This window comes from Aulonocara sp. 'chitande type north' Nkhata Bay, linkage group LG15 (assembly GCF_057382095.1).
Source record: "Aulonocara sp. 'chitande type north' Nkhata Bay isolate Kocher_YH1m ecotype deep benthic linkage group LG15, A_spYH_male_GT1.1, whole genome shotgun sequence".
Lineage (NCBI taxonomy): Eukaryota > Metazoa > Chordata > Actinopteri > Cichliformes > Cichlidae > Aulonocara > Aulonocara sp. 'chitande type north' Nkhata Bay.
This window is the reverse complement of record NC_141358.1, coordinates 31,779,155-31,833,821: the sequence shown is the minus strand read 5'-3', so window position 1 is coordinate 31,833,821 and position 54,667 is coordinate 31,779,155. Positions and strand designations below refer to the sequence as shown.

General features: G+C 39.8%; 1 protein-coding gene across 2 annotated transcripts; it reads left to right on the top strand.

Moving 5' to 3' along the window:
- Positions 1-32,328: 32,328 nt before the first annotated feature.
- Positions 32,329-34,489, top strand: LOC147313396 (uncharacterized). Of its 2 annotated transcripts, XM_086264292.1 has the most exons (5): positions 32,329-32,775; positions 33,430-33,520; positions 33,598-33,732; positions 33,889-33,966; positions 34,148-34,489. In XM_086264292.1, exons 2-5 carry the CDS (start codon positions 33,439-33,441, stop codon positions 34,321-34,323), a joined length of 471 nt encoding a protein of 156 aa, XP_086120418.1. In that variant the 5' UTR covers positions 32,329-32,775; positions 33,430-33,438; the 3' UTR covers positions 34,324-34,489. The 2 variants fall into 2 exon arrangements, with proteins under 2 accessions (XP_086120418.1, XP_086120417.1); XM_086264291.1 differs by lacking the exon at positions 32,329-32,775 and having other exon boundaries at positions 32,800-33,520.
- The last annotated feature ends 20,178 nt before the right edge of the window (positions 34,490-54,667 follow it).

Genomic DNA, 54,667 nt, shown 5'->3' with positions numbered 1-54,667 from the left:
CAGAGAGGGATTTTCCCCAAGGGGACCAATAAATTATACTTTCTTCTTCTTCTATAGGCCATCTCATTGTTGTCTGTGATGAGGCCTATGATGGTTGTGTCATCCGCAAACTTGATGATGATGTTGGACTCTTGTTTAGCAACACAGTCGTGTGTGAACAGGGAATATAGGAGGGGGCTAAGCACACCACCCTGTGGCGTCCCTGTGTTTAGGATGAGTGATGAGAAGGTGTGCTTACCAACTCTCACCACCTGGGGCCTGTTTGTGAGGAAGTTTAGAATCCATCTGCAGATCGGTGTTCCCAGCCCAAGGTCGTCGAGCTTCGTGGCAAGTTTTGAGGGGATGATCGTGTTAAATGCCAAGCTGTAGTCGATGAAGAGCATCCTTGCATATGTATTCCCTTTCTCCAGGTGAGTGAGGGTGGTGTGCGTTGCCAGGGCGATGGCATCCTCTGTGGCTCTGTTTGTCCGATAGGCAAACTGAAGAGGGTCCAGTGTGTCAGGGAGGGAGGAGCAGATATGACCTTTGACCAGCCGCTCCAGGCACTTCTTGATGACGGATGTCAGTGCAACAGGACGGTAGTCATTCAGACAGGAGACCACTGATTTTTTGGGAACGGGAATGATGGTGGATGCTTTGAGGGGCGACTGACTGCCTCAGGGAGAGATTGAAGATGTTGGTGAACACCTCTGCCAGCTTGTCTGCACACACTCTGAGTAGCCGGCCTGGGATGCCATCTGGTCCTGGAGCTTTGTGAGGATTTACCTTTTTAAAGGTCCATCTCACAGCTTCTGATTTCAGAGTTAGAGTTGCAGCTAGAGCAGGGCGATATGGCCAAAAATATTTATCACGATATATATTTGAAAATTTGCGATAACGATATAACTGACGATATAATTGATGCGAGACAAAATACAACTCCACAACATTACTAGCGCAAAAAGACAACCTTCCATTTATTTTCACTTAAACAAGAAGCTGGTTTTTATGTACATTAAAGCTTTATAAAAATGTAACAGTGCAAATGCAAATTCCTTGCTGAAAGTTTAACCAAAAGGCATTTCCAGTAGAAATGGGCTGACATATACTGAGCATAACCATGTATAATATCCACTGAAGTTAAAAAGAGGTGCTTTGCAACATTAAACTGCCGTGTGCAGTACGTATTTTTCGGACCATAAGGTGCACGGGATTATAAGGCACATTAAGCGAAACAAAGCAGTCAGATAAATCAAACTTTATTCAACTCATTCTTGCTTCCTCCACTTCTGTACCATTGATTCATTAATGTTGAATTCTCTGGCAGCTGCTCTATTCCCATGTTGTTGCAGTATATTAATGACTAACCTCGTATTGTGGATGGATTATCTCAGTTGTTGGTCCATTCACAGCATCCTGCCATGCGATTGCATTTGTCTCCAACTATCAGGAACTTTAACGTTAACTTTTATAAGTGGAAAAGTGTTAGTGTTCGTCCTCCAGCTTCACTGTTTATGTTATGCTAACATAGCTGTGTCGCTAGCGATCACGTAGCACATCATTATATACCAGCTAGCCCAACTTCAGTAACCCTACAAACGTCACTGCTGTTTAGTTTCCTGTCTTCATTTATGTTGGAAGTGATAGCAGAGCTGTACGTTTGATTTTTTTTCAGAAATCTCTCAGTCAGAACTTGCTATCATGCTTAGGTAACTAGCGAAACTAGCGAGCTAACTTCCGCTAGCTTTCTGCTAACTTCTAACTCCGTTAAATGTAATAAATTTTGTTTTCATGGATGCCTGGAAGTTAAACTTCATAGTTACACCTGGTAAAGCAGCAATGCTGATCGTTTTATTAAAGATTAAAGAATTTAGACAGTTTTTAACTCTCAGTGATGCTGCAGTGTTTGTTTGACCTGAAGAATACGGAGTTTAGGACCCAGATTACTCCCAGATTTAAGAGCATCTTAGTCCGACAAATACGACACTAACGATGGCCGCTTGTATGTTCTTCAAAAAAATGTGCTTTGTCGTGTATCTGACGGACAAACACCAAACCAGTTCCACATCATTGAAGTTGCACCATTTTTACAAACCAATTCTGGTTCATCTGTTTCACTCAACAATCGGCCATGTGCGTATGAAAACAAAGGCACTGCGCATGCGCGTTTTACTCATATTCTATCGCGATATTTCATTTTCCTATCGTTGCCTAACATTATACCGGTATTACCGTGAACGGTATAATATGGCCCAGCCCTAGTTGCAGCCTCACTGTCCTCCTGAGGGTAGAGGATCTGCTCTCTGTTGTCTGCGTCAAAACGAGCATAGAAGTTGTTAAGCTCGTCTGCACGAGATGCAGTGGGCTGAACACTGACTGTGTTGACCTTCTTGTAGTCAGTGATGCAGCGCAGTCCATTCCACAGTCGCCTGGTGTCAAAGCTGTGGTAGCTGGACTCCATTTTGTCCCTGTATTCCTTTCTGGCCTTTCTTATGGACTTTCGGAGGTCGTACCTGGCTGCTTTATATGCATCAGCATCCCCGGAGTTAAAGGCAGAGGTCTGCAGTTTTAGCTTGGCGCGAACGTCTTTATTTACCCAGGGTTTCTGATTTGGATATATGCGGACAGTGGTTTTTGTGATGGTATCATCCATGCACTTTCCAATATATCCAATGACAGAGTCTGTGAGTTCATTGATGTTGCCATCAGCTGCATCCACAAATATCTGCCAGTCAGTTGTGTCAAAGCAGTCCTGCAGGACCTCCTCATCCTCACTGTCCCATTTGTAAATAACCCTGGAAGCTGGTTTTTCCTGTTTCAGTCTTTGTCTGTATGCAGGCAGCAGCAGTATGGAACAATGGTCTGCCTTACCAAATGCTGGGTGGGGGAGGGGTTTGTAGCACTCTTTGAATGGAGTGTAACAGTGGTCCAATGTTTGATCACCTCTTGTGGGGAAGGAGATGTGCTGATAGTATTTGGGGAGAACCTTCTTCATGTTGGCTCTGTTGAAGTCTCCCAGCACAATAAAGGTAGCTTCTGGATTTTTGTTCTCAAGTCCAGTAATGATGTCATACAGTTCGTCCATAGCAGTAGCTTTATCAGCATGTGGGGGAATGTAAACAGCTGAGAGGAGAACTAAGCTGAACTCCCTCGGGAGGTAAAAAGGCCTGACTTTAATGGTCAACAGCTCGAGACTCTGAGAGCAGTAAGTTTTTAAGATACGCACATCTCTAGCCCACAAGGAGTTAACCATAAAGCACACCCCTCCTCCCCTTTTCTTGCCTGAGTCCTTCGTTCGGTCTCCCCGGTAAACAGTGAATCCATCCAGCGTGATGGCGCAGTCGGGGACGCTGGGCTCCAGCCATGTCTCTGTGAAGGCCAGAACGCAGCAGTTCCTGATGTCTTGTTAATTTATTTTGATATTTCTTATATCTGTCTTCATTTTGCTTTGTTCTATGTGTCAAAAAAAAATCTTGTATAACCTATTTTTCCTTTGACAGGCTCTTTCCAGACCTTGTGTAAACCATGTTTTTTTCTTTTTATAATTTTCAGAAAACTTTTTAATTGGACAATGATTGTCATAAATTGACAAAAATATATCTAAAAATGCATTATATGCATCATTAGTGTCTTCCACATAAACTTTTTGCCAGTCATAATTGTCTAAGTCTGTTTTAAAAGCCGCAATTTGTTCTGGTGTTTTTATTCTACCACTGTAATCCATTTGCTTTTCCTCCTGAAAATGAAGTTGATTGTTCATTTCAAGCACTGAAAAGACAGGCAAGTGATCACTTACATCTGTGACTAACAGTCCACTGTGTATCTTGCCATCTATCTTATTGACAAAAATATTGTCGATCAAAGTGGCACTATCCATCATTATTCTGCTTGGCTTTAGAATCAATGGATGGAACCCAAAACTAAACATTGTATCAATAAAGTCTGAAGTCTTATTATGGTTGTTTGCCTTCAATAGATCAATGTTAAAATCACCACAAAAAAGTCACCTTCTCTTTGTGTTTTTCTAATATTACAGAAATTTCTTTGGTAAACTGATCTATACAGGATGCAGGTGTACGATAAATGCAGCTAACTAATATATTTTTAGATCTTTCAACCTGAATTTCAATGGTTAAACATTCCATCAAGTTATCAATCACAGCAGTCATATTGTTAACAACTGTACATTTAAGATACAAAATAAACGTGGCAACACCTCCTCCTCTTCCATTCTTCCTATTTTGTCAAAACATTTCATAGTCCTCTAGTCCATCCTGCAGTTCTATGTCGTCATTCAACCATGTTTCTGAAATTGCTACCACTGCAAACTTATTTTGGAATCGATCAAGATACGCTTTGATTTTAGAAGAATTTCTCTAAAGACTCCGACTGTTAAAGTGGATTAATGAAAAACCTTTTTATCTTGGGATCCAACTCTTCCCCATTATAATATTCACATGTCATATCAACATTCTGATAGAGGTGGATATCTGGATCAATACTATTGTCCAACTCAAAAAAGAAAATTTATAATCATGAGATCCAAAATATTCAGTTTTTTGACTTTTTTTTGTTCACACATTCACATGCATAGTTATTTTTCTCACACTTATCAGATATTGTTCATATCACAGTCAGCAACACAATTCTTTTCTACACTGAACTCTATTTCTTTTGTTTAAATCTCTCAAGATCTACAATGTCTCTGACAACAATTACTTTAGCTTGTTCTGGTGTCCCATTAAGTCTTATGAATACCTTACAGTTCCTGGTCCAGGTATCTTGGATGTGCCTTTCCTTCTTCAATAGTCTTGCCTGTCGTGCAATTTCAGCATTTCTCTTGGTGAGATGCTCATTCCCTTTAACTTCTTTCCCATCTTTAACAGTTCAACTTTATATTTCCTGTTCACAAATCGTAGTATGATAGTTGGCATCTTGGTATGTTTTTGTGGAATAGTATGAAATGCAGCTATGTTTTTGCTATCCAAAAGAATGTCTTTGTCTTTGAAAAACTGAATAACTTGCTGCTCAAGCAAATCCTTTTCAGCTCTTGGTGCATCTTCCCCCTCCTTGTTACCTGCTGTACTCCTTGCATAGGTGTAGTGATTTGTCTTCAGTCCAGAAGGCCTCTAATTTTCTGCTTCTAAATTTAAATAAAACTAAAAGTTATCGTACTTGGCCCTGAAAACCTTAGAAATATGGTATCTAACCAGAATCTTTGAATGGCATTATCTTGGAGGAGTTTTTTAAAAGTCCCTTGATGTTAGCCTTTAGAGGTGAGATCTTCAGAGAACTGTGTTCTGCATCGGTGGCCTCTGCTTTCTTTCACTAAGCAACCAAGACAAGAGCACAAACAGCATTATGTTTTCCACAGAACCAACAGTCTCATTGGTTGACATATGTGATGATCTAGTTTGTGATTGATAAGCTCAAAGATGCTAAATACTTTGGTAAAGCTACACTGAATTGTATCCTCATCTGTCCTCTTGAGACACTCTGAAAAGGTCGCAAGGAGACAAGTCCTCTGCCCCAGGTATATTGCTTTTATGTAGTTGACTTATATCTCATCAGACTTTTTATCACTTAATCCATCTATTTGACCTTTGGCAGAGTCTCTAAAACTATTTCTTTTTACAGATTTTGCATCGAGCCCCGTCAAATCCCTGAGCGTGAGCCATTTCTGAATGATTAATGCCCTGCTTTGTTCTGCTTGAAAAAGCTTTTCTTACAAGCTCTATTCAGCTGGAGATCAGTGGAGGGGGGAGACATAGACAGTAGTATAGGAATAAATAACATTGTCACACCCCAAAGTCATATCTCGCTGGCTGCTGACAATAAAAAAAGAGAATCTTTCAGGGTATGATTCATTACTTGAATGGAATACAGATTGCCTGAGAGGTATTTACTTCAGTACAGTCAATTGTAAAGAAAGTACCGGCAAGCTGGAATCTTTCCACATTTGTCTTTCTTCAGACATCAGTAAAACTAATGATCATACAGTCTTCACAGAACTCAGAACAGAAAAATCACGCACATGTAAATAAAAGCAAAACAGGATATAGGCACAATATGAATACCACTATAGTGGTACAATGACTTTTTTTATTCCACAGAATGTATCCAATCTGTGTTGAAGGAAAAGAGCGGGAACTCAGGTCCATCTGGTCAAGTGTTGATTGTGTAAGGAATGAGATTGTCAATGCGGAAGCAGACCCTTCTAGCACAGGGGAGGAGGAAGAGAAAAACACGAACACCTTGGCTTGTCCAAATGTGAAGATTTCAATTTTTTGTAAGTGCTGGTGCAGTGTTTATGCCAAGACCGCACTTTAACTGAGAGAGAGAGGGAGATATAATGAAGTGCAATATATTTACACAGATAAGCAAGAGGTCAGAGCATAACCTGCCTTTCCTTTTGTATACATGTCTAACTTCAGGATTACAATAGCATGATGCTGGGGCCTTGCCCAAGAACATTTTTGAATCATCAAGACATCAGTATTTTTCAAATGAGGTACTTATTGGCTTATCAAACACTATCAGAAATCTCTTCCACTTTGCATGTACCTGCCATCCGATTCTCAGTGTGTGCTTCAAATTCCACTATGCCCATTTTCTCATCCTTTAGACAAATTCATAAAGGTGAGAAAGGGAAATGTACAGATAACTGCAACAACATTATTACCTTTAAAGTGAAGTCCCTTTAATGGGAGGCAAAATGTGTGCTTGTCCTGCTAGACCTCAGTGCAGCGTTCAATACTGTTCACCATAATATTCTATTAGAGCGATTAGAGCATGCTGTAGGTATTACAGTTATTGGGCAGCTGTGGTTTGTATCATATCTATCTGATAGACTCCAATTTATTCATGTAAATGGAGAGTCTTTTCCTTTTTGACTGGTTAACGCTGTGAGGTTCCAGCTGCGACAGGATGAGTCGGAGGGTACACCCTGGACAAATTTCACCTGTCCATCACAAAGCCAACAATAGAGCTATGTGGTAAAGTGGAGTAGTGGAGAGCCTCCATGCACATGTGTTATTTGACTTCCTACGAAGTCTACTATCATCTCCACTTCCAAAATGTTGATTCTATTCATCTGGACGTAACGTTTCGTCCCTCATCCAAGTGACTGCTTCAGTCTCAGCTGACTGCAGGTTTCCCCAACCATATAAACAGTACATTTGCACCATAACTGAAACCAGCCCACTGAATGAACAATGGGCTGTGAGTTAGTATGCTATCTTCCTTTTAAAATGAAAATAAAATGAAAATATTTAAGATAAAGTGAGTTTTTATGCAAGATCCTACACTTTCATTAATAGAAAGATATCAATATTAACCCAGGGCAAAGATCTTCCCTTTTTTCCCTACCACCAGATATTTCTTTGTATATTTCTAGAATATATTTATGAAACTCAGTGACAATATTACAATATTCATTTAAGTCACTTGCTTGAACAATTAAAATGCAATATAATTTTATTTAATTGAAAATGTCTTTAAAAAAAAAAAGATGATAGAATATAGCTCATAAAAAGCAAGATGTAAAAAATATCTGAAATTAAGTGGCTGGCCAATCAAGACCTACCAAGTCACTTGATAGTTTCCAGTAGTAATTTCGGCACTGCAGGTTGCTGCTACGAAAGGAAATCAACATTTTCATGAAGGTTGCAAGAAGATAGAAACTTCAATTGCTCTAAATATCTGGTAGACATTTCCAGAGTGACTTCTGCATTGTGGAGGAGTTGGGACCTCTCTAGTGGCTCGGCTAGAAGAAAGAGAGATGGCAAAAGAGATGACAGGATTCCTCAGGAGCACTACATGGGTACTTTTGATAATGCAGCTTTTTCTATGCATTTGGAACTTTTGTACACACGTAAATGGCGTCTTGAATCACCAAAAACTGAGATTTTTAAAACTCCTGTCAGGTTGGACATTTTGCGAAAACTCAGTTTTTGTGTTTTCATGTGGACGAGGAATACGTTCGTATGTGCCTTTTTGCACTGCACGCTGTGCGCCATGTTATTGTTTACATGAGATAAATTTCTACAAATGCAGATTAAATACTGTTAATCTTACTATCTGCAGTTTTTACACACTTACATATACACACACAGTTACTGTCCCTCCGTTTATAAAGGCAGAGGCGTCATGGTGTAATTATTTTACGTGTAGTTGTTTTCTTCCTGTGTAATACTATTCAACATTTCTATCAATACATTTTTCAAAAAATGCCTCTCTGTGCAAAATGGGTTCAAAAACATAACAACTGTGGGATACTGTTTGTCCAGCCCAGCGCGTGCTTCCGACGCAGGGGAAACTAATTCTGTCGAGGATACCTACCTTGGCATTTGTGCAGGTGAAGCCAAAGGCAAGATGTGCTTCATCATATTTTCTAGTATTTGGCTTTGAAGGAAGTTGGTTTGGAAACATATCTGGTGATGCTTCATCTCCTGCTTTGCATTTGTGTGGGAGTCCCGTCAAAAACCTGTCCATTATGCTAGCAGTGTCCAAGCGTTCTTTTTTTAATGGCTCTGTGCCCCCCACTTTGGGAACCTCTGAGCTAAGGGAACAGCTGGATGTAACTGAGAAAATGAGGCAAAGGAAGTAAAACAGAACATGTGCCACAAGGAAAAACCATTACAATCTAAACCAGCAAGTAACTAACAATTACAGAGTTATACAAACATGTACACACCGTAACTTTATAGTTTGATGTTGTTTTTAATTTTTAATTTTGTATTTTTAAGTCTTGTAAACATTTGTCTCTTGTGGCTGTTGCTTTGTTATTTTGTGTTAAATATAGAAATCTAAATTTTGTAGGAATTGCCAGTATTTTTACGTTTGTCATGTCCATAGCTCTTTGGAGTCACCTAATCCTTTGTTTTTTTATTTGATTTTTAATTATGTGGTTGCTTCAAGTCTCTGCAGTAGTTTTGTGTCTCTTTGTGGGTTGTTTTGGATATTTTTGCAGAGATTGAGAATGACCATGACTCATTTAATGTTTTTTCTCTAGTTCTGCATTGTAGATGCATACTGAAGACATCAAATATATGAAGAAGCAAGATATATGGAATTTTGTAGCAAAGAAAAAAATGATGAATAACTCCAAACATATCTTATACTTCAGATTCCACAAAGTAGCCACCCTTTGCTTTGTTGACAACGCTTCAAACCCTTGGCCTTCTCTCAATGAGCTTCATGATGTTGTCATCTGAAATGGTTTTCACTTCACAGTTGTAGAATCTCTTGCCTTGTTAATGGAGTTGGGGTCATCAATGATGTTGTGCAGAAGTCAGGATGGTACACAGCTGACAGCCCTATTTGACAACTGAATTCATATTATGGCAAGAACCAATCAGCTAAGTAAAGAGAAACAACACTTAATCATTACTTTAAGAACTAAACGTTAGTCAGTCTGGAAAATTGCTAAAACTTTGGATGCGTTCCCAAGTGAAGTTGCAAAAGCCATCAACTGGTATAACAAAACTGGCTCAAATGAGTCACCTCTGCTGCTGAGGATAAAATATTCTGAGTCACCAGCCTCAGAAATTGCAAGTTAACAGCACCTCAGATTAGAGCTCAGATAAATGCCACACAGAGTTCCAGTAGCAGATGCATCTCTACATCAACTGTTCAGAGGAGACTGCACAAATTGGGACTTTATGAACAAACAGCTGCTAAGAAACCACTACTAAGGAAAAGCAGAAGAGATTTGTTTGGGCCACGGAATGCGCACAAGGAATGAACATTAGACCAGTGGAAATCTGTGCTTTGGTCTGATGAGTCCAAATTTGAGATCTTTGGGCCACCCGCCATGTCTTTGTGCGATACAGAAAAGGTAAATGGATGGTCTCTACATGCATGGTTCCCACCGTGACGCATGGGGATTTATTGAAAACTGAAGGCACAAATGCAATCCCATCCTGTTTGCTTTTAGTTGATTAGTTGTGTTGAGTATTTTGCAACAGGACAATGAGCCCAAACACACCTCCAGGCTGTGTAAGGGCTATTTGAACAAAAAGGAGAGTGATTGAGTGCTGCGCCAGATGGCCTGGCCTCCACAGTCACCTGACCTAAACACAATCTAGATGGTGTGGGATGAGATGGACCGCAGAGTGAAGGCAACAGGACCAACAAGTGCTCAGCATCTCTGGGAACTCCTTCAAGACTGTTGGAAAAACATTTCCGGTGACGACCTCATGAAGCTCATGGACAGAATGCCAAGAGTGTGCAAAGCAGTAATCAAAACAAAACAAAGAATCTAAAATATAAAACATGTTTTGAGTTATTTGACACTTTTCTGTCTACTACATTATCCAATATGTGTTCATTCATAGTTTTGATGTCTTCAGTGAGAATTTACAATGAGAAGATGGGTCCAAACCTTGGACTGGCAGTGTTTGTCATGAGGGAACATAAAAACTGCAAGCCCACTCACACATTACCACACTTTTTGATTCATGTTGAATGAATGCTTTTCAGTAACCTTGGCACCCACTTCAGACTAAAATCTTTTTTTGAAGGATTGCATTCAGTCTGTGTGGTCTGTGATTTTGCAAATAAGACTGAAGAATGAAGTATGAATGAGTAGCCACCAGAGCCACCTGTACAACTGCCCTTTTGTAATACTTGCCAAAACACTGATATTCCCTACACAGTGTTTTCTGCTTTATTTCATGAGTACTCAATGTTCACACTCAGTAGTAGTTATAGTTTCCATTACTTCTTCATATCTCAGGTCCAGTCTTTGCGTCTTAAAGAAAATTGGACTTAAAAACCAGGTCTTAAAGAAAGTGTTTTTCAATGAAAATATTAATGAATCTAGAATCATGCAAAAAATGGTGTTGGTTCCTTAGCTGGTCAAAAGGTAAAATTTGTGCTCATCATTTACAAAATACTGCACGCTTTTCAGTCTTTTGCATTTTCTTTGATGTTGATTGCAATGTGTTAAATAAATGTGATCTTTTGTAACTCAAGGCTGTAAAAGAAAGCTTCTCTTTGGTACATGTTCTGGTTGTGAATGGGCAGCAATGGTTTGCATTGCAGTAGATACATCTGGATTTGTTCATAATGAATTGTTTTTTATGTCTTTCCCTTTGTTGTGATTATGTTTGTTATGTTGACATTCAGTCTGTCTCTCTCTCTCTCCCTCTCTCTCTCTCTCTCTCTCTCTCTTTTTTTTTTTTTTAGCAAGGATGGGAACAGAGAGTATCTTTTTTGATCTGTATTTTTTCTTTTGGAAGAGAGTCATACTGTGATTTAATCTTGCATTCAAATCTATTTATTTATTGAGTATTTAATAAAGGAACTCTGACTTGATTACCTGATACTGCCTGGTAGTACAGTCCACCACCTCACTGAGACTTTATCTAATGTTTATTTTTTTGTGATATAAAGGACCACATCTCTTTGTCTTGTCAGTAGTTATTTCTCGTTGCAGCCATGTTTATCCTTTATAGTAATTATGTGTCTCTTTCAGAGTAACGAGTAAAGTAAGGGATTACTATTGCAAAAAAGGTAATTAGATTACCGTTACTTTCCCGTAAGCACGCTGCGTTACTGCGTTACTAAAACCGTGATTTTTTTTGTGAGTGTCTCATGACAATGACATAAGCGAATGCCACGTTCGTGGCAACAGCTGTGTGCAGATCAACAATGGATAATATATCGAGTGCGGGAGAGAGTATGAGCATGCAGCGTTTAAAGCGTGGAAGTACTGACCTTATTTTGAGTTTGATTCCATAAAAAGTGACAAAAACATTAGTGTCCGCTGTTCACTGCGTGGGAAGAAAACTTCTTTTTGCAGCAAAAAAACCCCTAAACTTCCGAGCAAGCACCGAGTGCGCTACCACGGAATAGGAAATTCACAGACAAACTCACGGATTCCTCCAATGACTGCTGTGGCATGCCTGCACCAGGGCAAACCTCCGCCTACCCCACTCCTGCTATACAGGTGAAAATAGAGCAACAGGACCGCTGAGTCTTTGATTTTATTTATTTTCTGCTGTGTTTCACTTGCATCTACAGGGAGTGCAGAATTATTAGGCAAATGAGTATTTTCTCCACATCATCCTCTTCATGCATGTTGTCCTACTCCAAGCTGTATAGGCTCCAAAGCCTACTACCAATTAAGCATATTAGGTGATGTGCAACTCTGTAATGAGAAGGGGTGTGGTCTAATGACATCAACACCCTATATCAGGTGTGCATAATTATTAGGCAACGTCCTTTCCTTTGGCAAAATGGGTCAAAAGAAGGACTTGACAGGCTCAGAAAAGTCAAAAATAGTGAGATATCTTGCAGAGGGATGCAGCAGTCTCAAAATTGCAAAGCTTCTGAAGCGTGATCATCGAACAATCAAGCGTTTCATTCAAAATAGTCAACAGGGTCGCAAGAAGCGTGTGGAAAAACCAAGGCGCAAAATAACTGCCCATGAACTGAGAAAAGTCAAGCGTGCAGCTGCCAAGATGCCACTTGCCACCAGTTTGGCCATATTTCAGAGCTGCAACATCACTGGAGTGCCCAAAAGCACAAGGTGTGCAATACTCAGAGACTTGGCCAAGGTAAGAAAGGCTGAAAGACGACCACCACTGAACAAGACACACAAGCTGAAACGTCAAGACTGGGCCAAGAAATATCTCAAGACTGGTTTTTCTAAGGTTTTATGGACTGGTGAAATGAGAGTGAGTCTTGATGGGCCAGATGGATGGGCCTGTGGCTGGATTGGTAAAGGGCAGAGAGCTCCAGTCCGACTCAGACGCCAGCAAGGTGGAGGTGGAGTACTGGTTTGGGCTGGTATCATCAAAGATGAGCTTGTGGGGCCTTTTCGGGTTGAGGATGGAGTCAAGCTCAACTCCCAGTCCTACTGCCAGTTTCTGGAAGACACCTTCTTCAAGCAGTGGTACAGGAAGAAGTCTGCATCCTTCAAGAAAAACATGATTTTCATGCAGGACAATGCTCCATCACACGCGTCCAAGTACTCCACAGCGTGGCTGGCAAGAAAGGGTATAAAAGAAGAAAAACTAATGACATGGCCACCTTGTTCACCTGATCTGAACCCCATTGAGAACCTGTGGTCCATCATCAAATGTGAGATTTACAAGGAGGGAAAACAGTACACCTCTCTGAACAGTGTCTGGGAGGCTGTGGTTGCTGCTGCACGCAATGTTGATGGTGAACAGATCAAAACACTGACAGAATCCATGGATGGCAGGCTTTTGAGTGTCCTTGCAAAGAAAGGTGGCTATATTGGTCGCTGATTTGTTTTTGTTTTGTTTTTGAATGTCAGAAATGTATATTTGTGAATGTGGAGATGTTATATTGGTTTCACTGGTGAAAATAAATAATTGAAATGGGTATATATTTGTTTTTGTTAAGTTGCCTAATAATTATGCACAGTAATAGTCACCTGCACACACAGATATCCCCCTAAAATAGCTAAAACTAAAAACAAACTACAAACTACTTCCAAAAACATTCAGCTTTGATATTAATGAGTTTTTTGGGTTCATTGAGAACATGGTTGTTGTTCAATAATGAAATTATTCCTCAAAAATACAACTTGCCTAATAATTCTGCACTCCCTGTATTTGAAAGACTGAGTGTAAACACAAAAACCTATTTTATTTAATGTGCAGAAAATAGGTTTAAATGTTAAACAAATTTCTTCCAGTCAGTGAATGTTGCATATAATTTAATAAGAGACTTTTTTAAAAGGAGACTTTTTCCATTTGATTACATTTTATATGATGGATTAGGCAGGAAGTAGAACTGGGCTGAAAGATCGATCGCTTTATCACCTATTCAGGTTTTAAATCATGTTTTTAAAAAGTAGCTAAGTAACTAAGTAATTAATTACTTTTGAAAATAAGTAATCAGTAAAGTAACGGGATTACTTTGAGAAGTAATCAGTAATTAGTTACTGATTACTTTTTTCAAGTAACTTGACCAAAACTGGTCTCTTTGTGATCAGAGACTCTGCTTTTAACTGAGCTCAACCTCAAGTCCAAGTTAGAGTGCTGTATGAGCCTGTGGGCTGCTTAGTCTGTATCTTGTAATGCATGTTAGGAATGAATCTATTCTGTACTAACACTAAACAGACCCTTATTCATCTTTCACTTGCTCATGTGAGGGTCATTGAGCTCACCATTCAACAAGGGCATTCCAGCTATTCCAGACATATTAAATATATTGAAAAAATGATGTGCTTGAATGCTTCCAAAGAAGATGGAGGAGAGTATTTGACCTTGACAGTGCTCTCACTCCCCTTCGGTGACATTGCACTCCTTACTCTGAGGAGAGTTTATGCATGGTGTGACTTGCCTGTCCATCTTTGAAATGACACATAAGTCAGGCTTGAAAAAATTTACATTCAGGTCATTTACACAGAAAGGCCGAGGTGAGTTCCACGCTCAGTCACACCAGCCAGCAGAATCATAGATCTCTGCAACATTTTAGAATAAACAACAACAATCTCTCGTCTGCGCAGAGAGGTCATGTCTGTCAACTCAGTCTTCTCGTGTCCAACCTTGAGGGAGGCCTTGACCTACTGTCCCGGTGGGCGGCTGGAGATTGACAGAGGCAGAGGAGACAGACATGGAGGCACATCCAAAGAGGAACCTGTCACTAGGCTAATGCAGCAGCAGCTATCAGGCGCCACATTGACACTACCCTCCCACCCAGCTCAGCACTCAGGGGACAGCCAGCGGATTTTTCTCACTTCCACTGCCAGCCTTCATTTTCCACACTACTGGAAACTGGACACTGTCATCTGTTATTGAGTTTCTGGGCTGCAGAGCCTATCTCTGTATGGGAAATTTAATGCAGCACTTTCTGTTATGAGCGGGATTACAGTGCTCTGTGATGGACCACTGAGTCACACCTGAAGTCAGTGTATTGCTTGCATGCCAAGCCCCTTTAAGTGTTGACGTTTTCATGTTTTATGGTCTTACGGCATTAAATCAACACTGATCACCAAAAATGAGGTGCTTGAATATAAAACTGACAAGTTTTACAAAGTGGTTACAATCATTTTAAGTGTGTGATGTAAAATTTATGTTTGTACAAGGCTGTTTATGCTCTCTGAATCAGAGAGAGGTTTTGGTGCTATATAAAACATGAAACCTTTTTATGCACATTTGCTGTTAAAATATGAACAGCATTCGAGAACTTCTCAGAAACTGTCATCTCCTTAGGGCGTCAATTAAAAACGATTGCTTCAGCTCATCCCAATTGTGATGAAGTATTACAAAAAAGGTACCGCGACAGTTAGTTCTTTGACAATTTGAGATCCAGTGGGTGAAGCAACATATTAAAAGAGCAAGACATCAATCATCTGTCCAATTACCTTTCAGGCCAAATTAGAGTCTGTCAACAAAAAGGTCAAGGTTGCTTTAGTGCCAATGTTAATCCTCGCCAAATGGAGCGAGACCTGATTTCCATGCTTTTAATTCCTTGTGTTTTTTCTTTAGTGCTGACAGTGGCAAGAAACCTGCAATGCTTTCATATCATAACCCAAATAACCCTACCTGTGACAGCTGTCACAACCTGGAAAGGACTTAATCTGCCACACTACCCAGGGCCAATTTAATAATACTCATGAGACAGCCTCTTTGCATGCAATGATTATGTCCTGCAAAATTAGTAAATGTCACACAAATGTGCACGTGTGGTAACTCAATAGTAAACGCTCTCTGGCCAGGAATAATTCACACCTACCCTTCAAGAGCCTAAAAGATTTTTGCCATGATTACTGTTACCTCTGTATCGTCACATTAGTGTGTGCGATATATAATTCTTGACTTTGAAACATCATTATGTAGCACTGCTGAAATTGCAGCATTCTTTGCACTTATGAGACTGATAGGTGTTGTGAAGTACATATCTAGTAATGTAATATGAACTTATAATACTTGGAAGTTTCCCATCTGGCTCCTTTTCTTTGTAACTTGCAAACAAACAAAAAAAAAATCTGACACATAACACAACTCTGTTTTTGTAGAGGAACAAACAAATTCAGTTGTTTTAAATTAATGATACATTTACTGCAGCTCAAATAGAAGAACACAATACAGAATAAGTCATGTTGAAAAAATGGAGTCATATCACAAATGGCACAAATCTCCATATGTAAACTGTAGTAGTCTGCAATTAAGAGTACCTGGCTGATTGACATTTAAAGCAATGCAAAAGATTAAACAACTATGGTAAATGGCCTGCATTTGTGTAGCGCTTTTACTCAGTCCCTAAGGACCCCAAAGAACTTTACACTACATTCAGTCATTCACCCAATCACACACACAGGCAATGGCAATGTAGCCACAGCCACCCTGGGGAGCACTAACAGAGGCGAGGCTGCCGGACACTGGCGCCACCGGGCCCTCTGACCACCACCAGTAGGCAAACATGGGGTTAGTATCTTGCCCAAGGATACTTGGCATGCAGCCAGGAGGCAGCCTGGGATCAAACCACCGACCTTCTGATTAGTGGCTGACCTGCTCTGCCACCTGAGCTACAGCCACCCCTACTTTAAAAGGACAGTTAAATAATACTGTCCCATTCAGCTGGGAACAACCAGCAGCAAGTATAAATAAAATAAGGGGGTATAAAAGGAAAATTTAAGGGTAGACTTCAGAAAAGAAAAGTTAAAGATATATGCTTTGAAATTTGCCTTGTAGATAATTGAATGGAGTGATATTGATTAAAAACTCATGAATCCTCGTGACTCATCAATGAACGTTGTCCAAGGAGATAATGATGAGACTTTGGTTCAATGAAACATATAAAGATGATTTCTTGAAAGAAGGAAATACCTTATCTATTTATTTATTTATGTCAAGTAAAGGAGAGGTCATTTACCTTAACGGTAAAACACAGGTTTATGTTTAGATATTTTTCCTATCACTAGAAAGCGGGTTTGGTAATGATAAAGCATATTTCATAAGGATAATGCATCTTACCACAGAGTCACGAGGTTTAGAAAACTAGTTAAAGTACTAGAGGACCACAGTAGCAGCTCAGAGTGGGAGGCATCAGTTGTGACAAAAATGGCATGGGAGGGAATATGAGGAGGGACACACTACTGAACTAGTTCTGAGAATAAAAAAGATTTATTAAAGTGGTAGTAAACACTGACTGACTTTGGATGAAACCAATGATTTAAATTCTGACACATTAGCTTTGTATTAAGACTCTGCTGAAATCAGACTCAGATAACCTAAAGATCCCTGCTTGAAACACCACAGAATCAACAAAGGTTGAAATGCCTGTAGAGCCATACATGAGTCGCAAACCATGGTTGCGAGATATATGAAGCTGTGCTGCAGTGATAATGGAGTAGCTTTATTCAAGTCAAGCAAAACTTATTTCTGCAACTACAGGTGTACATTGCAAGTTTGAGCTAAACACCTTGCTGCAGATATTCATGCTTTGCATTCTGGGATGTGACATGTAAAGGTAATGAAAATCAATTCTCCATGTTCTCAAATAGTCCAAAAAACAGGACCTTGTTTCTGTATTTACGTTTATGCTCCCGCCTCAGACATATCTGGATAATAGGTAGACAATAAGATGCATATTGGTTAACTAAAAAAACATGGGTAAAAAGCCACAAGCTTACAACCTCATCAACTTATTTGGATGTGAGTAAATCAAATATAGATGTGAAAGTGCCCTAATGTTTCCTTTACAAAGAAAATGCACAGGAAATTTCTACAGACTTTTCATATGTACTGCGCTCACATTTGGCTCGTGATACTTCAAATTTCAATTGCACTCTAAACTCTAACTTGTATTTTGTATTTGAGAAATACATTTAGAAATATTGCTGGATAAAAAAAACTGTGCACCAGTCAGAAAAAGTCAATCTGAACAAAGAAATGCTGAAGCAGATGAACAAGAACTACATACAAGTTAAGTGATAAAAATTTTAACTAATTCCTGAATCCTCTTTATTTACGCCATTGTGAAGATAAAACTATTTAGTTCAAAGATTTTCAACATCATGTTTGTCAGAGGAGACTTAACTTTTGAAACAAAGGATAATCCACAGAGGGCAATTACAGAAAAATGATGTTGCCTCCTCACGGGGGATTGCAGTTTTTCCATAGTTTTCCCCTTGCAAAAATGATTAGAGTAATAATTTAAGCTGAGGTTGGTGTGCCTGTATGGTTGTTGAATATTCTTGTACAGCTAGTTTGACACATGAATACTAAAGAGCTGGAAGTTGCTGCCTCACAAAAACAAAATGTGCAGAATCACACATCCTAGTAAAAGATGAATTGCAACAACATTATTTTTTACATACAATCGAGATGTTTTTACTGTTCAACTGGGCTGCTAACATCACGTTTTCCAGCGGATAGAAAGAAAGATATTCCTGCTAAAGGGAGTTGGAAAGGGAAAAAGTGACTATGGCATTCATTGACACTTCATACCTAATACAAAAATATCCCCCTTTGTTGTTGTCTATTGTGCCATGAGTCAGATAAAGAACAAGTTTTGGAAAATAACCAAAGAGCTCTGCCTCTTAAAATGTGATTATTTAAACTATAGATGCAGGCAGACTGACAGATTCTGCATAATTCAGCTCATACGTTCACACACATCTTGAGCTTCCTGCTCTTTGCTTGTCTTGTGCATCACTCAGTGGCTGGAAGATCAGAGGGCTGATAACCAAGTAGAGTCAAGTGTGCAGGGATGGCCAGGAGCAAAACAGACAGATGGCAAAAAAGTCATCCGAGGATAACATGTGAGAAGAAAAAAGGGATGTCAGTAAGGTGGCAGGCTTTCTTTTCCTGAACATCTTTTCTTGTTCTCTGAGGTTAAAGGATGGCTTCACAGTGTGGTTTTAACAAAAGCTTTTGTGAAGTAGAACTCTATTCAACCACAGTGGAATTAAAGACTAGAAGCTGTTTCATGTTTTTTGTGAAGTTGGCAAAAGATAAAAGATACTTTAATTAGTCATAAAACAATTTAAATAAGATACTCAACAAAAGAAATTTGATCCAATGATAGAGAAATTGCCTTATGGCCAATTTAATAAAAGTACAAATTCAGTCTCATACTGTTGGAGGAATTTATGTTGCACAAGCTCATGAATGATGAAAATGAACATTTCTGAGTTGTGCCCGGAAAGCCAGCTGTCATCAATAGTGCTGACTGTCCAGTGAAAATGTCATGTTTATGAACACTGATGGCCACTCTCGGTGTGGTCTGTGGTGACAGGTGCAAGCATGGGATTTTCATACAGTTATCTAAAGTAGCAGCTGTGGTGAAATCTGTCTTCACACACCTGACAAGATTTTCTTAAACAAACTGGTTAAGTCAGGAAGTAAGTTCATTAGTGCCGTTCACAATAATAGTCACCTCAAGGCACATTATATTGTAAGCGAAAGACCTAAACTATTACACTTGGTAATACATGCTTTTTATTGATTTGTTAGTTATATTACTTGCACAGTAGTCAGGTGTAGGGCTCACTATTGCTGTAGTATATGTACATTGAAAATAAAGGGCTACTCTATTCTATTCAATTGGTGACAGTGGGAAAGAAAAATATACTTCTAAAGGAAGAAACCTCTGAAAGAACCAGGCTTTTGTCACAACTGATTGAGATTAAGGGGAAAGAGAAGGAAGCAGATAGAGACAGTAGCCAGAGTTTATTCAGAGTTTAATTAGCAGAGTTTAAATGCTAATGATTAAATACAGTAGTGCTGTATAAACACAGAGACACTGAACAGTGTCTATTTCCTGAATCCAAATTTGGAGCTGTTTCCACAGTAGAGTGACCTGATGGTTGAAGGCTCTGCTTTCTATTCTACCTTTGAAATTTTTAGAAACAAGTAAGTATGCAGTCTGAGAGCGAAATGCTCTGTTAGGATAATAAAACACTAGGAGAAGGCTTTTAAATTCAATTCTAAATTTAACAGGGAGCCAATAAAGACAAGCTAATAAGGGAGATATATACTCTCTCTCTCTTTTTGCTGGATCATTCTGGACCATCTTTAGGCTTTTTGAGCAACTTGATAATATTGAATTACATGAACTAGCTTTTCAGCATCACTCTGGGACCGGATGTTTCCAATTTTAGTGATATCGTGCAAATGAATGAAAGCAGTCCTACGTATTTGTTTAATGTGTAAGCTGAAGGACATACTCTGATTGGGAATAATCAGAGTTTTTTCTTTGATGGATGTGTCGCCAAGTGGGGAAAAGTAATTGTAAACATGAATGAGTTTGTAGCGAGGATACAGAGATCCTGTTTCAGACTCCTCTGGAGGACCTGCTGGGGACAGCTAAATGGGGTTAAGCTACTTTGGCCTGCACCGACTACTGGGATCTGACTTGTTGTACTGCGCAGAGCCGGAATTTCAATTTACTGAACCTGTACTTGAAAGGTGCAAAGGCCAAGGAATATCTAAATATCTGACAAACTGAGAAGGAAGATCCTGGTGAGTTAGATGGGGAACTGCAGGTCGTACTGCTAGTAACACAATAAACGAATACTAAGAGTCATTTTCCTGGAGAAAGTGTGTTCTGATAAAACATGTCCACATTCAGGTATAGTAGCTGCTGTAGCTTTTTCTTTGCGTCTTTCTTTTTTCACACAGCTGCAGATGGAGGGAACACCATGGTTGTACATGACTGTGGATCACCCTCTGGAGTGAATATATACTAACCAATGTCAAAATGTTTGTATTTATGTACCATGTAGCTTTGATGCTACAGTGTAGCTTTGTTGCTATTTATGAATTACAGCTGACACATCTTAAATCATCAACAGACCATTTGTAAGTTAAATGAAAAAAACACAGGGTGGGATCTCCGATATCCAAGACTTACAAAAATATTAAAAATGTATAGGCCTGTGTATTGCAACATTAGTTGATCCCTTATGCCACCACCAGTTGAGAGCCAATGTTGCCATTTTTGGAGACAAAGGTGGGATGTTTTGTCAGTGCCTCTAAGCATTTATTTATGCGTTTGATTTGACACAAATAGCAGGACTATCTAACTACTGTAGCTCCTGAAAAGAAGCCAACACCGCTGCATCCGGTTAGTGGCTCAGAATGAGGGCTGTAAAGGACTAAATGAAATGAGAAAAAAGATTTTACTGCCGTGGACAAACAGTTGCTATGACTAAATGACACACACTGATCACTTCTTTTCTGTAGGCTTTTGGAATTTTAGTCTCTTGCTATTTCTCTTTCTTCATTTCTCACTTTTTCAAGTGTTTTTCATTGTTTAGACTGATGTTCCTGACTTGTCAGTTACTAGTTTCTCTTTCACATTTTGCCATGTCTTTTTTCTTGTTTTTGTCATATTTGTGATTTGAGAGTTGCTGATCATAGTTTCCTGATTATGGTCCTGCCATGTCTGACCACAAGGTTGCACGGCCATCTTGGGTGATTGAATCAGCCTTGGCAAATCTAATTCTCTTTTGAAGGACTGAATCAATAATACCACCAGGATTAACTGACCCTTGGACTTTTGTTTTTGAGAAGTACAAGAACAAACTTTAGCTGCACTAGGTGCAGCTATATGCACAAGTCCAGAATTAAGTTCTGCTTTGACTTTCTTGCTCTTACAAAAGTTCCAAGCCAATAAAACTGGGCGGATGTTCTCACATGGTTTGCTTGGATTTTTCTTTGTATAAAAATAAACTGAACAAAAGTATCCAAGTTTACAAACTCCTCAGTACATTTGGAGTCCCAGATTGCCTACCCCTGTGTCAAAGTTACTTTGGAGAGCAGGGAAATGTCACCTTTTTATCCAGTCTTGTGCAGAGAATCAGACTATTTTAGACTATTTATTCAGACTATTTATTCAGTGCAGTAAGTGTCAGGCCATGCAGTAAAGGAGAAGCAGAAATAGCATGTCTCCTATCGAGCTGGGGATTAATGGCAGTTTAAAATGATCCTGAAAAATGTCAGTGGAGTGTGAGGAGAGGACATCTGGACAATGATTTGATCAACGCACAGCGAGTGCGTTTCCATGTCTAACACCTTGGATTACAGCCCTCAGGGTCATTAGCAGGGCTACTGCAAGAGTATTTGAGTTGGAAATCTATTCATCTGCTTTTCTCATATTGATTTGTGGTGGCTGCTGCCCTGCCCCCCCTTGTACTACCCCCCTGGTCACCCTCCACTCTTCTTCTTTTTCAGCAGCAAAATACAGGAAACAAAATAGCAGTTCTCACAGGCACTCTATAAGCCCCCTTAGCTACCCAAAATGATCTCTTCTCTCCACTTGTGTGGCAACCAAACTTCACACACAGAGAGAAGAAAGGCATCATCATTCGTCTGCTTCGACACATCACTAACAGTCGGCTGCTGCGACGTGCTTCAGTGCACAGTTAGTGTAGAGAGGCTGGGAGCCATTTCCAGCCATCTCTGAGAGCATAACACAGACTCACTCCAAGTAATGAGACTGTAAATGGAGCTGCCTGGCTTCTCTTCCCATTGAACTCACCTCCTCGTAATACAGTTCTTCTCTAATACTTCAGAATGATGATAGTAGCACCTTCTGTCTTTTGTTGGCCCTACAGTACAAATGCTTTATCAATATGTTGCAGTAAATACACAAATACTGTTTAACCTGCTGGTACATGAGGTGAAATCATATTGTGTGCTCCTTCACTTCAAATACTTGTGTTGTACCTTAACATTGTAAACTCACTGGAAATTATATGCTGGAAAATGGTTAAGGAGGAGACCAAGATATGATAAAAGAAGTGAAGTTTACTATTCAAGGCCCTGAAAGGTCAAACAGACAACTTAAGAAGGCAGGTAATAGAGAAATGCTGCAAAAGACAGTTCACTGGAACTCAGCAAAAGCAGAACAAAACACAATAGAAGTGTTTTTGGGGAGACATTACTGTGACAGACCAGCTACAGAAGTTAAATAAATTGAAAATAGACAAAGGATTGCACTGAGACACACCAGGATTTATCTGTGTGGTTAGGGAGAAAATGAGGTATTAGGTTTTAATCGTATGATCCTACTACATAAACATGTTTACTATTAGCTTTTCCCTTCTGCAGCTGTTCTGTCGCATTATTGTCTCCCCCCCCCCACACACACACACTTATTTTGTCTTTACTGAGCCTTTGCAGCACCATTTCCATTCCCATTGTGTTTTACTCAATTTTTAATGTTTTGTGTGCTTTGGTAGCGTTTTGGTATTTGCTGGTGATTACTTAAGCTATAATACGTTTTGACCTCTCAGGGCCACCATATAGTGGTGCAGATAATCACTCATAATGTCTTAATATTATTTATTCAGGTCCAAAAATGGAGCTATATATATTTTTACATTTTTAAGTGTACTTTATATGAGCCAATAGCTTTGAAAGCCTCTCTTGCTCTGCCCTTTATTTTCAAACTGCTCCATAAATTGTAGGGAATCACTGTAGCAGGGAGAACTTATTTTCTGCTGCTGTATTTTGTTGTTAATTGCTGCTCTCTACTCCTGATTTTCTGTGAGAAATTATCATATGATAATGCTCATATCATATTTATTAGCACTGTGAAAGGAGGTTTGGAGAGAATCAGTAGGTGAAATGAGCTGCGGGGCTGTTTCCCTGCTGGTTAGGGCAGATGAGAGTCAGCTGCAGTGTGATTCTGTGCAGACGTCCCAGCATGACAAATCCTCCTGCTGCTCATGATAATGGGACACACGGCCCTTATTGGCCTGTCAGCTGTTACAGATGTGCTTGCTCCCTCCTGTAGGTCACCCCCAGGCAGCGGCAGCTGCCTCATCTGCTCCTCTCCCACCTTACCCCTGCAAGAATGACGCTGAACACCAGCCAAGCAAGCCCAGGCCTCCTGGTCAGACGCTCCCACATCTGCCTGTTGCCTCGGGCAGGGTACTTCTTTACAACTGTCACGCATCACAAGAGAGTATTGGAGCCACAAAGCTATTGCTAATCAGAATTCCATTACTGAATTTTTAGCCTTTGATTTCCCCAAAGTCTCTCTGAGACTTTTCAGCAAGAGTGATAGGGTGTGGCAGGAAGCCACTGGCAGCAGGTGATGAATCAATGGGATATACGAGCCAGTTTGAGCAGTAATTTTATTAATTGCAGCTCATGAAGGATCATCCACCTTTCATTCTACCACCAAAATAAATGTCTGCTGCATAAAGAAATCTCAAAAACCATAGAAGCAAGGTGATGGGGTTGTTAGCATTGTGCTCAATTCCCCTCAGTTTAATGAGCAAAAAAAGAAGTGATGTGATTTATTTTCATGAGCCTTGGCCTCAATTTTCAGATAAATTATGGGTCTTGGTGAAACTTTAGGGAGGCGTCTGAACTGATACTCTGTATTCCTCTCTCCTTTGCTGTGTCTCTTCATACATTCAACCTGTCAGCACATTCAGACCTCTCCATTTCTCTCTCCCTTCAAAAATATAATGCATTATTCCATCATCTTACTGTTCCTCATGGATCGGCAGCGAGATTACAACTATAAGTATTCTTCCGAAGCACGGGGCTCATACATCCACTGCAGGGAGCTTTCAGCTGCCGTTTTCCCATTTATTTTACAGAGGTAACTTCTTTTTCATGCATTTAAATGTCTGTATACTTTGTTCTACCACAAACTCAAATCTGTCTTCTTGACAGGTGCAAATGTCATAAAACACAAATATCTGGGACTGTTGCTAGAAAGCACAGCTATCAGTAGATTGCCCCGAGTTGTTTTGTTGTTGTTTTTGCTGGATTCACATTGGCCACCATAGTAATTCACAGAAGAATAAGCATGTTTGTTACAGTGAACATGATTGACCAGTCAGCTCTTAGCAGATATGAAGGCAAAAAAAAGAAAGAAGGAACAACAAAGACATTATTTTCAGTGGAAAATAACAGAGAGCTGATGGAAGAATCACATGCCTTGATCAGTTTTTTCTCTAAGCCGAATAACTGGCCGGGGCTTGGAGGAAGTAAGCTTGCAGTTGCAGAAGTCTTTATAATCATCTCACTTGAAACAAAACTCAACTATATTGAGTTATTTCTGCCTTCTGTGACTTGGTTCCACTACAAACAAACACCATAGCTATGATAAGCTTCTTTATATCCCAGTTTGTTACCTGATATTTGCGTTTTGCTTTATATCAAAACAGTTCCACCAAAAACTCATATAAAAAATCAATAAATTGGTGCATAACATTTCACAAGAATTCAAGAAATTAGGAACCTGACACCAAGAATTTCCCATCAGAGCAACTCTGTCTGTGCGTTGATATGCATTATTGAACATGGTCCCAGTGATAATTGTAGCCCATGTCTTGTTGCTACAATTTACACATCACATCAAAAATATCAATAGATAACTGTTTTTAAAAGGGAATCACAGTTGTGCCTTTGATGTGTTTTCTCACTGTTTGAATGGCAACAACTGAGCAGTTCATGCAAAACTTCTAATAAAAGTTTGTTTAACTTGGCTCTGTGTGCTACTAAGTGATAATCCAAGTCATTTACATGGCTCAACATTATTGGACAAGAACAACAAGAAAGACATTTGAGGCATAACATGAAGCAAATTCATCACAGCTAGCTTAACATATCCTCAAACCCTAGTTGGAGAAAATGGGTTTCATGAACGAGTATCAAAGTAAGACTCTTTTAACAAAAGGAAACCTTCAACAATATCAGCAATGTCTGTCTCATGTTCATGAGTTAATAAAAAGGGATATAAAAAAATAACCAGTAACTTGTGGCACATGTGAAATGTCATGTAATGTAATGTATGTATGTAATGAAATGTAATGTTGATGCTTCTGGAACATTCAAACAATATAAACCTCTAAATACTTGCTTACATAAGTAATTTTAGGTTTCTATGTTTCTGAGTTTTCTTTGCTGCATCTTCAGTGTCTACCATTTTATTTTATTGTATTACATTTAAAAAAAAAATACTATTGCGTCCTGCACAACTTCTTTTTTATTGCATTGGAATGTGGTGCAAAGACTGCAGCAAGGTTGTTAAAAGACTTCACCAGAGGTGGGAAAATTACTGCTGCAGCCAAGGGCTTGGCAGAATGGAAGAAGGAGAGCCGTCAGTGTATCTCTCCTGGGCCTGGGTCATGGGGCTATCGTGCATGTCAGAAGCTCTGGTCTTTAATCACAGAAGAGATGCTCTCCTACTTTTTCTTCAGTCACCTCATCACTTACCTTCAGATCATCCAACCAATCTGCTAGCTTCCTGTCCAACTGGCTGCTGAGTCAGCTAACAAATGGGTGTCTGAAGATTTGCCCACTGGCAGATCTGCAGCACAAATTTACAATTCAGGTGGTTGAAAAGAGCTGTGTGTGGGAACCATGTGCTAAATTAAAATGTTTATTCTCTCATTTGTAAAGATGTGGTTTATGGGGGATACATTAAGAAATGAATTTCAAAAAGCATGAAATCGATTCAGTTTGACAGAACAATCTCAGGCTAGATTCATCCTGCACTTTTCTTAGTTTTTCTTATGAGAAAGTTCTAAGTTCACAGTAATTAGAATTTGCATTTAATGATTGGCCGCATGTAAAAGATGGATGTAGCCATCTTTTACATGTATCCATTTAGTGAGGTTTCATCTTGAAGCTTCCATCAGAGTGTTTTGATCGTGGCCGTCTTAGCGTTTTTAAACTGAATGTGATAAGGAAGGGCTAACAAAGCAGAGGACCCAGCACACTCATACAGTAGGGAATTGTTAGATGCTAGGCTTCCCTTATATTACACCTACTTTACCCTAATTTTTGACAGTAATGGGATCAAATAAACATCATTTTGTATTCAATAAGAATTTAAATTTGCAACTGAGACTTACACTCATTAGAAAATTGTTTATTACAAATCAATGACCTAAGGGCCATTTTTCCATAAACCTCACTATAGCCAGACTTTCTGCAACCACCAGAGTGAGCTCATTATATTACAAAGAACGCCAGCTTAAAGCCCTTCCACATAGGATTATTCAGACCTGAATGCATCAATCTTAAAGTAGACTAGAAGCAATATCAGTTCCTAATTTTTTATTGATTCATTCGAAAAAGTTTCGGCAATGCTAGAGCATAGTGCAAGCTATGATGCTATGACGAGGCATTGAAATCCAGCTCATGAAATCTGCTCAGCACAGCTTTTTGTCAATGTTCATTTACCTGTGGATCTTGATTCTAATTATGTGTACAGATACCCTTCATTTACAGACATTCATTTGAATATTCCATATTATAGTCCAATATGGAAGAATGATAAATAGACCTGTATAGACCCTGTGCACGAGAAAATGCTAACTTCCTGGTTTGAGACCAGATGTAGGGTTGTACATTTCCAGTAGCTTTACTTTGCGGTCAATCGCTAAATGGACTTGTTCTTATATAGCGTTTTTCTGCTCTGCCTGAGCACTCGAAGCGCTTAGTACAACTAATTCATTCACCCAATCACACCAGCACTTTTTTTCGACCTAAGTGCTAAGTAGTCTACCATTCATACACATTCACACTCCGATGCCCTAGGACCTGCTCTGCTACCTGAGCTACAGCCACCCTGTTGTGTCATAAAAAATCTAATGATCAATTTTGACGTTTAAAGAGTTTAGATCGATCAGTTGTTTACATCACTCAACACAAGCAGAACTGCATTACTGCAGCAGAAGACACATCGTCCACATTCAGAAGCACATCTCTGTATAGTGACTGGTCTTATGATTTAAACAGGCAAATGTTCAGCATTCAAACTACAGGTGAAGAATAGTCAAACCAGATGTTTCACCCGTCATGTCAGCTAGTCAAGTACACACCTACAAACCGTGAAAAAAAGCCACACAAAAAATGAATGATTGCTGGTAAGGGTTTCTATACATTAGTATTTACGAAGGATATGTTGTGACTTACCTTCAAAATTACAGCGGTCCCTCGCTATAACGCGGTTCACCTTTCACCTCGCTGTTTCGCGGATGTTTTAGTGCAAGTTTGCACTTTTTTTTTACGTCACATTGTGTCCTGCGTCCTGATCGCTGCAGACGATCTCCTCCGTGACGTCTCTCCTGTACAGTACAGAATCGCTGCATCGATCGCTAGCAGTGTGACTCTGAAGTGCAGTACTGTATGTCGACGCAACGTTTTTTCACTGTCAAAAAATAAAATTGGCTACTTGATTTCACCTATCGCTGGTTGTTTTTAGAACATAACACCCACGATAAACGAGGGACCGCTGTTTACAGATACTGAGAAATATAACATTTGAATCCCTTTTCTCTTTTGCTCTGAGGTGCGGGGGGGAAATATTGACAAGTCGATGAACATCATTTACAGATATATTGGGTAAATGCCCAAGACATCTATAGAAATGTAAATCGCCGCCTGATTCATTAATTTGCTTAACTTGTTTTGGACCGTAAACAAGGCGTGAATAGGACACCGGAAACAAAGCTCCCCACAGGAGTTTCCGCACCGGAAGTAGCATATGCTAACGTGCACATAGTCTATTGATAGCTGTTCATTCATAGAATGATGTTCCTGTTTATCCATTTACCTGTCGTGAACACAATGAGATATAAAGATAAATCCAACTCTCCCTTTTTTTCAATCATGATTAGATGACAGATGGACAGATGGATATCCATCCAATAATTAATTTACAACTAAATCCCCTGTCTGTTTCAGATATTCTGACATGAACTACACTGTTTCATATTCAACACTTTTTCTATAGTTGGACAAAAAGTGCTGGACACCAGAGATGGGCAGTAATACATAATCAGATTTACTTTTTTCAAGTAATAAGTAGGGGATTACTATTGCAAAAAAGTAATTAGATTACTGCTACTTTCCCTTAAGCATGCTGCGTTACTGCATTACTAAACTACTACCACTGATTTTGTTTGTGAGAGTGTCTCACGACAATGACGTACGAGCATACGACGTCCGTGGCAGCAACAGACGTGTGTAGATCAATAATGGATAATATGGAGTGCGGGAGAGAGCACGACCATGTAGCGTTTAAAGCTTGGAAGTACTGACATCACTGGCCAGATGTGTGACAAAAACATTGGCGTCCACTGTATGCTTTATGTGGGAAGAAAAGTTCTTTCCTCAGCAAAAATTTTAATTTCAACTCTGAGCAAACACCTAGTACGCCGCCACGGGAATGTGAAACCTCCGCATCCCCCCACTGACATGACCACTGCAGCAGCGATAGGACAGACTAAAGAGGGGCAGGAATTACTGCCACTGAATCTTTGATTTTATTAATTTTTTGCTGTTCTTTCCTTGCATCTATTTGAAAGAATGAGTGTAAACACAAAACATTATTTTATTTCATATGCTGGAATATGCAGACGGTGCTAACACGTTAACAAGCTAACCATGCTAGCGCGTTGATGCCGTGCAGCCACACGCACGGGTTGATCCACGCAAATTTGCCGCGTTAATGCAGTTATGGCGTTAACGTCATTTTGACGAGATTAACGCTGACAACACTATAAACAATTTCTTCAATAGACTGTTGCATATAATTTAATCTTTGCTTGATGAATAAAGATAAAAGATTAAAACTAATAAAACAATTTTTAGAGACTTTTTCATTTGATTAAATTTTATATGATGGATTATGCAGAAAAAAATGGCTGAAAGGTCTATTGCTTTATTACGTATTCAGGTTGTGTATTATGTTTTTAAAAAGTAACTAAGTAATAGGTAAGTAATTACTTTTGAAAATAAGTAATCAGTAATGTAATGGGATTACTTTTTTGGAGAAGTAATCAGTAATAAGTAACTAATTATTTTTGTCAAATAACTTGAACAACACTGCTGGACACACAGTAAGCAACTTCTTCATTCTTATTTATATTTATTTATACCCAAGGTTAAAAGAAAAGCAGGTTTTGCCTTTTTCTAGAAACAATATAAGTGACTCAAATGCACTGCGTAGTCACTAAGACTAGAAAAACACGAATGGCAGTTCATTTCCAGCTGGATTTTGATGCATGTCAGTAAGGATCTTTCTTTTGTTTCTTCATTGGCAACATTTCAGAGAACAATTTTAAAATAGAAAAAAAATCACTTAGCATAGGGTTACAGTTATGGTAAGGGTTACCGAGGCTACGAGAGTTAGATGATTTAAATCAAAGGTGGACTGATGTCTGCTATTTGTTAATTATCTTTCTGTTCATATCTATTGTCTCATTTAAACATATAAGACAAATACAGCACTGTGGCTTCCTTCCCATTCTCAGCCTCCTGCACAGCAAATCACTGGAGTTAAATATTCTGGAGTTAGGCATAAAAGTGCGCAAGAGTTACATTCCGGGAGTTTATTTTTCACCTTATACTACAGTCAGTGTTGGGGAGTACTCTAAAGCGGTGTAATATTTAGGTGTTCATTCACTGGGTGCTAAGGAGTCTAATTCAACACATTGCTGGTGTTGTTTGTCTGTCGACAATGGCGTGTCCAGCGGGGTGGCCTGGGGGGGCACAGGCCACCCCCCCCAACCAGACTGGCCACCCCAGGTGCCACCCCAAAGGTAAAACAATAAAATTCAATCAAATATCAAATGTACGATTATGTTTTCACGGTGAAGCTCAGATATCCGAGTGTAAGTGAATGCAGCATCGGCTTCTGCGCTATGCGCATCACGTTAGCAAAGGTAGGAGAGCCAAGCACGAAGGACAACACTGCAGGAAACAATTTTTCGGTGAAAGAAAATGAGGACAGAATAAATGTCCCGGTAAGTAATATTAAGTTTGTTGAGTTTAGTAAACTTCGGTGAAATTAGAATACCAAGGAAAAAAATAACACTTAAAGAATTTTTGCAACCATCGAATATTTCAGACAGTATGCTACTGAGGGCAGCTAACATAAGAGTTATGAGTTATAAGATGCAGGTCGATGTGTAAAAATAACTCAGTGGTTTGGTGGTGGCTATGGCGGGGCTTCCACAGAGGCCAGCAGGTGGATGAGGGAAGGGGAGGCAGGAGGAGAGACCCGAGGCGGCCACCAGTCCGAGTGTCAGGTGAACTGAACTTCAGGTAAGAAGTTATGACCTGCAGTCTATCTGGGTCAGATATAAACCAAGTTTAGGTGGAGTTTATTTTTGTTGTGCTGACTTTTTACAGTCAGTTACAATACCTCATACTGCGTGAGCTAGCATGACGAGTTTATACAGCTGTTCGGTTGCTATGATGTTACTGATAGTGAACTTTATTTTATTCATAAGGTTAGTTAGTAGAGTTGCCAACAGCTCCTTAAAAATGGAATGGTCCCTCATTCAGAGAAAATATTACGGGTTTGGTATTGAGCTGAGAAGAGACGCAGTTTGTCCCGGACTTCAGCTAGGATGGAAAAAGACACAAAACTGGAGTTATTCTGTCTTTACGCTGCACAGCTGCCTCTTCTCCTCTCATTATCTCTCCTCTCTCTCCTGTTGCTACTTCAATCATGAAACTGATCAATGATCAGCTGATCGTCTCTCTTGTTTGTTTATCACCCACTTTGCGCCAGAAAGAGGAAACCAGCAGATGTCGCGCTAAACAGCAGCAGCAGCACGTTTAAGCTTGATCAGCTGTTGTTAGAATTTATTTAGTTAGAATGTTTGCTGGAGCCACAGCTGTAAAGCTGTAAAGCTGCTGGTCATGATGTCGGTTTGGATATGTGGTGAGAGGGAAACATGAAGATGAAACCAGGAGATGTCCTTACTGAATAATCAGAGCTGAACAGGTGATGGAGAAAAAGGTTTACCTTTTAGGTGACATGAATGAGTTGAAGTTATGAACTGTTTCTGAGAGATAAATAACACCAGGATCCTTTTTTTATGTAGCTGACAGCTGGTAACTGTGCAGGGGCGGGTCTAGCAAAGTGTTGCCAGGGGGCCAGGTAGGGCATTAACAGGGAGAGGAGGGCATAAAGAAATACTTTTCTTTTTTATTCTCATTTAAAATATCTAGCTTTTATTAAATAATTATCTGAATCTTGCGAAGAAAGTTTTTATCTGACGTAAAATGTATAGAAATCATACATATACCAAAAAGACTGTACATCACTGTCACAACAGCATTTGTTTTCATTCAAAGGCTTTATGGCTTTAATACCTGGTGGGCCAATCTGTAGTGAAAATGCCCAATTTTTTGTCCCAGTCCAGCCCTGCAGGTTAATACTGGCAGTGTCACCATGCCAGCTGACTGCATTTCATCATCAGCCAGTGTTGTTCTCAATATTACCAAAGTAAGGCAGCATATAAAGTATTTACTTGCTTTCAGGTTTTATTCAAATGTTAGTCTTTTCAGTTGTTTCTCCACTTTTTTCCTGTTTCAAAATCAAACACCAGTTTGTGAGAAGATTATCTTCTTCTTTTTTTTTTTAACAGGCATTGGTTTTGCATTGGAATTGGCTAATTTGCCAATTGTATGTTAAAAATGTTCGTATTTTAATATTCAAAAATGTTTTTACCCAAAACACATGTGCACTACATGTCAGTAAAAATACTATGCAAATATTGATGTCCTTGAATGCTGAATAAACACTGACTGATTGTATCTCTTGTACTTAATCAACACAGTATCTAAACACTTTGCACCGTAGTGGTTAAAATCTCATTCTAATAAGGTTACGGTTATTAGGTTTACAGGGTTATTGAATTATGGTTAACGGTTGGTAGAATTGTTTTTAACATTATCTGCCAATTACATCTGCCACCCTTCTCCAAATCTGTGCCCCTACCTGGCCCCCCCAACAAAAATTTTCTAGACACGCCACTGTCTGTCGACCGTTACAGCGCCTATCTGTGTTTCTTTCTTGGACTCCGACATGTAGGAGGTAAAAATACTTTATTTACTTTGGAATTTTCTGTGAGTGTAGTGATGTTATTTATATATATATATTCAGTTACATGGATGCACAAGTAAAATATAAAGTTAACTAACTAGCACTACATGTGTTTTCTGTATGTTATGCTGATTTGGAGATAGCAGCTAGGCTAATGCTAGTCAAAAGTTAGCTAACTTACTTATCTTACTGTATTTTAAGATACACATTTCACGTTGTCAATGAAAACGTTTATTTCTATTTCTTAATTTTAACACCAACGTTTAATTTAACGTTAGCTAACTACAGTAATATTCTGTTTAGACTCATGGTAATGGCCGTATTTAACCAAAGAGAGGTGCAGCCTGCACTGATGAGATGTTGAGGTACCATTAACATCAGTTAGTTAGTCCTGCTGCACACTGAGACATGCACACAACCCTGTCTCCAGAACTGTAAAGACAAGGACACAGCAAACATGCAGTCACATTGTCTGCTAAACCAGCCTAGCTAAATAGATTTTAAGCAATATTTAGTGTGGACAGGCTAACTCAATGTAAGACAGTGTTCGTTGATTAAGTTATACACAGTTTACATAGAGTTACCATAAACAACCTCTTCTTCTTGTGTTGTGTTTCATAGTAGTAAAGGTATTTTTTTCCGTAGGTGGCCAAGATGTTGATAAAAGTAAAACACAGAGAGACAAAGAAATATGCAAAATTGGAAGAAGTCAGCTTCACAGATTTTGTGAGAGCAGGTAAGTTATGGTTTGTACTAAGTCATTAAAGAAGAAATGATAATGTTGTTATTAACTAAGTGATGATTTTACTTCAGTGCAGCAGAAGTTTCTCATACCAGAAAATGCAGCACTGAAAGTCACGGATGAGCAGGGTATAGAGGTGGATGAGGATATCTTTCCTGAACTTGCAGCAGTCAAAGAGGTGTGTTTTGTCATCTATACAGCTGAAGGTAAGTAAATATATGCTCTGATAGATTTTGAAGGATTTGATTTGTACAGTTACTCTTAAATAAACATTTTTAATTTGTCTAATATCCTGTGGTAACAATCACAAAATGCTGTTTTCATGGCTCAACAGTAAGTTGGATTTATCACATGCATTTCAGACATCCTGGAAACACAATCATCCAAGAAGCTGCGTGACTGCTCAGACCTAACACACTATGTGACACTCACACCTTGTGGTATGTAAATTGTATATTACCATAATAAAATACAAAATAACCATCTGTTCTCCTGGGAGAAAGTATAATTTAACCAAACCGTGCAATTTACTGGCCCTGTGTGCATAAATGGTATCTTTGTTGTGTTGTGTTTTTGATTGTATATACCTTGTATTCTAATATTTTTATTTGTCACCCTCAGATTTGACTGTCCTGAAGCAACATGTGGAAGAGCCCTCCTCTCCAAGTCTAACAGATACATTGTCTGTCTCAACCACCAGCAGTCAGAGCAGTGACACAAGTGATGCCGGACTTCAAATGGTTCAGCCTCTATTGGACAGCATACATGAAAGAAATGTAGATACAGTACTTAATTGACTTATACTTGACTCTTTAGTTGCCATTACTTGAAAAAGCTTAAACACGAAGATAAAACAGATTAGAGAAAAATAATTTAATATAGTATTTCATGTAGTTTGCTCTGCAACTGTAGTGTGTAATAAGACTTGCTCTCTCTCTCTCGCTCTCTCTCTGTTTTTGTTATGCATGTTAACCATGAAACGTGTTTCCATGATCAGTGTCCTGCTTTTCAGGTAAATGAAACCATTTTTAAGAAGATACTGGTCCTAGAAAGGGAGAAAGTAAGACATTTCAAATGTTTTGATGCCCAAATGTCATATGGGTGTGATTCACAATTTTATGTTCTGTGAGAGAGTTGCATTACTTAATTTGTTGGCTTGATGGAGACTTTACAGAGTCTTCCTCACGTTAACACTGCATTACAAGAAGTGCTTATTCTGTAGTCATTTTTTTCCTTTAATTCTGTTTTTTTTTTCTTTTCGCCCAATGTTAGGCCTTTCTGACCTCAACTGTTTAGCTGCCAATAATGGTGGATATTATGCTATTACAGTACTGTTACACAGAATGTATGTTAATCCATGCAGCATTCATATTTGAATATGTTATTTTTGATAAATAAAATCCATACATTCATAATAATGACCACCAGGACTGTTAGGAGGTGGTCAGAGGAGGCAATAGCGGAACTACAGGGCTGTTTCGAGGTGACCGACTGGGAAACACTCTGTGAGCCTCACGCCGAGGACATCAATGGGCTTACTGAGTGTATCACAGACTACATAACTTTCTGCACCGACTCCATTGTTCCAGCTCAGACTGTTCATTGTTACCCAAATAACAAGCCGTGGGTGACTAAGGACATCAAAGCCCTCCTCAACAACAAGAAGAGGGCTTTCAGAGGGGGCAACAAAGAGGAGGTGAGGAAGGTCCAGGTGTTACTAAAGGACAAGATCAGAGAGGCTAAGGACAATTACAGGAGGAAGCTGGAGTGGAAACTCCAGCAGAACAGCATGAGAGAGGTGTGGAGGGGCATGAAGACCATCACTGGATTCAGGCCAACCAACAGCAGGGGAGCTGAGGGAGGTGAGAATAGAGCCGACGAGTTGAATCTGTTTTTCAATAGATTCGACACCACAGTGTCTGCTCCCACCCCCACAACCTCACCTGCAGTCAGCCTGGAATCCAGAGCCACACCACTGTGCCAGCCTCTCTCTTCACATGTTGCCTCCTGTGAGATTCCTGACACCCCTCCCCCACCCATCACCTTCACTCAATACCAGGTTGAGATGCAAATGAGGAGACTTCACTCAGGCAAGTCTGCTGGACCAGACGGAGTGAGTCCCCTTGTCCTCAAGACCTGTGCCCCCCAGCTGTGTGGAGTCTTTCATAAACTGTTTATGCTGAGTCTGAGTCTGCAGAGGGTCCCGGTGATGTGGAAGACATCATGCCTCGTCCCTGTACCAAAGACGCCTCGTCCCAGTGGCCCCCAGGATTACAGGCCCGTGGCACTGACCTCCCACATCATGAAGACCCTGGAAAGGCTCATCCTGGACCAGCTGCGACCCATAGTAAGACCACATCTGGATCCCCTTCAGTTCGCTTATCAGCCTCGTCTCGGAACAGAGGAAGCCATCATCTACCTGCTCAATCGTGTCTACACCCATCTGGACCAGCCGGCGAGCACTGTGAGGGTCATGTTTTTTGACTTTTCCAGTGCTTTCAACACCATCAGGCCGACCCTCCTGGGTGATAAGTTAGCAGCGATGCAGGTGGATGCTTCTCTGGTGTCCTGGATTGTTGATTACCTGACAGGAAGACCACAATATGTACGTCTCCCACAGTGTGTGTCTGACAAGGTGATTAGCAACACAGGGGCACCACAGGGGACTGTCCTCTCCCCCTTCCTCTTCACCCTCTACACCACAGACTTCAGCCACTGCACAGAGACCTGCCATCTTCAGAAGTTTTCTGATGACTCTGCGGTGGTTGGATGCATCAGCAGGGATGATGAGACAGAGTACCGGGCTGTGGTCGACTCCTTTGTCACGTGGTGTGAGCAGAATCATCTGCAGCTCAACGTGGCAAAGACCAAGGAACTGATCGTGGACTTCAGGAAGACCAGGAAACACTTGACCCCTGTTTCAATCCAGGGGGTCAGTGTTGACATTGTGGACGACTATAAATACCTTGGAGTACACATTGACAATAAACTGGACTGGGCTAAAAACACCACAGCACTTTACAGGAAGGGCCAGAGTCGTCTCTATTTTTTGAGGCGACTGAGGTCCTTCAACATCTGCCAGAAAATGCTGAGGATTTTCTATGAGTCTGTGGTGGCCAGTGCGATCCTCTATGCTGTTGCATGCTGGGGGAGCAGGCTGAGGGTCGCAGATGCCAACAGACTTAATAAACTGATCCGTAAGGCCAGCAATGTTGTGGGGATGGAGCTGGACTCCCTCAAGGTGGTGTCGGAGAGGCGGATGCTGTCCAAGATAAAGACAATGTTGGATAACACCTCCCACCCACTCCATGACATGTTGGTCAGTCACAGGAGCTCGTTCAGTGAGAGACTGAGATTACCGAAAAGCACCACTGAACGACACAGGAAATCATTCCTGCCTGTGGCCATCTCCCTGTACAACGCATCCACTTAACACACTGTTTGCTGCTACAACTACACATGTTTCTTTTCCAAATATTTATTTATAAGTGACTTATGTATGTATGTATGTATATATATGTATATATTGTACTATTCTTAGTTAGCGTATTGTCTGTCTTGTCTTAATGTTGGTTTAAAATGGAGCACTGTAACAAAAAATAATTTCCCCCAGGGATCAATAAAGTATTCTGATTCTGATTCTGATTCTGATTAATCACTATTGTGTTTTTGTAGTAATTTGCACCAAAAACCTAAAACTTTTTTCAATTGATGAGTAACACTACAAAAGAGTTAATATCAAACTTAACTCTAGTTATGAGTTAAATTTTACTCTATATGGTAGTAGAAATTTCACTCCGTGAGAGTTTAGTTTTAACTCCTATAAAGAGTTGAAAAATCAACTCCCGGAAAAGAGTTACTCTAACTCTGCACTAGAGTTCATTCGATGGTCACGCATGTACACTCAAATGTAGTTAATCTGAACTCCCTGAGAGTTTATTCCAAAGACCAGAATTTGCTGTGTGTGGTATATTAATCATGTTTCATAAACCCCAAAAGTGGCAAACCAAAAGAGAAAATTAATAAAAGAAAAAGTGCTCCAGGGGGACTTGCAGAGCTCCACTTCACCACTGCACTGATATCACTTTCACTATGCTCAGAGTCTTGGCTGTAATTGTTTTCAGGTGTTTCTCGGCATGGCTCATTTATTTCCTGTATAAATCACCTACAAAGTCTTGAAATATTTTAATTGTATACCGCAGCCTGGGGGAAACGGATTTGATGGATTTCTCTAATGGCAGGGAATGAGAACAATGAGACAGCAGTGCCTCTGAGGGCGTAGATAACGTCCTCTCCCTCTTTAAATGTACAATGCAGGACATTTCAAAAAACCGAGGTGCCATTTAACGTTGAGCTTCTCCTTGACCAGGCATGATCTGACCAGGGGAGCCTGCTGTTACCACTAATCTCTATCATCATCCCTGTCAAAGCCATCACACCTCTGGCTTTCATGCATCACCGAAATGACAATTTACACATTAGATAAAGAGGATCATTAGAGTTAAAGGTGTTTAATTTGGAGTATTGCATGAATTGTGTAAAACTTGTTCCTGCACATCAGCAACAGGAGCAAGGGATGAATATAGTATATATCGCAGGATAGCATTTGTGTTCACTTGTTTAACATGATTATGAGTCACTGTCCTGATGACTCGACCACTATTTCACTTACTTTCAGTCATCTTTCTCTTTTGTCTAGTCTGCAGTCTGTTGGGTACTGCAGGCTGTATAAAATCAACCACAAGGCCAAACAGAAAATGCAGCGACATGGAAAGAGGAAAACCTTTCACTGCTGGCAAAGAAGCCTCTGTTAACTCATATTGCTGGGAAATAATCAGCACACAGTGTAGAATGCAACTGGGTATCTGGTCTGACCTATTATAAGACTATATGTTTGCAGCTGTGTGAAAATTATCTTCCTAAGTACACAGTCTATCAAGTAAATATGTGACACCATTTGTCTATGCTCATTTAAACTTTGAGCTGTACGTAAAACTCTTTTCTTCTGGATGTGTTGTTAAGGTTATTACTAAATCAAAGGAATTTAAATTTATATGTAGAAGAATAAAGAAGAGCATACCATGCAAGTGACAAGCATAACAACATAGTCAAGCAACGCATGAAGACAAGATGTCATGTGATGTGTGGATTGTCTGTTTCTTTATTTAGATCAAGGTGGTGAGTACTAATGTTATTTTACCAGGCCATAAAGTCAAAAACCCATGAGGCAGGTATCCACAGATCAGGAAAGACTAAAAATTGAAAAGAACCGCAAACATGGGGGAACTCGGAGAAAAGGTGACACTAAATTCAAGACGTTATAAGGGAAGAGGAAATTGGTGGAACGCAGCTGAAACTAATCACAAAAGAGTAACCTGAATAAGAAGCATAAGAGAAAAAAGTCTTTTAAAATAAAAGAGGAAGTAACTACAAATAGATATTATTATTCATATTATGTCATATGATACCACTGCAACCATTAAGTGATAACACGTTATCATGACTATAGTCAATCAATGCAAATTGACAGACAAATGTTAGCAAAACAGTTATTTTTACTATTAATAAACATTTAATCCATATTTAATGTGTAATAAGCATTGCTGCTGGTATGGTTGAATAGATTTTGTTACATAAAATAATTACATCATAAATTATAAATCGGATATGTACTCTGTCATAGTTAATAAGACACAATAATTATTCTGATGATAAGGCACTGTGGTGGTTAGCACTGTTACTGTCATGATTATGAGTGCTGGACTCAAATGAACAAGTCACTCTCAATGAATGAAAGTATCACCAGGTGAGTGATGTATGTGTATATATATATATATATATATATATATATATATATATATATCATGAATGCTGGCAAAATAATTTCCCCCAGGGATCAATAAAGTATTCTGATTCTGATTCTGATTCTGATGAGGAAACAGAGTCCAGGGAAGCCAGGAGAAGGTCCAAACTCCTCTTCACACAGTCTGTGACTCACAATAATCCACACACTAATCTAGTCTAAACTCACTCTCACTCAAGCTCATCCACTCAGGGTCCATGGAGAAGGGAAACAGGCCAGGGTCCAGGGAAATCTATATACAAGAAGAGAGGTTGACGTTAGCGAGGAGCACTAGGACAACACAAGCTGGGCTCCACTGAGGCCTTAAGTAGCACGGGAGCAGTCATTGATGATGGACAGCAGGTGAGTAATAATTTGTGATAGGTGACAGGTGAGTAGGCCGTAGTAAGAATACTACAAGAGCAGTAAAAATAAAGTAGTTTAGAAAAGTTGTAGTCAGACAGATAAACAATGAGTTTAATTTGGTTATAAATAGCTTTAGCACCAAAAAGCATTACAGACCAAGATGATACTTCCCTGCACATCCTCTTCAGGCATTGGTTCCATTCAGTTTAGCACAAAGAGCTCGAGCAGAGAAACTGATCTTCTCATAGCAACTAGCATACATACAATAAAATTCATAAAATGGGAAATGTGAGGGACATATAGGAGGCTGTCACCATGGACACGTATTGGTTTCTGGGCTCTTCATTTTGAAGCCTCAGTGCATTTTAGCCAACAGTATTTTGGCTATTTGGAGGCTCCAGGATTGCATAGTGGAGTGCTAAGGTAATCAGGTAATGCTTTGCAGTACCTGATAACTTAGGTAGACTTAGTTCTACCTCATAATTATTTAGAAAGTTGCATCATTACATGAATGCACAGACAGGCATATTATCTACTATCACTGATAAATAAAACACTAATGAAAAACCAGACTTTCTCTCACCAAAACTGAAGCACAATTACATGTTTTGCAGGCTGTACACAGCAGGTCCTATGGCGTTATTTTATGCCACTATTCTGAGCGCACGGAAAAAAATATTGAGCGCACGGAAAAACATTTCGCAGGTGCAAGTGTTGCATTTTGAGGAGAAATTTATTTTGAGCGAAGAAAAGCTAAATTTGAGTGAACAAAATTCATTGCTGCGTGCAAAAAATGTATTTTAGTGTTTGCTATTATCCATACACGCACACAATAGCAGCCCCTCTCGCTCAGTTTTTGCATTTGCGCTTGCTCGCAATGGGGTGCTTGAGCTCTCAACATTTCTGCCCGTGCGCGTTCAACTCCTTCTGTGCACCGTTATATTTGTGCCACAAAACCAGCCAATCACAGACTTGGATGCAAAAAAATCTGATTGGCTGTTCATTTCGTCCAAAACACAAACGAGGCAGTGGCAGAGGAACACAGAGTGGCGGAGTTTGAAATATTACTCTTTCTGGGTCACAAAATAAACCTTTAAGATATTTTCATGCGAGAATGGTGCTGTGTAAACTTCAAATATCTGCTCACTTTATCAAGACATCACATATTTGCATAAGTGCTCTAATGTTTTCGGAGATGCCTGTTACCCACCAGCTGACCGCATAGCTGGACTGGCCCCCTGGGCATTTTTTATGTTTGTTTGTTTTTGTAATGGTATAACAATGAAAGGTGGTGGATTAGCCAATTGGCCATGATCAACTCTGGGCTGGACCAATTACAATACATCCGTATTGAGGGGGAAAGGAACGCAATTCGTCCCGTACTTCAGCTAGAATGAAAAAAAGACACAAAGCTGAAGTTATTCTGTGTTTTTGCTGCACAGCTGTTTCTTCTTGTCTCATTCTCTCCCTCTCTCTCCTGTTGCTATTTCAATCATGAAACTGATCAATGATCAGCTGATCATCTCTCTTCTTTGTTTATCGCTCACTTTGCGCCAGAAAGAGGAAACCAGCGGATGTTGCACTAAACAACAGCAGCACTTCAAGCTTGATAAGCTGTTGTTAGAATTTATTTAATATTACTTTCTAGTATCAGCTGATGTTTGCTGGAGCCACAGCTGTAAAAGCTGCTGCTCATGATACCAGTTTGGATATGTGGTGAGAGGGAAACATGAAGGTGATACAAAGCATACATATATACCAACAAGACAGTGTACATCACTGTCACAACAGCGTTTGTTTTAGTTCAAAGGCTTTATGGTTTTTCCTATAATACCTGGTGGTGTAGTTGGTGATTTTTTGTCAGTTCAGCCTTATATATTATGTTTAACCCGAGTGACCACCCGGTCAGCTAGTGGGTAACAGGCATCTCCGAAAACATTAGAGCACTTATGCAAATGTGTGATGTCTTGATAAATCAAGCAGATATTAAAAGTTTACACAGCACCATTCTCGCATGAAAATATCTTAAAAGTTTATTTTGTGACCCAGACAGAGTAATATTTCAAACTCCGCCACTCTGTGTTCCTCTGCCACTGCCTCGTTTGAGTTTTGGACGAAATGAATTCTGGGATATTGCATTTCGTCATTTCGAGCTGATTGGAGACTAAAACAGCCAATCAGATTTTTTTGCATCCAAGTCTGAGATTGGGTGGTTTTGTGGCACAAATATAACGGTGTACAGAAAGAGTTGAACGCGCACGGGCAGAAATGTTGAGAGTGCATGCACCCCATTGCGAGCAAGCGCAAATGCAAAAACTGAGTGAGAGGGGCTGCTATTGTGTGTGTGTGTGTATGTGGATAATAGCAAACACTGAAATACATTTTTTGCATGGAGCAATGAATTTTGTTCACTCAAATTCTTTTTTTCGCTCAAAATTAATTTCTCCTCAAAATGCAACACTTGCACCTGCAAATTTTTTTTACGTGCGCTCAGAATAGTGGCACAAAAAAAAAGCCATACAGGCCATAGTGTTTGTCAGGCAGTGTCATTAAAAATGCTCCAAAAAGGTATTATCAATACAAACATGGTTGGTTGGTCCAGCAAACAGCTGCAATTTTAAATTATGAAGGTGGATTTTTATTTTTTTTTGCTTTGGTTTAAGTTTTTAAACATGCTACCAATGCTATAAGCATGCTTTTTTGTTGGTATGTTGCTGGAGATATTAACATGAGACATCATTAACATGCTTTATGTGGCTGCCCTTAAATGATTTTGGCACTTCTACACTGGCTTAATTTTTCAGCCTTGGAGGTTGCATGCATCTGTCAAGTGTAATATTTTGCATTAAGTAAGAATTATACATAACAGCCTACTGCTATTATTGTCATATATTTGTTATAGCCTATGTCTATGCCAGGGTTGGACAACTGTGTTTTCCAAGGGGCCTCATGAAAAACTGGGACTGCTGTGAAGGGTCACACCAGTAAGTTGAGAACAATTCAACTCGGTATTCAATACAAAATATTAATTTTATATTTGTAAAACAGCAAACTTTGGTTTATTTGAAGAGTTTCACTGAAGTTTCCGAGGCCATCACTGAAACAGCTTTAGCGAAGGTTACAAATGATCTTCTTATGGGCTCTGACGGTGGACTCATCTCTGCTTGTCCTGCTAGATCTTAGTTTTGCATCGGATTAAGTGACCATAAATGTTACTACAGTGATTAGCGCATACTGTAGGTATGTAAGCCAAAGTTCTGTAAATTAATCTTATTTTACTCACATTTCATAGGAGGTTTACTTGGTAATAGTTTTTATTTGAATTATTACGGACACAGATAAGTAAAAGGTAATGGGGAATTTCATGTTTTATGTTTTAGTGTAATATTTATTGCTAGGTAGTATTTTTCCACTTATTTAATTTCTGCATACTCTTTCTTTAATACACAGAAATCATGCATGCGGTGAGCAGTCAGACTTCTGCACTGTGGAGCAGTAAAGGTTTTAACTAGCTGTGGAGTCGAACATTTTTCATACAGTGTGTTCAAGACTGTGGAAATAAATGTTGGTGTGTTTGTTTTCAACTACAAGTGTGGATTACTTTAACTGCACAAGGACACATACACGGCCTGACTGCTAGCTAGTTTTTTCTGTCACATGCTAAGCCTTCTTTTTTGACCAATAATTGCCCAAAAGGCACAGTGATGAAAATGCTGTGTCCAGATGAACATAATTAACTTTCTGGAACACTAAAAGATTGAATCGAAATATGCTCAATATTGCTTTTTTAAAAAAAGGAAAAAAGAAAAGAAAAGAAAAGATGGGTTATTTCCTCCTGCCAAGGTCACAACCCTCTGCTTCAAGCTTATAAAGAACAAACACTGGCATTTTAGCTATTTATCATGACAGGTTCCATTTTAAGGTTAAGTGTTGGATTCTAGCTGATGTAAAAGAAAAGTATGTTAGCATCAGCTTTTCAAATGGCCTTCATTGCTTTCTTTTCACAATGACTGAAAGCAAAACCTACACAGTATGAAATGATATACAGGCACAGTATCAGTTATGAAAATAAAAGTGTTGTTCAATGACAACTCTTATTAGAGTACATGTGGTCTTTTGTGTAAGCATGGGAGTTTTCAGTTTTCACTTTATTTTGTCTGGTTGTACTGGCTATAAAATATGACTGTCTTCATGCTTTGCCTGCACTGAACGGCTGGTAAGGGTCAGCTGCTTGTTGTGTAATTGTAGACTTTGTAGTCACATTATATTATAGTACAGCATTCTCATACAAATAGGGTGAATATATTTGTAAGTGTTGAGTCATTATTATATATAATATATTGTGAAAAGCATTCTCTCATCTACCTTCACATGCATGTGAACTTAAGTGACATCCCAGTCTTAATGCATTAGGATTAATAGGATGTTGGCCCACCTTTTGCAGCTACAACAGCTTCAACTCTTCTGGGAAGTCTTTCGACAAAGTTTAGGAGTGTATTTATGGGATTTTTCTTTAACCATTCTTCTAGATGTACAATTCTGAGGCCAGAGCTAGATGAGAAGTCTCTGCTCTAATTCATCCCAAAGATGTTATGTCGGATTGAGGTCAGGACTCTGTGCAGGTAGGTCAGGTTCTTCAGGACAAACTTGTTAATGTCCACGTCTTCATGGACCTTTATGCATTGGTGCACATTCATGTTGGAACAGGAAGGGGCCATCCCCAAACGGTTCCCAAGATTTTTACAACAAGATTTGTGTTCTTTTACAATAACATTTTCTCTTTATGTTTCCATAATGACCATTTCTTAATGGTCTGTGGAAGAAGGATACACCACATCCACCATTAGCTTTAAATTTAATTGTGGTGTAAACAAACCTAAATACTTTTATTTATTTGCTTGCATCTTATTTTGGCACTTGCCATGGAGGTCCATATGAAATTAGCAGCTTTGCACATCTGGAAAGACCCTATCAAAGCTGAAAGGTATATGCAAGGTTTAGAGCAACATATGCTCCCATCCAAACAATGCCCTTTTGGATATTTTAGCAAGAAAAACTAATTTTACACTAATACTTACACTGTGGGGATATTTTTCAGGAGTTGGGCTGTGCCCTTTAGTTCCAGTGAAAGGAGCTCTTTATGGTTCTGCATTACAATTCAGAGGAAAAACTGTTGATTTACCCAGTTGATGATATAGTCTGATATGGATGAGAACTTATCCATACTATAAGATTTTAAGAGACATTATTGTATCAAGGCACAGCGTTAAACATCCCAATGAACACAGTGGCTTCCATCATACATAAGTGTAACAAGAGTACCTGGAAGTCCTGGTACCAATGGTGGTGGTAGACAAGCAGAAGAAGATGGCTGTGGTGATAAATGTAGATACTGAATGACAGCAACAGGAAGAAGGAACACGAGACACTGGAGAAGTACCAAGGGCTCAGAGAAGAACTCGAGAAGATGTGGAGGGTGAAGGTAACAGTGCTCCCAGGTGTAATTGGAGGACTAGGTGAGCGGCTCCAGCAGATCCCAAGAACAACATTGGAGATCTCTGTCCAGAAGAGCGCAGATTTCATTTTTGCAGATTCATCAAAGTTAATTGCCGTATTATCGCCAATAGATGGCATGCAATTGCAAGCTTGAGGCCATTCAATCGCAGACTGATAGCAGACTCACTCCATGGGTTTATGTGACAATGTTGGTATGCTTGACAATCTCATTTTGCAGCAAAAATTTTAAAAATAACTGAAGTAAGGTATCTTTATCTTATTGGATTAAAAAAAGACACTGATAAACACCTCAGAGGACATAATTTTCAGATAAATAAAGGTGATTAATAGATAATTTATTTATCATATTGCAATATTATTAAAAATCACTATAATATATTGCGAGTGAGTAATATGTACTCATATCGTGGGATATCTGGTGATTCCCACCCATCCTGCGTATCCTACTCCTCCAGGGGCATTAAAGACTGCTTTTTATTGTCTGTGCTCAGGGGCCAGTTTTCTCATAATGTGTCAGTTTAAAAAGTCATGTTTCCCAACCTATGAAAAGTGAAAAACTCAGAGAACACAGAAACATATTACTACATGGTCTGTTGAATTGTCTCTTCCTGGCGTTTTTGACAAATTAAAAACTGAAGTTGCAGAAAGAAAGCTCCATGTAAAACTCATCAGAGTGACTATGGCCCTAGCCAAGAGCAATACTTTATTCTCATATTATCTGACAACAGACGCAGCATTGAGCTAACTTTAGAACAAAAAACCCCAAAAGAAACACCCATTAATTTTAGATGCCTCGATCAGCAGTTCTCTTGTGATCTTTCTGAGTGTTACACAAGCGAGCCAAGTCACTTGTCTTGCTTTTATCTCGATTTTGAGCTTTCTTTTAATATCAACGTTGTGCAAAGATGTATTTCTGGGACACATAGTCTCATAGTGTTTTATCTGTGTGCATGATTAGTTTCAGAGTGCTTGAATGTACTAAAGTGCCGCTGACAGTGTTTTTTGTGCTTCCACGAGCTGTGTTGAGAAGTATACACAAGCATACACTGTCATTACTGTAGTCTTCTCCCATCTTGTGGGGGTGTCAACCTAAACAAAGCACAGATGTCTGATTACACATATGGAATATCTACTGTAGTTCAAGGAGGTAGCATACATAATGCTTTACCACTCTGACCTAAATTAAAAGTATATAGTCTGTTCCTAATTACTGATCCTCTTGCACTTGAGCAATTGGAGTTGGTTCTGTTTAGAACAAAGAAAATGCTCTTCAGACTACATTGTCTGACATGTAAAGGTTTGGAAAGCAGAGGCTGCTGAATCTTATTGCTGTGCTCCTGATGTAATGGCCATACATGACTTGCTGGGTGGTGAGGAGGAGGTCTGTGGTTCACTTATTACTACATTTAGATGCGCTGAGCACTGCAAATATTTGAAATGTCAATCCATTTCATAATGTCAGTAGGCCCCAAAAAGCAGACTCTGCACTACAAGTAACTCATACCACTGAATGTTAGCATTCCTCCTCCCCTTTACCCCCCCAACTTCTTTATTAGCGGCTTCAGTCCATATTACCAGAAGAAATTAGCGAGGCCAGGCAAACAACAGAAGGCTGCTCAGCCCTCTGTAGCCCCAGTAAAGTAGATATGAGTGGTTTTAATAAGTCAAGACAGGACATTTGCCTCTGAATACCAGAGTTAGTTATAGTATTTGAGTATAAGCACACACCACCATAAACCATATTATGTTGTAAAGATGGCAAATTAAACCATGCAGCAATCAAGTAGCTTCAAAGTTGATACACTGTTACACTGTATGTCATCTCTAGGCCCTTCACCTGCTAGTGAACTTATTTCACTTATTTGGTTCTTGTATAAAAAAATAACATTTCTTCTCCCATAGAACCCATAGATTATCTCCATTTTGTACATGTGATTGAAAAATTCTCAGTGTTGCTGGCAGGGCATTAGTGTCAGTCATAAGTCTGATCTGGTGACCAGATCAATCAGGCTGATAAGCTATTTATTTTATGTACGCATTTATTTGCTTGTTTGGTTGCTTGGAACAAAGAATTTGTCAGATTCTTCAATTTCCTCTGGATGTTTGACTCACCTCAGGTTGTTTACTTGCACAAGTCTAAAGGTTTATCTGCTGCTAAAGATGAGGGTGCTAAGCTGCAGGCAGAGGGAAGTGCATTGGATAGGAAATTTTGGAAGATAATGTGCCTGTAGCACTCATTAGGCACAGTTCATTTTTATATATTTTATATATAAAAAACTCACAGGAAGCCACCACCAAGTGCAATACTACTTAATTTCAACATGAGTCAGGATTATTCAATTAAAGGAGTGGATGTATACACATATCAGTAGCGTAGTTCCAGCTTTTGATCAGTGCCATGGACCACCCCAGTCAGGGGTTATGGGAATAGAAATATTTGTTCATTTGTTTAAATTCATGCTACAAACTCACACCATCTTCTTCAGCTAAACTACCACACTACCATTAATGTATAAGAGGGCTCCTACAACACAATATCAACACAAAACTATACTGTTTAATCCATTGTGGCACCCACTATGTTTCTAAATTAAAAAGAAAAACAAAACAACCCACACATAAACAAATAAACAAAAAAAGCATCAAACATCACAGACTCAACAAGAAAAGCAGTAAAATGTGGAAGATTGGCAGACAAGCCTACTATAGCAGCCTGGACAATGAGCCAGCCTCTGCATTTATAGAAACATTGAATTTATGGAAAATAATGCTGCACATTTTAGAAATCGTACAAATATTAACGTGTGACAGTTTGCATTCAGAAAGTAGAGCAATCCATCAGTTATCTGCCTGATCGAACACAACTGAATTCAGAAATATGATTTCCTAATTCTATATGTGCAAGCAAGAAGTGAAGCTCTGCATTAGTCACTGTCAGGCACTGTAGTGCACAAAAGCAGAGTGCTACAGTGGGGCAAAAAAGTATTTAGTCAGCCACCGATTGTGCAAGTTCCCCCACCTAAAATGATGACAGAGGTCAGTAATTTGCACCAGAGGTACACTTCAACTGTGAGAGACAGAATGTGAAAAAAAAAAATCCATGAATCCACATGGTAGGATTTGTAAAGAATTTATTCGTAAATCAGGGTGGAAAATAAGTATTTGGTCAATAACAAAAATACAACTCAATACTTTGTAACGTAACCTTTGTTGGCAATAACAGAGGTCAAACGTTTACTATAGGTCTTTACCAGGTTTGCACACACAGTAGCTGGTATTTTGGCCCATTCCTCCATGCAGATCTTCTCGAGAGCAGTGATGTTGGGGTGGCTGTAGCTCAGGTGGCAGAGCAGGTCAGCCACTAATCAGAAGGTTGGTGGTTCGATCCCAAGGCTGCATCCTGGCTGCATGCCAAATATCCTTGGGCAAGATACTAACCCCATGTTTGCCTACTGGTGGTGGTCAGAGGGCCCTGTGGCGCCTGTGTCCGGCAGCCTCGCCTCTGTCAGTGCGCCCCAGGGCAGCTGTGGCTACAATGTAGCTTGCTATCGCCAATGGGTGAATGACTGAATGTAGTGTAAGGCGCTTTGGGGTCCTTAAGGACTAGAAAAGCGCTATACAAATGCAGGCCATTTACCATGTTTTGGGGCTGTCGCTGAGCAACACGGACTTTCAACTCCCGCCACAGATTTTCTATGGGGTTGAGGTCTGGAGACTGGCTAGGCCACTCCAGGACTTTCAAATGCTTCTTACGGAGCCACTCCTTTGTTGCCCGGGCGGTGTGTTTTGGATCATTGTCATGTTGGAAGACCCAGCCTCGTTTCATCTTCAAAGTTCTCACTGATGGAAGGAGGTTTTGGCTCAAAATCTCACGATACATGGCCCCATTCATTCTGTCCTTAACACGGATCAGTCGTCCTGTCCCCTTGGCAGAAAAACAGCCCCATAGCATGATGTTTCCACCCCGATGCTTCACAGTAGGTATGGTGTTCTTGGAATGCAACTCAGTATTCTTCTTCCTCCAAACACGACGAGTTGAGTTTATACCAAAAAGTTCTACTTTGGTTTCATCTGACCACATGACATTCTCCCAATCCTCTGCTGGATCATCCATGTGCTCTCTGGCAAACTTCAGACGGGCCTGGACATGCACTGGCTTCAGCAGCGGAACACGTCTGGCACTGCGGGATTTGATTCCCTGCCGTTGTAGTGTGTTACTGATGGTGACCTTTGTTACTTTGGTCCCAGCTCTCTGCAGGTCATTCACCAGGTCCCCCCGTGTGGTTCTGGGATCTTTGCTCACCGTTCTCATGATCATTTTGACCCCACGGGATGAGATCTTGCGTGGAGCCCCAGATCGAGGGAGATTATCAGTGGTCTTGTATGTCTTCCATTTTCTGATGATTGCTCCCACAGTTGATTTTTTCACACCAAGCTGCTTGCCTATTGTAGATTCACTCTTCCCAGTCTGGTGCAGGTCTACAATACTTTTCCTGGTGTCCTTCGAAAGCTCTTTGGTCTTGGCCATGGCGGAGTTTGGAGTCTGACTGTTTGAGGCTGTGGACAGGTGTCTTTTATACAGATGATGAGTTCAAACAGGTGCCATTCATACAGGTAATGAGTGGGGGACAGAAAAGCTTCTTACAGAAGACGTTACAGGTCTGTGAGAGCCAGAGATTTTCCTTGTTTGAGGTGACCAAATACTTATTTTCCACCCTGATTTACGAATAAATTCTTTACAAATCCTACCATGTGAATGCATGGATTTTTTTTTTCACATTCTGTCTCTCACAGTTGAAGTGTACCTCTGGTGCAAATTACTGACCTCTGTCATCATTTTAAGTGGGGGAACTTGCACAATCGGTGGCTGACTAAATACTTTTTTGCCCCACTGTATATGGTGATCAGGTTTCTTCATATTCATAGCATAAAATAAATCTTTATGATGGATCTGGGTAGAAAAACATGCAAAGTATTTGTGATCTAGAACAAAATGTGTGTGTGTGTGTGTGTGTGTGTGTGTGTGTTAATTTTTAACAATATATAGTATTTAAAGGAACACACTCCACTTTTTTTGGAAATAGGCTCATTCTCCATCTCCCTCAGAGTTAACAATGCAGCGTCTTCTTTCTAAATCTGTAGGTTAATAGGACTTTGGAGCGGGATCTTAAGGGATGGGGCGTGGCCAGGATTTTTGCTCGAGGCGCCATATCAGCAGGCCAAACAAATGCTTGCTGTGTGTGGACACACAGACACACAGGCACGCATACACGTTTACACACACAAACCATCATATAGAAGAGAGATTTCTGAATAGGGATTTTGTTTCTGTTTTTTGTTAAAGACACATGAAAGACCTCAACTTAAGGTTAAGTGTATAAACTTGAACTTGAAACATCTTTATGATGCAACCGAAAGGATCATGAATCTGAAAAGCTACATGATTTTTCTGGATTTTATTTTTGTCGACTTATGAAGTTATATATATTGTTTTGTATATTTTTGAAATTTGCTGATTGGTCCTAACCAATTACTGTATAAAAGATGAACGACACGACAGCACTTCCTCCCATTGTGCAAAAGTGAAGCCAAAATATCCCGCTTGTGGGAGCTGCCATGTTCCACTTTTGGAGCCAGAGTCTGCTCAGTAGTAACTCGTGGTGGAGCGTCTCTGCCCACACACCCACTGGACGTGACCGTGAACACGCCCCCTTTTTACATAGCCCGGCTGCTCTGTCTCTCATTCTGCAGGGTATGGGTAAAATTTATCATACAAAACATGCACTCTGTGCAATATGGATTAACGTTACTGCTGAAGATGTGAGGACATCTGATCTCTGAAAAAACAACTGTTAATGAAGCTGGAAAAACACACCCACGTCTTGATCCTTAAAAAAGCATATTAATATATAGTAAAAGCCAATCAGAAGTAAGTACAAGTAAATGGCTTCAGCCTACTAATAGTCAATAAAATACATTCTCTGCGTCAAAAGTGATGAGTTAAGGTGCCCATGGAGGCAAGGGTGCCACCAGGCATTTGGCCCCGGGGTAGACCCAAGTCAGGCTGGAGAGATTATATCTCTTGGCTGGCCTGGAAACGCCTTGGTGTTCATATTCATATTAATATTCTTATTCCTCTATGACAAAGATGTACAAGTGTTCATTTTAAAGAAATAAACAGAGCAGTAAGAGATGGGTTTTTTTTATTTTATTTTATTTTATTTTTATTTTCCTTAGCCGAAGGCCGTATTGTTTGTTTTCTGACCTGGGAGTTGGATAGTCCTGGCTCAGGGACTTTTTTGGACGCCCTTTGTCACTACTGCTTCTGGCCTCTTGTTGTCTTTTGGTGTGTTTGGTGTGTTTTCAGAGGTTTCACTCAAGGTCATATTGTTCATTTTCTTAACTAGGAGTCGGATAGTGGTTGGCGAACAACTTTTTTGGCTGCTCTGTGTCATTGGTGCTTGTCCTGGCCGCTTGTTGTATTTTGGAGTGTTTTCGAAGGTTTTAGTATCACTCGAGGTCGTAACGTCCAAATTTGGTTTTATTGTCTATGGGGCTTTGGAGTGTGATGTCACGGCAGGGGGCGTGGCCGCCGAGGCGCCATTTTAGCAGGCCAAACAAAGGGCTAGTGATGGTAAATTTAATTCTTTTTACTGAATCGAGTTTTAATGAGTCACTCACCAAAGTGAATCGAGTTTTTTGAGTCATTTGATTCACTGAGTCAGTCGACCAGAGAGTACAAAAAATGTACATTTTCACTCAAACTTAATTTGTTTCTCTTTTCATGTAAATCCTACTGCTAAGATGAATGATTCTAAAAGAAAACAACTAAACAGCAAAAAAGAGCAAAAACATTTCTAAAATTAAGCAATTTCCTATCAAAATTGCTTAATAAACATTTATTTTATTTTATTTTATTTTTTATTTTATTAGTATTTTCCTTAAATGTGTTAAATATATATTTTCTCATCTCAATGTCCACTGAGCTGTGAGCCAGCTGTGATCATAATTCATCATCATCATATATGGAAAAAATGAAGTTCCTGAAGTCTCTAAACAAGAAAAGAAAGACACAGATTCTGAGTCTGTCTCATTCAGAGAAGGCCTTCCTTTCTATGATGAACCATCACTTTAGTGTGATCTTTATTAGTTTCAGACCAAAATACATTTCTGTGTGTGTGTGTGTGTGTGTATGTGTGTGTGTGTGTGTGGTAGTTGAACTTAATTTTTTACCTGTAACAGACAAAATGTTTTCTCATACTTGCAAATTTGCTCACGTGCTCCATTTGTTTTATCATTAGTTTAAAAAGAAAAAACATGATGTGCTGCTAAAGACAAGACCATTCCACAGCCAGCCGTCTCATTCCTTGTAACACAGTTTATGTTAATGCTGATAGACATATTAATCTCTGAACTGTGGGATGCGACTGCACCTGAGGAATTCACAGATCAAAGACAAATATTGGGCTTGCGTTTCATTTGCTGCATCTCATCTGCCCTTTCACAGAGCTATGAACAACTGGGGCCCAATAAGTTTCCCTCAGGCCCATTTCCCTTTTTTCATTCATCTTCTTAGTAGAGGCAATAACAGCATAGTCAGAATGACAATACATTGTAGAGTGAGTTAAAAAAGGGCTGCTGTCTGTAATGCACAAACATTTAATGCCAAGCATACAATACTGTGACTAGAAATGCCTTCAATATTTAAAATCTGATGAGGAATTCAGCAGTGCACAAGCGAAGGACAGTGTTAATTTTCATCATACATTAGTCTAATACAAGTTAGACTAATCTAATGAACAAATCTTAGATCACTCAATTCAATTCAATTCAATTTTATTTATATAGCGCCAAATCACAACAAAAGTCGCCTCAAGGCTTCCTCAATTTTAGATATAGATGGATAGATGATAGATAGATGAGGGTGAACTAATACAAAGTAAAATCCATGTGCAATTATAATGAGCTACCTAGCAAATCATTTTACAATGACTCACTCATACTCCCGGCAGAGGTGCCCCAGTCACCAGACCGACAACACTCCTGCCCTGACATCTGTGTGACCCCATGTGGGTCAGGTGCAGCGCCCATGGCCATAAACTGTGGCCTCAAAAATATCCAGAAAGGACTGCGTGTCATCCTATGCACGACCACTGCAGGTTGAGCGGCGAGGCCAGCGAGGAGGCACCAGACTGAGTGACCATGTTCTCCAACACTTGTGTCTGCAGCTGCAGTGACTCCAGCTGCTCTGCCATCTGGGCTAGGCCCAGAGTTGTTGCACAGGCTGTGGATCCCCCCTCCCGCGGTCCTGTGTTTCACTACCACTGTGGCGAGTAAAGACCCAGGACGTGCACAGCCACTGTGAAAAGTTTTAATTCTCAGTTCAGAGGAGTCAGCTTTTTAGTCGTCATCACCCGCACTTCTCTCGTCTCCAGTTCTGGTGTCACTGAAATAGGGTGAGTTACCCAGGTGTTTCCAGGTGCCCTCCCAGTGTCCCTGACACCACACTTTGAGCCAACTGCACCATCCCTTCTCTGCAGCAGAGCCACAGACCACACCTCTGCCACAGTGATGTGGTCTGTACACACAGTAAAGTGTTTAATGCTTTCATGTCAGCTAATGCTAGCAAGCGTGGCTAGTAAGCAGCATTCATAAACTGTACAAGTATAACACCAAGATACACTTGGTGCTGTCATGGTACTGGGTCTATGACCCAGTGTTTTTTAGGTTTCTTATGTTCTCGTTTTAGTATTGTTTAGTTTCCTTCTTCTTCCTGGTTTAATCATTTGTATTTCTGGCTGTGAGCTTTTGTTCATTTAATCTGTTTTCATTTGTGCCTCCCTGCGTAGTCCATCATATATGTTCAGTTCTGTTTCTGTGGTCATTCCCTTGTGTTCCATCTTTTTTAGTTAGTTACACTTGTCTCACCTTGCCTGTCAGTTGTGTTTCCTTGTTTCTCTGCCAAGTGCGTGTCTCTGTGCATGTCTTATGTTTCCTGTTTTACTTTGACAGTCTCACGTCCTGTGTTCAGTGTTCCAGTCTTCCTCCCAGTCTTGTAGCTCCTGTGTCGTTATACCTCTCTGTATTTTAGCCTTTTCTCTTCCTCTGTTCGTTGCCGGATCGTCTGCTGTCGTCCCCTGTATCTCCATGATTCATGTTCCAGGCATTTTCAAGTTTTCATGCTTTAGGGTTCTCCCAGTTTAGGTTTTTGTTAATTCCAGCCCTGGTTGTATTATCGTTTATTTTTTGCTTTCTTTTAGCCGTAAATAAAGGCTCACTTTCAGTTCAAGTTCTGTTCCATCTCCAGGGCTTGCGTTTGGTTCCTCTCACTCCACTTCACAATGGCCTCCACCTTCACCCCCTAACTGCATCTGGCTGGCTACCCGACCGCTGGATCCGCCTTCCAGAGGGAAGCG

Excerpts from the sequence above, each read along its gene's own strand:
- LOC147313396 (XM_086264292.1), top strand. The coding sequence starts at position 33,439 with ATGTTGATAAAAGTAAAACACAGAGAGACAAAGAAATATGCAAAATTG. Across the intron at positions 33,733-33,888 it reads TGTCATCTATACAGCTGAAG|ACATCCTGGAAACACAATCA; the intron begins GTAAGTAAATAT and ends CATGCATTTCAG. Across the intron at positions 33,967-34,147 it reads TGTGACACTCACACCTTGTG|ATTTGACTGTCCTGAAGCAA; the intron begins GTATGTAAATTG and ends TGTCACCCTCAG.